The sequence below is a fragment of the Xiphophorus couchianus genome, chromosome 16 (genome assembly GCF_001444195.1).
Source record: "Xiphophorus couchianus chromosome 16, X_couchianus-1.0, whole genome shotgun sequence".
Lineage (NCBI taxonomy): Eukaryota > Metazoa > Chordata > Actinopteri > Cyprinodontiformes > Poeciliidae > Xiphophorus > Xiphophorus couchianus.
Window position 1 is genome coordinate 8511857 of NC_040243.1, and position 72089 is coordinate 8583945.

The 72089-nt window shown below is 36.1% G+C and overlaps 1 protein-coding gene and 1 long non-coding RNA gene across 2 annotated transcripts; one reads left to right on the forward strand and one right to left on the reverse strand.

The window, feature by feature from the left end:
• Window positions 1–10710: 10710 nt before the first annotated feature.
• Window positions 10711–52236, reverse strand: LOC114160481 (uncharacterized). Its single transcript, XR_003598775.1, has 4 exons — window positions 51644–52236; window positions 47838–47986; window positions 18107–18177; window positions 10711–13805 (listed from the first exon to the last, which is right to left on the reverse strand). It is a non-coding gene; the product is annotated as an uncharacterized LOC114160481 (long non-coding RNA).
• Window positions 21303–42230, forward strand: hs3st2 (heparan sulfate (glucosamine) 3-O-sulfotransferase 2). Its single transcript, XM_028043081.1, has 2 exons — window positions 21303–22223; window positions 40677–42230. The coding sequence occupies exons 1-2, from the start codon at window positions 21727–21729 to the stop codon at window positions 41293–41295; spliced, it is 1116 nt and encodes a 371-aa protein (XP_027898882.1). The 5' UTR covers window positions 21303–21726; the 3' UTR covers window positions 41296–42230.
• Window positions 52237–72089: the final 19853 nt, after the last annotated feature.

The window sequence follows — 72089 nt, forward strand, 5'->3', positions numbered from 1 at the left end:
AGACATGCAATTTTATGAATAATGACTTATGAGAGTTCTGAAAAAAGTAAAAATAACTGACATGTGCGAAAGTGCACCAGTACCCTGTCACGTATTGATGGGAGCATTTAGTTTTAAATCAATTTTTGCTGAGATGATACAATTTTTTGTTTCATGACCACACAGTGGTGGTTGCCATGACAAAGAATCAATCCTAAACTGTAACAAATGGCCACAGTTCATACAGGGAAATGGTTCCTATTTTTTCCCTGAGCTGGTCAATACATGTTTGAGCTCCAGTCAAGAGCTCTTTAATGAATGTGTGCTGGCTTGTTTACTCAGGGAGACAGAGACATAATTTCTGACAACATGTCCCTGGCTACATTTTGCCAGAGCTTCATGAAGTGATTGCAGCAAAGCCAGTTTCTTCCAAAATGCCCCAGGCTTATCAGGCCTTTCTATTTAGCATTCTGTGTCAAATTCACCATTAGGGTAAAGAATGGAGATAATCACTTTTGCAATGCTGTGCTTAATTCACCCCACCTCCCCTTTTTTCAGAGAGCTACCTAAAACCAAATCAATGTAAAGATTTAAAACAAGCCACAGACTCAAAAAACAGATGGAGTTCTATTTCTTTCATATGGCACATGCAAATCTATTAGTTAAGTGATCTAAGGGCAATATTTTATATTCAATAACAACACAATATTCTACTTTAAAATAATGTTTCATGTTGGCTTTGTTTGAGGTTTTTTTTATTTGTATTTTTTTTACAAAAGTACAATATCACTGGATTGGCATGAAAGAATGAATAATATGAAGGGACTTGATAAAGAAAGCGCACTGGTCCAAAGAGGCCAAATGGGAACTTATCGGCTCAGTCATCATGAAAAGTCCGGTCTCCTGTTACTTTCACTCTATTATCTCATATTTGCTATTTTATTCCATCTCTGTTCACACAGATTGAGAATTGAAATGTCTCAATTGCTATTATTGATCTCTAATGTCGAGGGTTGCTCCTCTTGGCAAGGAAAGTATGGATGTCAATAAGTATCCATTTACAGTGGCACCCAACAAATGAGGAAGGAATTCAATTTGCCAGTATTCATTCAAAACCTATTTGTTCTGTTCTCACTGACATCTACCATCAAGCAAAACCAATGTGGTGGAACTCTCAGACGGTCTGGAGGGCGACAGAGAATACTCTCTCATTACAGTAGAAACAGATTGATCCACACCCACTTTGGAGGGAGTGCACATAATTCACTGTCAATATTTATTTTAAACCATGGTGGACAGTTGAACAAGTATTTTAAATAAAACAGTGCACTAGTATATTAAGTTAAAGGTTCGTCACAATGCCACGATACCAAGAAAAAAATCTTGATAATATAACTATTTAGAGTCATGTTTTTACAAAGACAAAACAGCAAAAAAAAAAAAAAAAAAAACTTTCTATTTGTTTCTAAACCACAGCAAGGAATTCATATATTGTAAGAATATAGTGTTTGAATTGTGAGATGAATTACATTAACTAGGGTTTGTGTCACGGTTAAACCTTGGTGGAGTATTTATTAGCTATAAGCAGAGTTTGTATGTTCTCTTATACGTGTATTGCTCCTGGGTTTTCCACTTGCCTCCCCCTGTTCAAAACATGGATATTAGATATAGTTTAGATTATGTCATGATGAGCAACCATATCAACTGTGCAACATTGTTTTAATTTTCCCCCTTTATAGTATGGTGTGTACCTTGGAAGGAAGAAGAAAGTAAAGAAAACAACTCCCACAGGCATAAATTAATTCATCATTCTCCTATTTGAGTAAATTTAAGATATAATATATTGACTTGTTCATGGATGATAAACTGAACAATAATAACTCAAGATTATAATGGATATATTGTTTGGCCGACAGTAGCTGCAGTGTTATAGCCCATAAAAATCAATAAAGCACCCTGTTAAGTCACTTTGTATCCAATAATTTCAAACATTTATTGCCCTCAGAGCATGGTTAATGGATGGTCTATTATAATTTCTTTTTAAAAGGATCCAAGTGAACAACAGAGAAATGTTTTTGCCCTGTGTTCAGTTTCCAGAATGAGTAAATATCTAACTTCTTGAAGAACGTCTGAGAAAGGCCTAAATTGCATTGCACTTTTTGTTGTTTGTGGTCAGACTGTATTATGAATTTAAAAAAAGAGATAATGAAAAATAAAACTGCACTATTTTTTTATCATATAATCCCATCTGGGCTTTAAAATGCAGGATGTTTAAGACTTTGTCTTAACACATTCACTGAAAAAGTTACCCTAAAATTGCTCAAACAGGGTCAAAAGGCAAGTCATGGCATCTTTCATCTCATTCTGTCACAACCAATTGATTTCAGCAGTGCTGTAACAGCTTCAATCTGTTACATTATTAATAAACAGGGGCATATAATGTTCCATTATATGCATAAAACCCAGTACTGCATGAAACACTCTGGATCGATGGGAAAGCAGCAGTGGACCAAGGGTTTTTGTGTCCATATACTTTTATTAATATATGTCCTTAGGAAAGCATAGGCCAGCGATGAGGTTGTAGGGGATATTTCCTGCTCAGCTTGCTTTGATCTGTGAATTGATTAGTCATGAATGAATCCCTGCAGAGGCCAATGAATGCAACACAAGAACAAGAACAGGTGGGTTCTTGCTTCTAGATCAATAAGGTTTCTCCAGTTTCAAACAGTGGAAGGGTGCATCCAATAATTGCTATCAGATTCAAGGAACACATTTTCCTGTAAGGTTAAATATGTTATACAGTGTTTTTCTTCCATCCTTAGTATTTGTTGTACTGCAGTATTACTTCAAAGGGGTCAACGGAAACCTTAATGAACACATGAACCATTCAAGAGTAAAATGTTTTGCTTATGTTTGGATTTCATTCTTATTAATTTTTACTACAGTAATATGGTCTATTTGGCCAGGATTTATTACCATTGTTCGCAGGTGTATATGTGGCTTAAACAGTCATGAAGAAAACTAATTAACACCAATTAAAATTAATAAAAATGAAGCAAGGCCAAATGTATCTTATAGAGTCACTGGCGCACTAAGCAGTAGTTCAACTCTCTTCTTGTTGCAGCTAAGTTTTTAATGAGCAGCACACTGAACCTTGAAGCAGGCGGGCTACAGTAAAAGACCACTCCAGATGCCTGTCTGAACATGCACCAGTCTATCATAGGGCAACTGGGTGTAAAAAAAAAAAATTAAAGAAACATGCACCCTACTAATCACTCCTGAGGGTAATCAGGAGAGACAAACTAGCCTAACATGGCTGTTTTTGTACTGTGGGAGGCAGCCGGAGTATCTACAAATAACACATATTTATGGGGAGAGCATGGAAACTCCATGCAGAAACACTCTAATGAGGGATTTGAACCCAGGACCTTCTCATTAAATGGTAACAGAGCAGTGCACTGTTGTTAGCACCATGCAGCCTGTGGACAGTAATATATTGAAACAATGTTGTCTGGTCCGATGAGTTTCAATTTCATCTGTGACATCGACATGGTAGGGTCAAATTTTGGCACAAACATTATAAGAGCATGGATCATTAATGTTTTCATTTTAAACGTTTTAGCTGTTGACACAAGATCACAATGCAAAGAGAACGCCTTTGGGATAGCAGATTATCGTCAACGATATGAAGTCAATAAATGAGCAGCAACTGTGTGATGCTGTCATATCATTATAGACCAAAATCTCTGAAGTATCTTTTTGACAACTTGTTGAATTTACGTTTTAATAATTTAAGGCAGTTCTAAAAGCAAAAGAGTGTCCAGCCAACTATTAGCAGGGTGCAATAAATACAGTGGCTAGTAAATGTCGGATACATGAAAGTTGTTGTGTATCTTTGCTAAATTTGGGATTCACCATATTTTATTCAGTGCTTATAATGTTGGAACTGAGAGTTTTGTTTTGACAAAACCAACTGTACCGACACAATTATCTGGGAATACTTGAAAAATACAAGAGAAAGTAATAAAATCTTATAAGAGGCTTGCAATATAAAAATGTAGTTGCTGCACAAACAACTGTAGTTTATAGCATTTGCAATCTCTTGATCTATTTGAGCAATATGATTGCCTGTTTTAATAACTTCATCGTAAATGTTTTTTAAAGCCATTTTAGAACCTAACATAATTACTTTCACGAGCATAAAAACATTTTTGCTGGTGTGTAGATGCCATTATGTTGTTAGTTGTGTAGAAAGCACTTTACTACAGATGGCCATTTTCCACAGAGACCGATAGCTTCCCTCGTTTTATTATAATGAAGCTCTGTGTTTGGCAGTGGACTCTTCTCCACCCACAGGAAATGATGAATCAAACTTTAACAGTCTCTCTTCACACAGTAAGTGTGTGCCCCGCTCACAAACAACATTTTTTTTGTCACAAAAGAGATTTGATCGGCCAGGCCCAAATGTTCACAGATGAAAGTTTTTCAAAAGTGGTAAAATATTTATTCAGTGGCTCTTATGGTGCAGACAGCCAACTTTGCTACAGTGTGGAATTCAAAGCAAGTGTGCTGTTTGGACCGGGAATTTAGACTCTCTTGGACAGAGACGACCACATTAATCAAAGAGCTACAGTTAAAATGATTAAATCATCTACAATCTGGTGAGTTTGCTTTTCCATTTAGGACCATCATGGAACTGAACATGCTTTCTACCAGCTTAAAATATCGTGTGGGTTTCTGTTTGTTCTTTGATGAAGGATTTTTATGAAATTAATTAGCATCTGAAATGGGACAGCTAAAGCAACACAATATGACATGTCTCTTCATTTTAGGTGTGTCAACAGGGTGATTGTTTGGTGTAGTCTCATGATTTTATGCCATGATTGTAATTTATGTTTTATGTTTTGCCTGCCTTAGGGAAAACAGATGGAAATTATAAAATAGCAAAATCTGGTGAACAACATTACTCATTCATTCCGATATTAATGTTCCTGAACATGATCTCGAATAGCTAAGCTCCAACAAAAGTCATAGCAACAATATATGTGACTAATCTGATGAACTTGAGGTACAGTGTCATTTTATACATGAACACATACAATAGAATTCATATTTATACGTTTTTATTAAGCTATTTTATTTATTTCAAATGTGATAGGAGTATGAAATCACACGAGGGGCGTATGAACAAGGAATGCAAAAGTCACCTATTTTTGTACCACAATAAGCTTAACATGCTCCTAAAATAAATACATGAACAAAGTCAAAATGTGGTAAAAGTATTAATTATATCATGAATTAAAACAGTTGCTATTGAAGGATTAAATGGCAACTGTTCCATTGTGTTTTGAAAGATATAAGGTAAAAGCATAAAGACATGTTAAAGAAAAATGACTGAAAAACTAATTCGTTTTTCTGATTTAATTCAAAATTAAAACCTATATAATGTAAAATCTTACAGGGTGATATATTTCAAGTGTATAATTCTTAAAACTTTGAGGATAATGCATACATGTAATGAAAATGCAAAAATCCATTTCTCAGAATGGATTGGTCATGTTTCATACACAATTATGGGGCGAACCATCACATTGATGGATGTCTAGCAGATGGTCAAAGACATCCTCCACATAAGGGTAAGCCACAAAAAGGTTATTGCTAAACTGTTCGCAGAATGCTATGTGTATGCAAGCAAAAAGTTGAGTGGTGTGTGGAAGGAAAGATTGTGGTTAGAGAAAATCAAAAGGGTACACAAGCAACATTGACATACAGCTCTGAAATGATCATCACGCAAACCTCATTCAAAGGTTTGAGTGAGCTTCACCACTGCCTCCAACTGGATGTGGTCTACCACTGTCACATTCTTTGGGTTTGGCCATTCCCATCCCAGAGACAACATCAGAAGTGCATTACAAAGGCAAAGGAGAAAAATGACTTGTGGTCTTAAGTCCCCTTTCAGAAGAAAGCAAATCTTGCATTTACAGGTTGACTGCCTCCATGATGCCATGAAGTAATTCATGAAAAAAGGGCTCTGAGCAAATATTGAGTCAACGCATGGACTTACTTTTAAAAAGGGTGACAGTTCTGTATTAAAATCCTTTGTTATTAGTCTTTTGTGATGTTTAATTTTCATTCGCTATAAGCCAGGATCATCAGACTGAACAGAAATGAACCCATGAATATATTACCTTGTGTCTATTGAATCTATACGAGTTCCACTTTTTGAATTAAAGTACTTAAAACGGAGGAGGGTGTGTGTACTTTGAAACTTGAACTTTTTCAACTGTATATCATGTCATAATGTTAGTCCCTCATCAAAAACATACCTGGAGTGTTGCTTTTACTCTTTCATGGATGTTTGAAAAATCCTTGATTCTCCCTTGGCAGCCTTCAAATTACAAAGTCAAAATTATTTTAAGTCAGCGATTTTTGTAACTGAAGGTAACATAGTTACTTGATCGTACCTTAAAATGGCACTTTGTGCCTGGAAAATATATAATACTGCCCTTTAAAAGAAATCTTTGGGAATATTCAGTTATTGAGATCTTTGTAAGAAATATCATAGAATTCTGATGTTTTTGCAAAAGTTGTATGTAAACCTTTTTTTAAAAGTTAATTTAATGTATTTGTGAGAGTACTTGTAGGGTGATATTTTCAAAATGCAACAGAAAAAAAAGATAATTTTTTTGAAGCTCAAAAGCTATGTAAATTAAACAAAACATATACTACCACCTATACTAGTGTAGTATATTTTTGGTTGCTGTATTAACCATGCAGAGATTATGTAGAGGAGCCAGGTTTAGTTTTTCCCCAGAAATACATTCCCAAAAATTCAGAGGCTGTAAGATTAGGGCAGTGATCGCAGGAAATGAAAGTAATATTTCACTTTTTCTGTGGGTGGCAGATAAATAAATAAATAAATAAACATGGGTACAAATAAATATTATGATAAAAATAACTAAGTCTAAAATAAATGTGCTAAAGGAGATGATTTATCAATTCCAGCATGTGAACAAAATATATGTTAAAGAGTTTTGTAGCATTTACAAATCTTTTCAGCCTAACATGTGGTCACTATAAGTAAAAAAGATGAAACATTTACATTTTTGTTTATGCCCCTATTTTGACTTAACAGTAAATTCACACCTTGTCCACTAAGTGGCTCCCTTTCCACATAATCAAAAAGGTATTCAGCCAGTTCAAACGTTTCAGGTGAGTTCAGAAACAGGATGTTGATTGATTATTGTCTAAAGATTCGGAAATAAAGTTTTTATTTATTTATTTATTCTTGCATTATAAATTTAAAAATGAAAAAAATATTTAGATGCACTAAACAGTGTGGTGGAAAACCCCTATTGTGAACTGACTGAAAAAAAAGATGAATTAATGTCCATCCATCTACTTTCTAAGAGACTTCATTGGTATTTGGGGTTGAGGAATCTTTTTCCAGGAGTCATATGGCAAAACATGGGGCACAGATTGTAAGTTACAGTCCATGTTTAAGATAATACCAAACATACAATACTTGAAAGTCAGAATTATGTTATTAAAGTCATAATAATTGAGCATAACAACAAAAGCTACCTCTGATTTAAGGAGCTCATTGAAACAGTCAACATCCATATAAAAACATTAACACTTCAATGTTATATAAATTACAAAGTAATTAAAAGTGCACTAGTGTTAGCTATACCGGCATGCAAAGTCCGTTGTTATGTCCTGGTCTGTGTTGTCTGTAAAATCCCATCCTAGAGCAAAGTCAGTCAAAGTTTCATGTAATTGTGGGCAGCAAGAAGGAAATCAAGTTGCACAAACAACAAACACAATATAAAAAAAGGCAGTTTTGCATGGGCCCCACGTCCACAGCTGACCTTTCTTGATTGAGTGTAATAGCACACCGAGCAAATGCAAAAAGGTCACTGGTAGAGACAGCTTTAATATTATAATTGGCACTTCTTCCCGGAAGACAGCATAGTTTTAAGGAGCTACACATCTTCCCCACAGATAAACCCATTACATATTCAGTACGTATTGTTTGCAGTCTTGTCATATCCGTCAAAGATGGACTACCTAGTTAATCACAAAGACTTCATGCTGTGATTTGAACAGAATGAGCTGCCCCAGCACGATTGTAGCCTGGGTTCTCTATGGCTTGGGATTCTGAGAGCCGCCTTTGTGTATTTGCCAAGGCTGCTCCTTCATTTTGCATGGCAGTCAAGGATAACGTGTTTTCACTTTAGGTGGAATAAGCTTGCTTGGGAATTTGTGCTAAAAACATGGAATTATGGCACTTGCCTTTAAATCTTCAGGTGCTTAAATCATTGAGGTGCTGTCGCATTTTAAAATGTTGCTCCTATCATCTTGGTATGTCACCCATGCTCTTCGGCACCATGTAAGCTAATCAGCAGAGAAAAAAATATTGTGTTCTATGACTGTTAAGCACCTTCAAGTGCTCTGTGACTGCCCTCTCCTTGTGCCATAATGATGAGCAAGCCGTTTGCCCAGTTTAATCACTGTTATTCAGACAGGTTAGTTTTATACGTGGGCTACATTGTTAAAGGGCAAATTTGAATATATAGAGTGAAGCACACAGAGGAGCCTTGGCTTGCTTTGTTTACATTGTTACTGACTTGATTAAAGACACTCTCTCTGTGAAATCAAAGTGTGGTATTCTTTTTTCCTCTTTTTTGGATATGTCACAGATTCAGCATATTTTTCATTGGGCACTAATGAGAATTTTGTCCTTAGAATTTAATAAAAACTTAAAAGTAAAAAGACATATTTTGCCACATTTCAAGGATGGTTTACATGAATACTTTTATTTTATTCCACAATATCCACCCGTTTTTTTTCCCTTGTGTAGCATTATTTCAACATCAACCAGAATCCATGAACAATTCAGGAAGTTCTGAAGCCAAAAGTGGCTTTAAAACGTCCGAATAAAGTTGTCAATGCATAATTTTTTCCTTTATTTCCTTCCAACTCTATTTATTTGTCTTTTACCTTTTTAAATTAAATTTTATTTAGCATAGCTTTCATGACATTCTACAATCAAACAGACATAATTGTTGGATTTTTTTGTCATATTTCAGATGTCTGCCAAGTTTCCAGGCCTCCCTATATAAAAGACATATGCTAGTATTAAGTTATTAGCACACAATTGCAAAAAAAAAACAAAAAAACAATGCCTGTAAAAGACAACTTTCAATTTCATTAAAAGTTGACATTCCTTTGTGTTAAATATGACTTTATATTTCTCACCCAATTTTTTTTTCGGGTAGAAATAAGCCGATTACAAGCTGTTCCTAAAAGTTACTACGGCATGAAGAGACAATGGCAACAGTTTGTGGGTTAATTATTTTCACATGAGCTTAATAGGTTTAGCTCAATGGCTTATTTGTCCTAGGGGATGTAAATACTATGCATACTAATTAATATAATTGGGTAAACAGAAGGAGATAATTGGGAAACATCACACAGAGTGGGTATTTACCTTGCTTATTAATTGAGTCACAGTACAAACTTTAATGGCGTACTTTAAGTTTGATTTTTGTCACAAAAGAAAATGAATACTGTGGGTGATCTCTAGAGATGCTCAAGAACAAAATGCTTTTCATTGTGTCATACTTGTGATTCATGAGGCACGCTGTGAACAAACAGCAATGTGACACCATCTGAGAGATGGGATTTAGTCTTTGGATGACTTCGTAATGATTAATGGGCGTGCCAGAGGAGAATGAAGTGACTTCGTATCATGGTTCCCTGTTGTCTTTATATCTAAATAAATATTTATATCTTATTCAATACTTTTTGAAAATAAATTAGTTATTTTCTTTTGTTTGGGAAAAAAATAGACATCAAGAGCTTCTTGTGTTTAAAACAAACGCTCAACTATGTTCAAAACTGGAATTTCCTTGGTGAATGATACTGAGTACTTGTTTTTGCTAAATGCCAGAATTGAGAGAGAGTGAATCATTTAGAGAAATGTTCTTTACTTTCTTGAAAGTCAGTCATTTCTACATATTTACTTAGTATTTAGTAGAGTTGCCTTTTTAACAGTATGACTTGTGTCAAACGTTTTGGGGTTTCTTCCACAAGCTTTTCCAAATAGTTTGCTGTAACTATTTGCCTTGTTTGTGTTTGTGGTTTAGGTTTTGTGATACCCACTCCAAAACCTTGATGCTGTTGTCTTCAAGCCACTTTTTTTTTTTTTTACAAATTTGGCCAGTTACGTATGTGATGATGTGCTGTTGTTTCAATATTTGTTTCATAAAGCTCTTTGGTATGATTGCTGGACATTCAGATGCTGATGTCCTTGTGCATACCATTTTAAGCAGAGGAATGTGGAGTTGGCATGTATTGAGAAATTGAACCCCAATGATGAATTGGATTTGTAGAGGTCCACACATTTTTTTTTCTGATATTTTGGCAGATTTATTTGGATTTTTTTTCTATGGTGTTGCAAAAGAAATACTTGTGTACTGTATAAGTTGTTACCTTAAAAATGTCTTCAAGTATGGCTCTAAGTACCACAGCTGCTTTTAACTGACCTGTCAGAAGTTTGATGACATCATGTGGGCTTTCATTAATTATGTTAAGGTATTGTAACCTTACACGAAGTAAACTTTAAAAGTTTTAGAAGTTAGGAACTTAAATTTAAGACATGTTGCAATGTTATAAATGTTAAAATCTGAGCAAGGAAAAAAAAAAAGCAGCATCATCCCCCATTGGTAAATTATAGTTAATGCTTTTATTAAATGCATGACTGTACAGCTTACACATTTTCATATATAAATGAATCTTTAACCTGAAACATCAGAATTATTCTGGTGATCAATCAGTTAAGGCAATGCATGTCTATGTGTATCCACAAGGTGATTTATTTCATTGACAGAATCACAAGCAACACCGTATGTGATAAATAAGTATCTTTATGCATCTACGAACACACTCCCTCCAAATATAGTCCCCCCACACACACCCACCATGTTTTTTATGATCATAGCATTTAATGACTCCCTCTCACTAACACATTGACATTGTCCACATGAGATCCTTGCAAAGATGGCTTGATTTACCAAACCTCTTGAAAGAGGAAAAAAATCTCATTGAGGAGACGGATTGCTGAGAGGGCTCTCCAACAGGCCTATAAATCATTCTTTAATCAGAGCACCCTGAGAGTGAGGTTACACACTCAGGCCCCACATTAGCACCAAAGACTTTCACGCTGTCTATGGTTCTGTTCCTGAACTCTTCTATCCTAACTTTGTGTCTTTGCCCTCAATTTTCTCTTGTTTCCTGCACCTCACTCACAGAGCTGATGATATAATTTACATGTTAGAAAACGACTGTTCAGCTAAATACACATGGCACTGAATGAGTGATGTAAAATGTACCCAAACATTTTGATACAAACTTTTCCAGTCAGTGCACTGGATGTGGAGTAACAAGTTGACAGGAAACAGACATGTAGACTGACAGCTTTAATTTGAGGGTGCTGTCAGCTCAAAAACTGAGCAGACAAAGAGAAGTTTTTGCACATTTTGGCTCTCCAAAATGTAATGTAAAACTGTCAGTTACTTTCAAAATAATGGCCATTCATGCAGACAGCTTGACAGAATGAATACTCATGCAAAATAATTGCACACTTTTCTGACACCAACTTGTTTAAACATGAGGTATCTCACGGATTCTTGGAAAACTTGGTTAATGTTTTTAGTAGAAGAGTTACCAAAGGTATTGCTTTGCAAGTCACAATTAAGTTGGGTACAAAAGTCAAGGTATGCAAGTTTCAAATCGAGTCTTAGACATTAAATCTTGAGTGTAAATAAAGAAAAGAAAAAAAAGAAAAACAGCAACAACCTTTATTTAACCAGAAAAGTCCCACTAAGATTTAAAAGCTCTTTTCTAAGGGAGCCCTGACTGAGATTTAAATAATTATAACAAATAATTACTAAAAACAGTCACAATTTAAGAACTCCATCTCTAGGGCTCTTAGTCTGAGCCTAACTGTGCTCAATGACATAGGTTCTGTTATTTTCAGGCATTTTGCAACATTTTCCATGTAGACAGAACTGAGTAAAAATGGAACAGAGAGCAAAAAATTATCATTTGAATGCAAAGAGTAAGAATCAACGCTTGTCTGTGTCATTAAATCACACACGGAGAGAGGCAACAGCCCAAACATGGTGTCATAAATGAGACTTTACCAATGTTCCAACCTCCTGGTGGAAAAAGGAGGTCATCCCGCTCGACTGTACAGATTACAATGATTGTTAAACAAAGACTGTTCATCAGAGGCGTCTCTGTAATCTAAGATAAAAATGTTGTTTATTCAACTTAAAAGAAAATTTGTATTTGTTTCCAAAGAAAAAAAAGCCATTTTAGTTTAAGTTTCTTCACAGGTTTATTAATGTGGGGATCTCTGCAGACTCTTCAGCTTTAGACGCATTTAATCCAAAACTGTGAATAATTGTGTCATCAGCATAAAAACGCATAAACAGCACTTGACACATTTTGTCTTAAATAATCAATATACAACATGAACATGAGGATACCTAATATGGAACCCTGTGGCACCTCCTTTTGGTCAATCAAAAATGAAGAACACAGACTATCACTTTATACAGTCACTTAAATAATTTGTAAGAATCTACATGATCTGACTGTCCCAAGCAAAGAAGTCTGTGCTTTAAAACACCATAGTCAACAGTGTCACTATCTTTTGACAGATGGATAAAAAGAGACGCACAGTACTGCTTTTGATAAAAGCAATAAGCATAGCACTAATCACTTTTGTTCCTCTCTTTTAGTGGACAGAAAACACAAGATTCAAGACACAAATTTGACACTGACCTATGGATAGTTAAAACCTGCTGTGTCACCTCTTTTTTATAAAGGAATAACAAAACCTGACTTCCACAATAAAGGGATTTCTTTGTTTTGGATCAAAAGATTAAAAAGAATTGTGACGGGCTTTGCTACAAAATCAGCTGTCATTTTCAAAATTATGGCTCCATCAGGTCTGATCCATGGGTATCAAGTCAAAGGATTCACATCTAAATAAAGTTACAAGTCTTTGGTGTGAAAGTCCAAGTCCAATGTCTTTTATATTGCATTCAAGTGAAATTTAAAGCGATGTGACTCGAGTCTTACTGATTATAACTCAAATCCACACCTCTGACTTGTATTACTGAGCAAAAAATATAGCCAGTCAGTTGCATTTTTTTAAGAACTGTTCTTTTAATTTGATAGTAACGATGTGATTTAATGATTTAACATTATTTTCAACAGCAAATGTCTGAATATGTTGTAACTGGCTTTATTTTTTGTGCCTTCAGACCAGAGTAGTGCATTTGTTTGTTTGATCCATGTAACAGATCCACCATTCTTCATCTGTGCTGATAGCTCATGAACAGGTAGGATCATTACTTAAAGATCTGACTTATGAATATTGATTTAGAACCTATGGCTTCTAAAGTGATGCAATAGTTTCAGTCCTTTACTTGATGTGCAATAGACTGCTGTCCATGCAGATGGATATCAGCTTTCTAATCTCAGGCAGTTTCAGAGGAAATTTGAAACAGCAGCGTTTTCATTAGGTATGCTACGTACACACACTCATAGTCACAGATGAAGAGGTGCAGCCAGTCATCATCAGATTTAAGTTCTTTCAACTCACTTCAAAAGCCGTCTTACACTGATAGTGAGGCAAAGATTCAAGCTTCAGTGGAGTCACATCCCAGCCTGCACTCTGTGGATGCGTCAGCTCCAGCTTCTGGATCCTCTTAGTTGCCGTCTTTTCAAACGGGATGCGTTCAGCTTGACTGAGACAGGGAATAGGGAACTGTATTTTAGTCTCTACATTATGACATCAAGTCTACTCAATCTGAGAAAAAAGTGAAGGACTTTTTTCCCCTCATATACACTCCATTGCTTCTGTCTTAAACAGAAAGTCATTGTGGAATACTATTATTCCTAGAATGTTAAAGTTCATGTAAGAACCAATTTGATTGCATTGACTAAATAAATCATATAGTGACATGTATTTATACTAAATTACACTGGAAAATGCTATAATTACAGAGCAACAATTTCAAAATAATAATAATACTTACATGGACAGATACAGCTATGCCCCCAAATTATTGATACAGGTTTAATCTTTTAATTCAACCAACATATTTCTTCTGAAGGTCACAGTTCGGATATTTGAATCATCTTCTCCATAGAAATGACAATGATGAAACCTCAGATTAGGTTTGATCTGGACTCTCTCAAGGGAAATTCACCCTGATTCCCTACAGTAATAGCCCTTTCTGAAAGTAAGGCTTTTACTACGTATAATATAATCACAAGTACTAAATCACTTTTAGTTTAATTTAATGATAGCAGAAGAAAAACTATTGTCTACCAGATCACTTAATACCATAATTGGCTAATTTTTCACTCTCATGTATTTTATTTTTCAGCCTTCACAGTAATCAGTAGTCAGCTCTGATGCCATCATATAAGAGGACCTGTGAGACCATGCCCTCCCTCCCCCCTTATCTTATTGTTCTGAAGAAGCTTTTGCAAATTAAATTTTTCAGCACTTCAGTTCTGCCATGCAAAACACAATGAATCATTCAGTCATCAAGGTCCTCTTGTGTTTCTGCATTACATTTGAACTTGTACTGCACTATTTGGAGAATCCTGTTTATTTAAAAAGTTGTTGATATATTCAGAGCTCCCACAGGCTTCCTTTTTTTTAATTCTGAAAACCTCATAAATATAAAGAAATGAACAGAATTCCTCTGTGAGAAACTGATAAATGGAGCAGGATCCGTGTGACAGTAAAATGAAACACAAAAATCAATGCCATCCAATTCCTCCACCGTCTGTTTGAGAATATACGTATTGTTTCTGCTATCTGTTTTTCTCAGTCATTGTCAATCACATTCCCTCCAAAATCCTCCCCCAAATCCCAATAAGAACTTTAATTGAGACTAGATTACTCAAGGATAAAGGTGGTGAATCTGCACGGATGACAGCAAATGAGATCTGAATATGTAGTGGGGACCAAGAAGGATTTAAATATAAATTATGAATACAGCAGAAATTCTGAGTGCTCTAAAAATTCCCCATTACAGTTCAATAATGGATATGGTAAAGTGCTCTGGCAGTCCATATGGATTCCCAGTTAAAACACTGATGTTTACAGGGATCATACAGAATACTTTGCTCCTTTTTTTACATTAAATAAATTATGTTGTCGTTAAATATAATTCTGCATAGAAGTGACGCTCTTCCAACGATGTAGCTTTTGTATTAACAAGAGGGATATATAGATAATGAGTTCTGGGAGCTTGGCGCTGCACCTACTTTTTATGTATTGTGGTGTTATTTTTAGAAAAAACACATTTCCTGCATTTGCTGTTTTTAATGTGAGAATCTCTGTACTAGCAAAGCCTATTCCTTCTGCACTGACAGAACTCATAGCGCTGTGATGTCTGATGACCTGCAAGGCTTCTCAGGAAACTGTAAAATTACTGCTGAAGGAAGAGTGTGCTGCAGGGGAGTCAGTATCAGATATCTTTAAAAATTCATGTACGGATACGGACAGATAGGTACTGTGCTCATCTCAGTCACCTGGGTCATACCAGATGATATGCTCAGCATTTTGGAGAGTACACTGTTGGTAGAGTTGTGCAAGAGAAAAAAAAAAAACTTTTAATGGATGCATTCGGGACTATCACTTAGTATCATCTATTGAGAGCACCTGATCATAATGAATCCTCACTTTAATTTTAGCTGGAGGTAAACAGTTATTTTCAATTTTAAGACTGATAAAAGGTATAAAGCCATGTAAAACAAATGAACTCCAATAGACGGTCTTCTGTTTATTGCCACAAAATTCAATGACAGAAATGTGACTGAAATTAAGGAAATTAAGGGAAATTTTTATGTCTTTTCCCCATTTTAAGTTGTATCATTAAAAAAATTCCTCAAAAGGCCATCTCTGTGCTTTGGCCAAATTTAAAGCCATACTGTATTTTTTTAGTTGATGCTGTTAGTTCTACAATAATTCTTATATTGAGTCATAATTATTTTCTCTAAAATGTAAAACCCTAACCGGTCAATAAAATGCATTTACTTAGTCTGTCTGTTCTGAAAGATGTTTACTCGCATGCTTTTTGAGTGACTAAGGTACATTTAGTCACAGCTTAACTGCTACAGGCAGGGGCAATCATAAGTTCATGATTTATCCTGTTTTGTTCTCTTATTACCGTCCTTTGTAAGGAGAAACTTTTCCAGGCCCAAAATAATGCAAATTACTGTGTTTTACAAACAAAAATCAAGAAAACATCTTATTGAGACAACCCTTTTTTTTCTTCTTTACAGATTTCTGCCCAGGTCCCTTTTGAAAATTAGATTTGGATCTCAATTGGGTTTTACCTAGTTCAATAAAAGAAAGAAAATTAAAAAACTTCCTCTAGGCACTGGTTGACTTTAATAACATATTAGAGCTAATAATTTACACTGACAGAATGAGGATATCCTGCTCTACAGTATATTCTCTTTTTTGCCGTTATGATGCACAAACAGAAACTTCTTTCACACCAAAGTGTAATAGTTCAGACACATGCAATTCCCTCCGATTTTTCCCTGCTTAACATGCTAATTTGTTTGACGGCATGATTTGGAGAGGGAAACTTGTAAATATACTCTCTTCATGTGCTCACGCTCACTTCTGTGAAATTTTTTCTCAGCGGAACATTGCCAAATTAAATGTCCTCATCTTTGTTGGACATAAAACGCTACAAGACATTTCAATCAATATTTGTGGCTGTTAATTAACTCCTAGGGTCATAAATTAGACAAGAGGGAATGAAATATTGGAACATCCACAACAAGTGTGCTTTAAAGTACCAACTCGTGTTTTAAGCAATTGATGGCTTTTGGTTAGCAGTGGGTTGTAAATTTTAATTTAGACATAGTTTTTATTTATTCATTATACAATGGCTCACATCAAAGTCATAGTGGAAGCAACTTGTTTATTTGCACCCAGATTTATAAAGTCTAATGTCATTAACAATGTTTTTTTCAGGCTTCCTCAGACTGAGTGCTCTGTGATATGCTGCTCTATAGAAGAGGGAGGTTCCTCATTTCAGCTTGATTCAGGATTTGTGAGCTTATCAATGTTTGTGTGTTTTCTTTGACGTGTTGGCCAACTGGAACGAAGATGCTGTGATGCAATCAAAGAACACAAATCTGAGAGGCACTGAGAGGACATTGAAATCCACTTCACCCATCAATAAAATGTGTTGGGTTCGGACCGCAGAAACAGGTTGAAGCCCTGTCTACACAGTGATCAATCATTGACCGAAGAGACTCTTTGTCTGTGACACTGAGATCCAAATAAAACTCACAAAAATCCATCTGCCCAGTCGTTTGTCTAAATCAATAAGCAGCTGTGTTGCGAAGCGCCTGAAGAAAATAGATGGCTTCATTTTTTACAACACCGATGTTCGCCTCTGAAGGCAGCTGTCCATCATAAGGGCTGCAACATAAAAATAGATTGGCTTTAAATGAGTAACTCAGAATGTATTTCTGGTGTAGAGGCAATGAACATTTCTATTAAAGTCATTCAGTGGTGAGTATTTTTTACCTTTAAATGATTCTGTCGCAAAATGTAGAATTGTTTTATAAAATAGTTCAAATTATTATTTTTTTGTTCTTGGAAGTTATATCTACTGAGAGTTTTATCATTTTTCTTAATAATTAGGAGTCTTTTATTCACCTGCTGAAAAGCAATTTTCTGAATCTCGACTTTTCCCCTTGTGCAATGGGATTAGACTTTACGTTTAGAGAAGCCGCTGAGCACTGTCAAAACCAACTGTGCTCTAATTAGCTGATTTTTGTCAAATATTGAATATCGCACCAGACAGCAAAGAACATGACATTTCTGAACTTGTGTGTTGTGTTTATGTAAAAAAAAAAAAAGAAGGAAAAAAGGGGAAAAGATGCATCAGACAAGTTTGGATAAAAAAGGGGGAAAAAAACAAAGCAAAATGTCAGCAACAATTATCTGACACTGTGGTTGACAAGGAGAGCAGTAACCTGCTGTTCAACGGCCTTTACTCACTGCGTGGCTTTTGTTCATCTTGTCTTTTCTGTGCAGATCGGCAGCTAGTACACACAGGAGGTAGGAGAAGACTATGGAAGGCAGAAAATAAAAGATGATGGGCAAACTGGTAGCATCAGTGTAACTAGTAAAGGAAATATATTTTATGCTCTTTCCAATGTCATTGCAAAAACAGATATTCTATGCTATCCTTCTTTTTATTAAAATAAATGCATGCTGAAATCCATCGTATAGCTGTACATTGACATGAAATGCTGTGGCAGAAGACACTTTAACAATATAATTATGGGCTATCCAGAGTGATTTTTTTGTGTTAGGTTTGGGTGGATTTAATGATCTATATTAATATTAGTAAACAACAAATTATATCAGTGACCATTGTGAGATTTTGATCTAGACATGAACTAATGTGTGCTTAGACCCTGATTATTATTTGGTTGAATTTTTCTTGGAAAACTGTAGCTTAACCACACTCATTTTGTAGCCATCAACACACTTCTGGACATAATTCTTGAGATAGTTTTGACAGACTTTCTTGGCAGAATTAGTACAGTTAATTAAATTGGATGGTTTTCTGGCACTGGCCTGCCTTCTTAGCATAGTCAATGGATTTTCAATACAAATGAAGTTCGGACTACTTTATCCGTTCCAAGATCAGCATTATCGTATGTTTTAGATCACTGTTCTATTGGAGGACCCAGCTGAGTTTTAGTTTCAACTATTTGAGCCAGTATATCACCCTCAGAGACAGAACATGTATTTGAAAAATAAAGCCTCTTCTTGAAAGTAGACACCATAAAGCTAATTTAAAATCTGTAAGTGATCATGTGAGACAACAGTTAAGCATTGTGGCCACAGTAAAAACAATTATTAAAGGATGAGCCATTCAAACCAAAGAACAGTGAACCACATCAAACATGTGGCAGTGGGTTTGTGTTGTCAGGTAATTTCTACTATTAGTGCTTTTTAGGTTCACAGAGTGAAAAAACTACATTCAAATTCTTCAGTTTCATCTCAAATCAACAGCAAGTGATTGAAACCAACATGACAGAATGTTCCAAAATAGAGAGTGATTCAATGTATATATTAAACATGTTTTAATGTGCAAAGTAGATTACCAATATGCATCTGGCCTTTGACTTGGTTGCAGTTAAATTTACTAACATTTCCTTTTCCTTCCTGTTCTTATATAAAGCACTTTCACAATTTCACCAGTGAAAAAACATTTTTTTCCCCAGTTTTGTTCTTTCCATCCTTTTTCTTTTTCTTTAATCCACCATTTTTATTTTTGGTAAGTTTATGTGTTGAATTATAGTCAAGGCAGTTTATTTTTCACACAAAATTTTATTGTCTTTCAGTTAACCTGTTTTCTTTTTTTTGTTAGATGGCAGACTTTCCATCAAACTGATAAGAAAGATGTAGCCATCTTTGAGTGTAAATCATAAGTGACACACTCAACTGTCTGCCTTGAATTTGGAGCCTTGTCATTTCTCACCTCAGATTTGTTTATTTCTCCAAGTTTATCTGCAAAACTGGACCTAAAATAATGCCTCTAACATATATCCTCATAATGTCATTTTTTTATATATAGAGTGGCTGGAATATTTTAATGATTTTGGGCTCCTAAATCACAGTGCAAATGTGATCCTACTCTTTTTCAGCAGTAATAAAGTAAAGAGAAGTGAAACATACTGATATAATTTGCTGTATTAGTGACGTGAAAAAGAAATATGATAATACATACTGCTTAGCAGGGTTACTTATTCTTTGTGGTTTATGAGAACTCTAAAATTCAAAGCGTGTGTGAATCACCCAAGACAAATTTCCCTGCAGGAAACATGAGTTTTAGCTAAAGTCCAGCTGGCAGTAGCACCACGCTCAAATGACAGTTTAGCAATGTGATGCTAATTAGGACACAGCAGAGTCCAGCACAATAGGATACCTACTTTTAAAGTTAGCTGAATGCTTTTCTTATGTAGCATCTATTTAACACTACTAGATTTATATATGGGATGATTTTTAAATATAGAATATGGTTTCTTTTGCTGGAATGAGAACAAAAAGCAAAGCTTGAGAGTCAGTTTGCTGCCCTGAAACTGTCATGTCTCATAAAAACTTCCTGCAGTAGAAATTATCACAGAGAACCGCAACTTTAAAAAAAATTAGGAGCTTTTCTTGCAACACAAACATCTAGCAAGTATTTCACATTATACATTATGCATTCCATGACACACCATCTATCGTCATGGCCAAAAATGTTCTATTGGTAAAATGGGTTTATATAATAGAAAAGAATCCCATATGCATCAGCTTTTCTCTTTTAAAAATTAATCGAGGTTACAGAGCTAAAGCAAATTTTTTAAAGGTTTTATTGTAGTTTATATTATTTTTTATGTTAACCAGAGTTGCCAATAAAATGCAGAGAGGGCACTGTGCTGTCAATGAAGTTAATATTCTCTCAAAGTTAAATCCTAACCACGGGAGTAAAGGAGCTGAAAACTTTGCATTCCAATCTGCATCCACCTCGCATCATAGCAAAACAGAAGATCAAATGTGATCTTGACTTTCTAAGGCTAGTAATACCCATGTGTGTCAAACTTTTTTTTATCAACATGAGGATACCTCTGAAGCTTGATGAATCATTCTGTTTCATGTGAAAAGCAAACATGGATTAAGCTACACAGCAGAAATTAGATGACATATTAGTCTGCGGATTTTTTTGACAGACACAGGTAAGTTAAATTGGTGTTTTTACTAATTAACGGTCTGTAGAAAATAATATAAAGTTAATAATAGTAGTAAAATATCGGAAATTAAATTACAACACAAATTGGAAACAAATTGGAAACATTTACATCTCAAAGTTGAATTTAAAAAAATGTTAGTTTTACCAGGTTTATAAGCTGTGCCATAGGAAAGTGCAAACATCACATACCGTTTTTATAGCGGGATAGCACAGATGTGTTTTAAACTCGTTTGTTTATTACACTTTTAATCACGTATACTCTGGCCCCAATGGGAAAATCTCTACGCCCAGATATTTTCAGGAAAATCGGCATGTTTCTTAAAAAAAAAAGAGAACGCCAAAAGATTTATGATATTGTGACGTCAGAATGTTGATTAAATATTTATACTAGGTGGTGGGAGTGTCTATAACTTCGCAACTTCAGAATGAGAGAAAGAGGAGGGATGAGCACTGAAATCCCCCCAGAGGCGCGCAGAAAGATTGCGCTTGTGAGAGTTTCGGGCGCACTGAGCCGCAATCGATCTTTTCCTTTTTTCTCACTCATAAAAGATGACTAGGAGGATTATGATGAACATAAAAAAATCTCCTCTCGTAGGCTATGCGTTTCAAGACCGATGGTTCTGCTCAGGTTTTTCGAAGGGAGCTACTTTCGATGAGGACTGACCCCATTTCCTCTGCGGATCCAAGTTTTCAATCACTTCATCAGTCAGCAGGACAAATTCACAGCTGGTGCCAGGGAAAAACCACCCTTGTCCACATGCGCTGCTCTGTCTCACTTTGGAATCTGTCCACTTCTCACCAGGTTCTCACCGCAGACCGACTGGAGAGGAAAACTCCGATGGAGAATCATGCAGCACTTTGAACCCATGGAGACATGGCGCAAAGGCTCCTCACATCTGCGAATAGAGTCAGCGCTAGATTCGCCTTCATATTTACTTTGTCCCTATCCTGTGCGTACTTATGCTACAATATTATTTTCTATCGCGGCGCAGTCATGACAAACCAGACTTACGACGGGAAACGCTGCCCGCCGAGCAAAAACGCAGGAGGGAAGAAACTTCTTGGGAAGCTGGACAATTGTGCTTCGCTGAATGTCAGGTCGGCTTTTCAGCGAGGATCCAGTGATCCCCGGGACCAGAGCAAAGCGCAAGGTCCGCCTGGTGCTCACGGGACAGATGCGAATTTTAAAAATATGAGTGTTGCGCAAAAATATGGGAACAAGAAGCTGCCCAATGCGTTAATAGTAGGCGTAAAGAAAGGGGGAACCAGGGCGGTGCTGGAGTTCATCCGGATACATCCAGATGTGCGCGCACTCGGAACAGAACCGCACTTTTTTGACAGAAACTACGACAGAGGGCTGGATTGGTACAGGTGAGAAAAATTTGAAAATGAAATGTGAACAATTTAGTCTTTCTGCACATGTTCTGTTTTTTCTTTGTCTTTAGTCTTACATGCTTTTATGGTCTGATTATAATTCCAAATGCTCCATCTGCAAAGCAAACTTAAAGGCACTTCCAACATTTTTAAATCGTTCTCCACTCCAAAAGCCATGGAACTCACATCAGACACAAAGTTCCTCAGTCACACATACATATGGCAAAGTTCAATATTGCTGTGTTAAGTCAGCAGAGCTTTATGTCCTGAAGGTTAAGTTAGGATGGTGCAGTTAATTTTAATCCAGTGTCACAGCTGACTAAAGTATCCCCCAATGTGCCTTCCATGCTTCACCCAGACCAAATATGCTCATTTTGGCTTTTTACATATGGAGATGATAAAGTACAAAAAATCAGATCCTCAGCTACATGTACTTTTCTTCTTGTTTTGCATGTAGATAGCATATCATTGATCATTATCTGGTTACAAGAACATGTGCATCCACCAGGGATAGCTCCTCCAGAGTGAGGGGCAATGTCATAAGCATTTTACCTGGGCTAAGCACAAAAAGGACGAGAATGTTGCTCTGTAGTACAGTCTTCATTTCAGGTGAAAGGATTTTTTAAAATTAAGTAATTACGGTCCCAGAATCAGGAGGAAGAGTGAAGAAGCACATAATTCAAGTTGGTTTAGGTCCAGTGTGAAGTTTCCAATGTCAGTGATGATTTGGGATGTAAACCCTTGAAATAAACCCAACAGAGAAACTGTGGAGTGTTTTCAAGTGGAGATTGAGAGACATCAGATCTAAAAATCTAGACCACCTGAAGAGCCTAGGAAACTATAGCTTCCTTAACATCTTAGCAGAGTCACAATCTGCTTGTTCTTATGCTACATGATATTGATGCAGTAACTTATGTTAAAACATTCCTGACCAAGTATTGAGTGGATTTACTGTGAAGCTCCAGACACATTCTCAAGTGAATAAACATTTTGGTATCATAAAATATTGTTAATTGTTTCCTGTAGTTTTAAATATTATTGAAAAACATAATTTGAGGTTTTCATTGGCTGTAGGCCGTAATCATCAACATTTCTAGTACCAAACAGTTGACAAGTGTTACTTCATGTGTGATGAATCTATTTAATATTGCAGCAATCAAATTACAGAAATAATTTGATTACACTTCTATGATATTCTGAAATCCTGAGACACACCAGCTCTTGAACCTGAAGAGAGCACGTTTTTAATTAATTAGTTTACACACACACCATAGAGGAAAATAGGAACAAGGTTTCTAGTAAGAAGAAAAAATGTGGACTTGTGCTCTAAAATTCAGGGAGTTTATGTTGTGTCAGAATGACACACACGTGCATATTTTGTACAGATACCAAAGTATTTATATGCTAATATGAATAGATTTCACTCTTAACATAATCAAATAAATAACCCACAGACCAAAATAACATTTGGTCTGTGGGTATTCTGTCATGTTCGTGTTGTTAAGGAATTTCTGGCATTTCTGACATGAATCTTAACTAGTATCCGGACAATTAACTAAATACAAGGCAGAAATTGCTGCAATCTAGTTTTGTGGGTGGCATTTCAAAATTGCACAATGAACACAGACTCGTCCAGCTCATTTTAATACTGGCCAAAGCAGCAGAAAAATGCATATTACTAATGGATGCAAACAAGCAGACCTGTTGATAATCAGGCACTTTAGCTGTCCCTAGTTGAACTTCTACAGCTCCCACATTGTGTTGTACTTGTACAACACAATGTGTTCATCTGAAATGATTATAATAGTGGTAACTATTCAAGAACAGACAGCATAAATAAGGTAGAAACACATGTTACAAAAACCTGGATTGGTTTCAGCAACAAATCCAGGGTGACCACTGGTGACACCAGCCTGTCCTCCCCTTCAACCCATCAGGATGAATTGGCAATGGATGCATAGATCAATTGCTGGATATTCTAGGTAGTCATATGTAATTTTTTCTGCTGCTACTCATCCATAAAAGACAACAGGTCTAAACTGTAACAATTATGTCTGCAGATAGAACCATCATGGTCGACCTTTCCTCCACCCAGGACTTATACAGGGACTGGAAGAGAGCAGCTAACGTGACTGCAGACCCCACACATCCAGGACACAAACTGTTTAAACTTTTATTGTCAGATCAGCAGTACAAAATGCATTTTGCAAAAACCAGCCATCAAAGAGACTGGTTTCTTTAACCAGTCTCTTTGATGGTTAAAGAAACCATTTGCAGCCTACATTACTGTGGGAAAACAAATTGCACCAATGCATTCAGGATTGGTAGACGAACTAACAACACATTTGCTTGTGTATCTGCTACAGACACAAAAGGGTTGGAGAAATGTAAAGCTTTTCTAAACTTAGAGATGCTTGTACATTAACAAGGCAATAGAGACAAACACCAACAGGGGAATCATCAAGTTCAAAAGGCACAGCGGTGTGATAGAGTGGAACATTGTTGTCACTGTACATAAAAGAAGTAAAGTTTCAGCTTTTATCGAACCTCATATTTCCTTCATTATTGGTCCATTTTTTTATATGAGGGGCATTCTGGCATTAAATTGACTGTTTCTGCCCTGAAAAGTGACAAACAGGAACCATTTCAACTGTTAGCAAACTATTCTTTCAATTTAGTTTTTATTATCAGCTACTTGTGTGACAGAAGTCTGATGCAGGGAATTGTAAACCTGACAAGTTGCTTACAGTTGCTTATGGTTTGTGTATGTACACAAACCATAAGCAGTCTTATTCTGTCAAGAATAAGACTGAATAGTTTGTCTCTCTAAAATAATTCCCTGCTCAATATACATTTCTTTTTTCCTTTGAGTTAATGAGTGGCTTTTCTTATTATAGTGGACCACTTACTCTTTTTAAGCAGTGTTTGATAAGTTTGTTGTTGATTTATGAAGAAAACAACATAGTATAAAAGAGGTTATCATTAGTCATACATCTATTATGTGCAGCAGGAAGATGTCTTAATAAGTTTGTAGAAAAGTGAATAAATCGTCCACATTAGTCACCCCCACTTAGGTGATTTTGCAAAATGAAGCCATATTGATAGGTGTTAGTCATCTAAACCTTCACAAGAGAATGTTTAGATGACTAAAACTTCTCTTTGACCAATCTTTGACAGGTTTGCCTACTATTTCCCACATGAACAATGTCCATGTTGCTCCTTCGAATAACTTTCAATGAAGCTGCTGGCTCAACATGTTCATCTGAGTTAATATTAAACCAACTACTGGACCTACAAAAACACAGTACTATCTTTGATGTTGCAACACAAATGACAACCTGTTGTAAAATCCAGTTTACTGAACTGTTAATGTCAGACTGAGTGGTTGCAGTGTATATGTCAAATTATACATCTTTCTTGAGTAAATTTTGCATACCTTATAAAACACGCAGAAATTCATAGATAACATGTAAAATCGTTGTAGTTTAAAGGGGTAATATTATGTAAAATCAACTTTTTGTGTTTGTTTTTAGTCCCTCAACAAGAACATACCTGGAGTGTTACTTTGATTGTTTCAGGATCCCTGGTTGGACCTAGCGCCACCTTCGAGACACAACTCCTTCTCTGAGCTGCAGTTTCCGAGTTTCTGAGCTTCCGTCTCACAGAGCACCCTGCCCCCCTCAGTTCCTTCAAACTAGCCAGTAGCAATTAGCAAACACCTGGTGGAACTGCACATCAGCTCATCTCATGATACTAACTACTTCTCAGTGCAACTCTGGTTGCAACTCAGAAAATAAGAGTTAGATATCTTTTTATTGTTGGTAAGTTAACTATTGGTGATAACAGAGGAGAATGCAAACAAAGCACCAACATTTAAATATATATATATATATATATATATATATATATATATATATATATATTGTATACACATATACAAAAAACACAACTGTTCTTTATTTAGATTATTTTTTAAGACAGCTGAATGTAACCATGCACATTAATGCTTGTGTTTGCTGGGTAATATGTTGGTCAAATTAAACGGTGTGCCCACAAAAGCCATAACAAGCACTGTTGCACAACAATTATAATTTGAGAAATTGCAGCTATAACGTATTTATTTAAGAGTTATTTTCATTTACTATACTATGTGGACACTAGGTATTTTGAAAATGCTTAATTTTTAAAATATGCAATTGTTTTTACTGTGTAACCTTCTTTTAACATGATTTTCGTCTGTAGCAGCTGCACTGCAGCCAGTTTAGGTTCCCTCTAGAATGATGTTCCACTCTCAAGGTTACAACAAGGATCCGTCGTAAAAACTGTGTCCATAGTCATGTCTCCCTTAAAATATAGTGTTTCAGAGGCAGCTTGGCCTGGAGAGTATTTTTAGTAGCACTGGTTCCACAGAATTATGAAATATTGAAAAAATACTCAGCAGCTGTCTTTACAGTTGTGTTTTGCACCTTTAACCTGTAACATAAAAGTAAAAATCTTATTTTTTTTAATATTCCAGTCTGGTTAGTTTTTTGTTTTTTTTCTGTTCAGAAAAACATTAAATTGTGACTTTTTACACCCATTTCTTCTGTGTAGCAAATCTTTTCTTCAGACATATTTGATGGTATTCACCATCTACTCAGTTCCAAGAGACAATGACTAATTAATTTTATGTTGCCTTGTTGATGTCCTTGATCAAATAAATAATTTTGAATGGAGTATTATACAAAATGCTGGAGAAATTATTCACATTTTGCCTTTTTCACACATTTCTGCCACCATCTTCCAAATACCAAGTAACCATCACCGTAATCTTAATCTTACCAACTCAAAGTGAGTCCGTTATGATTTTCAATATACATCAATGTACTGTATGTGTCCTTTAGAGTCAGGCAGAAATCTACAAACTGGAACACCAAATTAACTCGCCTAGAGTTTCAGTGTACTGTCCAGTTATTCTGCACAGTCTGTCTTGTTACATTAAGCATGTGACAGACCATTTAGGCTCAGAAGAAAAATGGTGCAGTGTTCATTACCGTGGCTCCTGAAGAGAACACACGCATGGCCTCATTTATTTTGTGTGCGGGTATTCACACAACGATAAAGGACCTGATGAAAAAGACATTCCTCTGCCACCAATTTCCTTACTCTTTTCCCTCTGCTTTTTCCATTCTCTGCAGAATCATAAAGATCAAACAAAAACACATTGCCATACACCATCAAGACTTAAAAGGGCATCTCAGCTCTATTGATTTTACAGAAGTCTATAGCACTTGCAGTTACTTCTTAGAGAAGTGTCGAAATTGTATGAGAGGATGCAGCTGCAAATATTCCAAACGTCCACATTAATTGGCTTGGGGAGGCAGGGTGCTCTGGAACAGTACCATCAGAAGGTTGATGAGGATAGAAAGCTGATTGGTTCTCAGTTAGCGTAGAAAACCGCACATTATAGAGTGAGCGATGGTGAGACATAACTCTGCATTATTAATGAGCTGTCTTCACTCCATTCCAGTCTTCGACATGCACTTGTTACCATTAATTACAAAACAACTCATAAGACATTTTTCCAAAGATTCAAGACTGAGACCTGCTGCTCATTATTTAATGCCTGCACCCTTGTACACCCCCCCCTAGTTAAAGTAGCCAGTTTGAACCTATATGTCGGCAACTAGCTTGAGTGGTGCAGGAGCTTTAGATCCCAAGATAATGTAATAATAACTGAACTGAGCTAAGTGCTAAGGACAAAATTGCACACTGAAAAGCAGCTGTATTATGTCAAAATAAAATAGAAGCAGTCATAGATAAATCTTGCAATGCTATCATGCCAGATTAATATTAACATGTGTTGGACTTATGCTCTCAGTAATTTTCTAGTAAAGCTGCATAGTGTATTTGTGTGGACTTGGAAAAGTAGATGCAAATATTGACTGCTTTAATAGTATAAACACCGTATAAACATTAAATGAACAGCAGAAACAATCTTAGTGCTACAGGAGAAGCTAACACCTAGTCTTCTTTATTTTCCTTTTTGTTGGTACAGCAAGGGAAATTAATGGTGCTTCTGCATTGGCTGCTTTGCAAACACCAGCTAATAGTGTGTCAAATAGTATTGCTGCTACATGTGTTTCTGCTTTTCTAGCGACATTTTTGTCCCCGAATATTTTTGTTATGCTCTATAGAAAAAATTGGTAGATTTTCTGCAAATAATTGGAGTAGCTACAGTCCACAGAAAAATCCTGAAGGTGAATCTATTAATGCCTAACCACTGCATTTATTTCATGCACTGTAGTTTCATAATGCATTTCTGCCTATGAAGTTAGTAGTTCAAAAAGTTATGGTTTCAAAAACATACCCTCTTAAGATTCCTGTATTATAAAGTCCTTTTTGTGATTTTTAGATTACATTGATGTCTACATGACCAGAGTTTTCTAAAGCTACAGAAAGCAGAGTTTGCCTGTCCTGCTTCCCCTTTAAATGTTTCAGTACATTTCCTGACATTCATGCACATTTCTCGTGTTCAGAAGAAGGAAATTGGACTAGCTGGGAAGTTGTGGATTAAAATTAAAAGAGCATGAGCTATTACTGATATTTAAGGTAATACATCTGTTGAGCAGCATACTGCGGATTCGCTGTCTGGGCAGATAAACCAATTCAATTAACCAGCTAATATAAGCTTGTTAGACACTAAAAAGCAGAATGACAAAAAGGAATTTTCTGCACAACGAGCACGTTTAACTAAAACCTTTTTGTTACATTCTGTAGGTATTTATGCTACATGGGTGTTTTCCACTTCAGCTTACATCTGATTTGAAACACTGACAAGACACAAAACTGTTCTCTTTATACCTCAGTGTATCAGAATGTAAATGAATGTTATAGATAACAGTATTAGAATGGTGATAACCAATATATTATTTTAGTAGCAGAAAGTAATAAAGTGAAAAACGATAGGCCTTCGCAGCGCTTTGCTGCTCGGGCCTAATTATTCTTTCTTTAGGCGATATATGTCACTAATCTTCATATACTGATGTGTATCTCATTGTAAGCCACGTTTATTTTTAAGTGAATACAGAAAAAAGTAACATCAAACTTTGTGCCACCCTTTTATTCCCCACTAGGGGTCAAAACTGTGCTAAAAACTATCCCCTCACATCATCGTGAAAAACATTCATGTTTTTACACCAAATTCTGAACGTTGCAGCTTAAATTGAGACTTGTGGGACCAAGTACAGTTTTTCTAAAATTGGTATTACAGTATCTAATTTTGGTGAGCCTGTGCAAACTCTAACCTCAGTCTTGGGTTATGGAGTTGCACCTTATATAGTTGTCTTTGATTTACCATCTGCTTCAAGGTTTTGGTCTCAGTGATTGGATTCTACAAATAACAAGACATTTTTTGTAGCTTTTCTATTATCTTGAGTCTGCCAATTCTGGGGCAACAATGGCATTTTGGGCAGAGCAGTTGCTTTGAAATCAAATAGTGTTTGGCTTGATTTCAGCTTCCTTCTGCCACATGTTGACATGCCCTGGGCAAGGCACTTAACCCTAATTTTCCCCAAGCTGATGTGTGCACATTTGGGACAGCAAATGGGGTAATGTGGCTCTAAAAAATGTTGTGAATTTAATCTGTTTCCTATTGTCGCTGGACATCAACAAGTGATTTTCATCCCCATTATTGCTTGCTTAGATGTTATTTTTGTCTGACTGTCTTCTTTAAACTTGAGAGAATATTGTTATTACTTTCCTACTTATATGTAGATTAAATGTTTCTTGTAAGTGTTAGGTATTGATGGTATACATTAATGCATGTTTATTCATGTATTTAACAGCTTCAGGTTAATTTCAAGCTGTTTCTGTTTGGTCACAGAAATATAAAAGAACATACCTTTACAGACAATGTCTCTGTGGATATATTTAGTACTTTGGCATTCTTAGTCCCCTTTGGGAGATCTTCAGCTTGTTAACCTTCCCCTCTTGTCAGACTCAGTGCATGTCTATTGACCAAGGATCAAATCCTGTCTGAGTTGTTCCTCCTCTGCCTCAACTTTCTGCTCTCTTTTGTACTTTTCCACCATCCGAGAATGAAATGTTCTAAAGATATGCAATTTGTCTGCGCCCTATATATAAATATCCTTGACTGTCACATTGCTGGAGGCTTTACTATAAAACCTGAAAGAGCTGCTGAAGGCTTTTCTGTGTTTATCTTTCCATTTGTATCGGCTAAGATGCTGCAGTAAAGCTGCACACAAAATTCCAAAACTAAAGAGAAGAGGGTTTTACAAGGCAAGTTGTCATGACTATCACTGACTGACACCATTAGAATAATGAGAAAAATTAAGCTGTGTTTTCAGCCTAACGTTAGTCACCACAAAATTCTAAAAACTGTTGAAAAATTAATGGCATTTTCACCCAGTAGAATATTCTCGCTTTGGCCATGATCTTATGTGTTCTGTATTATTAAAAAGATAAAGAAAAGTCTCAGAAGAAGCACTAACACTCATTTGTAAATGTTTGGATTTCAAAGGCTTCTCTACTTCAGTGTCTGTGGATATTTTGCCTTGACACATGTTAATGTGACAGCTCAGAGCTCAGTTCAATTGAACGTGTTATTGCTAAAGGAGAGCAAGTGTCAGTCATTTCCCTTTGCAGGCCAAACCATGAGTAATTCTTATTTGAGGAGAGTCCTAAGTTGAAATGACAGCAGTTAAATAGGATCTCGTTCAATGTAGATTTTTTTCTCATTTTCTTTTTTTACTTTTGTGCCTCTCCATCACTGCTTTGTCAAATTTTTGATTTACGTATCTGACTAAGAAGCTTTCTGATGACAAAAAGAAAGTCCCTTGAAACATCAGGCTCATTCTGCCTTTTATTTTTAGCCAATTTCTCTCCAATTAAATTAGAGAAATAGATGTGTGGCTCCCGTGATGCTAAATTGCCATTCACCTCTGTTCCTCACTGAGCTGAAATGGGCGCAGGATTGCTGTAATCACCTGCACTGCTGGACTGTTAACTCCTAATAGACTTTTGGAGGTGGCAGGTTTCTGTTACTTTTGATTAATGATCAGATATCACATCTGTAATCAAAGTGAGTGATAGTTTAATAATGGAGCGGCCACAGCAGTGAAGATTTATGCTGTCATATCAGGAGAGAGGGCGATGCCATTTTTAGGAAGTACGGTGCCACAGACATCATGAGAGTCATCCAGCTCAAGAACATTTTCTCTGCTCTGTGAATCTGTGTTATGGATACTGTCAGTAGGTTTGGACAGCAGGTTGTCCATCTTTGTTTGAAACTCCCTTTTCATGAGACGTCATGATTAATAGTTTGAACTGTTATCTTGATTAAGAATGAAAATCATACAGAAATCAAACATTTACTTATTGTCAAATCTGTGTGATCATATGAATAACATAAGCAGTATTATCAGGAAATAAAATTTTACTTTAATAGCTTACAATTTAAAATGAAACAACAAAAAAGAATTGTTGTGCTTGTTTTAAAAACATGGTTTTCAAATTCCACTTACTTAAATCCTTACTCGCTGAATTCTAAGATTTGATACTTCATTACTTCTTATAACTGTATTCCAAATAAAGTGCAAACCGATGCCATTAGTTCTCTTTATGTTATTGTGTACTTTGGTAATATGAACCCAGGGGAATTTGTCTTTAAAAGTTATTGTGCTGATGTTTTGTTGCTAAATTGCCCCAGAGAGCAGACAACCATGGAATGTAATGAATATTGTTTAATGGGTAAAGTTCATTATCAAAACTTTTTAATGGCAAACATTAAGCTTTTGTCCCATGAGAGGCAAGTGGCATTAAGTAACAGCCCACTGCCCATAGAAATCTTTGTGATTAACCAACCAGGGTGCATCTGGTGATCAATGTTTGCATAACATTTGCACTCAATAAAGTTTAGTCATAAAATGTGAATTTATAGGAGCAAAATGCACGCATGATTGAAGATGGAAGGTTGAAAGTAAAGGAAGTCTAATTATGGGAACTTATGTAAAGTCCAGAACAGAGAGGGAAGAAAAACAAATACAGAAAAAGTGTAAGTGAAGCATAAGTGGGGGTTGAAAGAAAATTTGGAGTTGCCATTTAAGCATGTATATTTTTTATGCATGAAGCTCAACGAAAAGCACCTGAAAAGGTTCTTGTTTTCTAGATTACCAGTTCTGATTGTTTTGCCTCTAGATGGTCACCAGGACATGTACAAGTTATGCTGAAAACAGCAGAGAGAACCTTTCTTAAACTGACACCATGTAAAACTACGTTTTAAGATCAAATCATTTTGGTATTGCTGCTATAAATTCAAATTTATTGATTGTGCACAAAGAGATAAGTCAAAGTTGACCTTTACATGTTCAGAAAAAGTGCATCACTGATGAGACTGCACTGTTCTTAAGAGAAAGAGGTTTTTCAGCAGTATACACCTGTCTGGAATAGAGTAAGCAGTCTCTTTCCTCGGGTTAATAGTTCTAGATTTAATGTCGCACTTATATTTTCTTATTAATTGAAGTAGAAATTAACAAAGCCTGTACAAGTGACCATTGGTTCTTGGTATTCATTTTAAATTGAAATAAAGTGTAAATACTTTCTTTTTTCAAGGGCGGAAGAGAAAACCAGAAAATTCAGATATTACTGGTCTGGAAAAAGAAAATAATAAATACATTTGCTTTAGGTACATAGTTAATTAATATATTACATGTCAAGATTAGGCAGATTTAGCTTTTTTACTAGCTTGACTTTACCAGAGTAAGTGATATGCAGTCATGAGGAGAGAAAGCAGAGTATTTTCTTCTTGTAGAAACTTGATTTCAACCTAAAAACCAAGGCCTCCAGGGAAAATATTTCATTATGGGAGGTAATGAGAGGCAAAGACTACTATGACTTCAACAAAAATAAGACAAAAAAGCTGCAGGAAAGCATTTATTTTACACATTTTAAAAAATATATTTTCATATCAAGCAGTAACAGTCATTTTGTCAATCTTCACTGACCAAAGATATTCACAATAAAAACGATAAATTAATTTCTCAACTTACTTTAAAAGGGAAAAATTCCAGCAGTATAAGATGCATAAAACACACAAAGAAATAAAACGATTCAACATCAACACTAATATAGCACTGTCCTAGTGTAAAGAGACTCTGATCAAAAATGCAATGAAAAGAACAGTATTTTTCTATCTTTTAGAGTTCTTTATCTTTCAGCAGACCATTTGTAGTGGCTGCCTGTTGGTATTACACAGATTCAGTTGTTACTTTTCTTTAATTGTTCTTTGCTTAGGTTTGAAAAAAGTAGAAAAAAAAAAATCTGCAGTTACGACATCGATTGCAGTGGTAAAGGATCCTGCACAAATTAGCTTTCAACCATGTTCCTTAGTAGAAGGTTTCATTTACAGTATCGAGCAGATCTTTCACACTTGAGTTCATTTTCCCAGAGGGATTAAAATGTCAGGGCCGAGTCTGTAATGCATCCTGACTTAAAGTTTGGCCAAGAATCGTGAAGAAGATTGTAAATTACCCCCAAGAAATTTGCTGTTGATTCTGAGTGAGACGGCTGTAATCAATCGAGGCACTTCTCTGAAATGTCTGTTAATCAAGATGTGTGTCTGGACACGTGAGTGTGAACGAGTTTTCCCATTTGTCAAGGCAGAAAGACAGGTTTTCTCATTTCATTTCAAGTGTTTCCAACTTCTATAAACTTTAGTAACCCTTGGAGCAAGTCTTTGGGTATACCTATGTGGGTTTTCTAATTGCTTATAATTATCTAAGAGCCAAGAAACTTGGAACTCAGTTTTATCTTTTCATTTCAGATAGCATGTGCAGCGTTATTAATTTCTTGAGGGCGTAGTGAAAGAAAAAAAAAAGAAAAAAGTACATTTCTGATGGTTGATTTAGAAATCTGCCTCAGGTATAACATGTTCTCCCACTGACTCTGGCTATCTCAATAACCAGCAGACATTAAATGGGGCCGTGCAATGCATTTTTGTCATTTAATTTACTGTTTTTATGTGCACCACTTCAAGTGATAAACTTTGTTAGTTCTTAAACATCTAATAAAGTCAGTCACACAAAGCCATGTGAGTTGTGAATGCTAATTTAGTTAAAACTAGACAAATGAACCTGAACATGAGGCTTCACTACAAATACCAGATCAAAAAAGATTTTGTAGATATTAAAGGCACCCTTCAGTGTTCCTCATTAACATTACAGCAATACAACATGGAACCCATCGCCCCAGACTGCTCCCACTGACATGAAAGCATCCCTGATTTCAATACAAAAATACGGACTGGTCCTCTTTGATCACTTGATTGCACCATCTTCTCCTTTCCTGTGGTTACACATAACTAATCCTTTAAAAAAAAACTGGCAGATGAAATATTAGTGGACATAATGCTTTTAGTATCTTTAATGACGGTGCTCTATTTATCCATGCTTTTAGATCTAGCTGAATTTTAATTGTTTTTAACCATTCAAATAACGAGTGAATTGACTACCGGACATGCAAAATATTTAGATATGCAAACACCAGTTTTGTGCTAGCTTACCCTTAGCAAAAAGAAGCTTTAAATTTAGTGTACATGTTCAAAAAATAATTCATTCATGTTCATAGTTCACCACCTAAACATTCTGAACTAGACTGACACTTCCTAAAGGAACCGGCTCTCATTCAGTCGTTATAATTTGTCTGAATAAAAAGCAAAGCATTGTTTTTGCCTTTACATGGATTGCAACATCAAATCGACTTTGTTTACAGGCATCCAATAATACAACAAACTCTCACGCTAAGTAACTTCATGTAATCTTTCCACACATCTTTAAATCTCTTTTTTGGTCAAACTCTCGGCTTCCTGCCATGGTAGTTCCAAACTCAGCATGTGATATAATCACTGCCTCTCATCTGAAACCGTCTAAACTATCTCAGTTTGGCTTGTCTGACTTTATCTGCAAATAATCAAAACACCTGCTGTCCCTCTGATGTGCTCATGCCTGATCTTACACATCCTTGTTACTCTCAGAGAGAACCTCAACATCTTGAACTCTGTACCCTCCAGTTCTGCCTCATAGCGTTTCCTCATTTGCACTGTCTCTAAATCAAACAACATTGCTGGTCTCACTACTGTCTTGTTCACCTTTCCTTTTATTCTTGCTGATACCCTTTCATGACATCACACCTGACACATTCCTCCACCCATTCCACCCATACACACGCTTCTCCACCTCTTTTCCACACACTCTGTTGCTCTGGGCCACTTAAAGTCCTGAACCTTCACTTCTACTCCCTGTAAGGATCACCGTTCCACATGTGCTCCTCCTCTCATTTATACACATGTACTCTGTACCTCCATACCTGTTGCAAAGTACAGTAATTCACCAGTTGACATCCCGATAATGTCATTGCCCCAGATGAGTAACATGGTGTTTGGCATCTTATGTAAATGCCAAAGCAAGTGTGAATTGCTTACTAAATTTCTGTTCATATACATTCTGTGTTAACAATTAAGCTAACTTCTAAATCATCAATCTTGCAAATTTATGACATCTTGTGGCAACTTATATGTATGATGGATTGAGAAGTTAGAAATCACAGAACTATTAATAATTAAGCCCTTTTTTGGTTGTCTCGGTTGTATATTCTGCCCATAAAATCTTTAAATAAGTAAAATGATCAGTTTAGTCTATTAGTTTACAGTTGTATATATGCCCTCAGCTTACACTTTTAACTTTTACACTTTTAAAACAAAGACAAAGGCAATATAGTCAAACCAAGATTTGGTATCGACAAGGATGCAACAGGGAACATCTTTTGTTCACTATCCATTACATCAGAGTTAATACTGAGACTGAACTGAACTCACTTGAGGTTCCTCTTGAATGAAACAGCATTGTTTGTTTCAGAGTTGTAAGAAAGTCAGTTCCACTCACATTCATGCACATCAGTAATAACTTGAGGCCACTCTGAGTTTTCCTCATCGTAAACTAATTTTCCATTCCAGAACACCGCCATGGTATAAGCTGGCCCAAGCATGTGAAACAGTAATAATTGTGGGGAGAAAAGTAATTTTCACACCATCATATTAAACCAAGGTGAAAAAGAACTTCAGCGATAAACTTCCCAAATAAATGTGAAAATAGCAAAGTTATCTAACTAAAATGCCTACTCCTAAATACTGGAACTGTATCCTTATCACACATAGATGTTATACTTTATGTGGCGTTAAAGCCTGGATTTGCCATAGTCTTAGTCAGTAGTAACAGCTGCCCTAGCTACCAATGGTGAAAGTTATGTGATGTCACAAGACCATTTTCAATTCGATGCACCCTGGCTGAGTCATTGTGTTTTCTGGAAGTACCATGGCAGCTGAGGCAGCTCAAGAGTGTGATGTAATGATAATAGACGGGCTCTGGCTGTGCCATTAGCTGGCATGAAGACGAAATACTACCTCTACAAGATGCTTTTTTGGCACTCTGTTTCTTCCATGAACGCACATTGAACAGGTTGTGGTGATGTTCCAAACACAGAACAAAGCACTGGACTTTAGCCAAGAGTAACACGTTAGCAAACCAAGAAGCCGTCAAATGACATTAATGTTTTTCCATCTTTACACTGTAAATAACATTTTTCTTTTGCAAGTTCCAAGTGTTCGAACTGAAAAGGTGAAGCAAGCATTCAGTGTGATGGCTCCTTCAGCCTGGAATGAGCTCCAATCTGAACTCAAGATGTCAGAACTGATTTCAATGGATTTACTTCGAGCGGTTCTTAAAAAGAGGCAATGAGATTCTATTAAACAGTGTCACTGCTTTTAAATTGTTTTCTATTGATTTACACTTGTGCATATCTATTAATTAGTTTTATTTTGTAACCAGGTTGCTGTGTATTGCAGACTTCTGCCCAGGTCCCTCTTGAAAATGAGATCCAGATCTCAATGGGGTTTACCTGGTTAAATAAAGGAAATAAAGACTCCTTTATTTCCTTTCCAACCCAAATTTTATAAGTAGCACTGTATATCAACCGCTGTGAGCTCCTTTTCACATTTCTTCTCACTGTAATTATGACTGCATTTATGAAAGCTCACATGCTGTTGGTTGTTGATGGGAACATTTATTCAAACGCTATGAGTTTCCAGATGTGGCTGCTTAAGAGTCCACCAGTCAAACCTATCATTGGTTGTAACTTGCCAGTTTTAAATGGCCAGTTAACATTTTATGAATGATTTTGGATGGTGGGAGAAAACATCATTGACCTTCTATTGCTAGGCAACAATTATATGTATATATTAAAATTTGCCTTTTCTTAAGAAAATTTACCAACTTTGACAGATTCAGCTTGAGACCATCCTGTCAAAATGAGTCAGACCGCCTCCAGATGGAATCCAGATGCATTTTGATTCCAAATGTGCAATGAATACATTAACGTCTTTCAAAATGTGCTTTGCTTCTTATTACCAAATGCAAATTAATTTTTTACCAGGGAATGACTTTGACAAATGCCTTGACGATATTATCTACTTTCAACTCTTGCATTGATCACAATAATATAAACAGAGCACTGGTATCTAGAAGAAAAACAATAAGTGGCTTTCTATATTACAAAAAAATCTAGTTATTTCTCACTGGCTTTTCACCTTGAAATGTGTTTGTCTGTTCTATCAGCTCCATCAGTGTTTTATATCTTCTGTGTGGCAGTCATTTAATCTATCAGGCACTAAGACTCCCTGGGAGTAAACAAACAGAACAGCTGTAAAAATCATTAACTCCAGACAAGTTAGCTACTGCAACTTTATCTGATGGACAGGCTCACCTTTGTAGTTTGTATTTAAACAAAATAGCAAACCTGAATGAAATATATCTTTGTGAATTATTCTACAGATTGATTATTATTTTTTTGTTTGTTTGTTTTTTACTGAATGTCTCACATCTTCATGTAAATGATGCGACATGCTCGGAAATGTGGTCAACAGACAAGAGTTGTATCTGTCATGAATCCAGCTTGCAGTAGTATCTTGAAAAGCGTTTGTGAACTTTCACTGTGAGTGTTGTCAGTTCAGAGTTCTAATATGACAAGTTGCAGTTTTGAACCAGTACATACAGATCTTTTTTTTTTCTAAAGATAGTAAAAATGCATGGAACTGACAAGTCAGAAATCAAAGATCCTTCCTTCAGCGGAAATAAGGGCTCTGAAGATTATCCAGCATCTTGGATATAGCTGCAACTCTTTTTTTTTTAAGTCTAGTGTGTGGGGGTGTGCATGCATCTACGTGTGTAGCAAAGCTGTTTGTTAGGAAAGGTGTCGTTCTCATAAAAGATTAATAGTTCCCCGGTGGCCCTGAGGCACCCAAGCCAACAACTCGGGGATCATAAATAAAACTAAATGGATCAATATTTCCAAGACTTTAGCGGTAACCTATGGCTACCCCTACCTTGAGAGAGAAAGCTCTGAGAAAGGTTAGGTTTTAATCGAACCCTTTCTCTGGTAATAATAAAGAAAGTGTGCTATTTATCATCAGCACTGTGTCGTAATGTACCTAAAATCAAGAAACTGCTCTGCATTTTGTAAGAGTAACTATAGAAATTTAGACATTGTATCTTCTGATGTCATTCACCTAAAAACCAGTTTCAAAAGAACTCATGAGACTATTTCTCCTAAATTGCTGAGTTTCTGGGCTGAATGATGCAACTGAGTCACATTACTGTCTGGAGAAAACAGAATTATGAATATATGGCTGGTCTCTAAATGGTAAATGAAGCATTTGGTCTCCAAACTGTTAGACACATTTGGTTATTAATCAATTTTTATTGACCAAAGTGCCAAAGCAAAATGAAGTATTACAGCTGGACGGAAACCTCTCCTTGATGAACATGACAAATGCAGTCATTTACCTGAAGCTTGCAGACCCATTATTGGTGCAGTATGATGATGGTAATTGTGATGCATGTTTTGATTATACAACCTGACCTGTCACTGTTGAGTATCTGAAAATTCATCCAAAATTTGGATGTTTTTGTGTTTTAACTCAACAGCAAATCTGAGACTCACATATAGCTTTATTTTATAGGTTTAAAATGTAAAACAAGTTATTGTCTTCATTTTATTTGCATTAATTTTCAATTTGTTGTAAATACTTTAGCAAAGCATATGAATTTACCAACCTGAATGATGAATAGTTTCAACTCTAAGACATGAAAAAAATGTATGCAAGATCTTTTCGTTCTCTTATCCATGCTCAGAAGAAAACCATCAGCATACATTTGATTGAATTGGAATAATCAGAACATTATGCAGTTGTGACAGCCGCCAAATATTGAAGGACAGTGCCAGACGAAAATAGATAGTGCTTTGCTGAAGAGAGAATCTTGATGCTAGGTTGAACAAATGTGATATTAGAAATGTGACAGACAGAACTGGAAGTGCAGACATCTAGTTTAGCTCATTTAAGGGTGACGCAAGACCCGGGCCGAGAGTAAAACTTGTCATCCATTTATCTAAGGCAGTTCCTCGGAGTCAGAAAGTTCTGAAAGTGATTCTCTGAATCCCTGTTTTTGCACTCTAAACTTCAGACCAGTATTTTATGCAATTTTCCAAGTTTGCAGCAGTGTCCTCATAATAATGTTACCTTATCTCATGTTAAGCAATGCGAAAGCTTTGTCCTCACTAATGAAGATGCACTTTGGCTTCCCAAATGCTTGAAGTAGCTTAAAATGTTTTTGATCACTCATAAAAAACAGGGTTGACTTATAAATTGCACATTCTACTAGACAAGATTATTTTACAAAATGCCCTTATTTTTTACAATTAGTCACATGAAATACATTTGAAATAAGCCAACATTAATAAAAAAAAAAACAGATAAACAATGTAATAGCAGCTCAATGTAAAGCTCCTATGAACAATCTTAGGATGAAATTGAAGACTGATTGTACAAACTCCCCTATGTCATGATGAGGGACTGCTGACCTGGCATGACTTCATAAAAGCAGTATAATTATTATGAGCATGTTTACGGCTTCATAAAATAAAACCAACGTCAAGGTGTACAATTTACACCTTTCATATAGTCAACATTAATTTGCTCTGGCATACTAAACTTTTATGCATTTTGTCACATTTTTAATATATTTAGTAGGATGCCATGTAATTTTGTTGACCACATATTTTATAAGTGTACATTTTGGTCAAAGCAAGAAGGCTTAATTTTTTTTTCTTGACTTTGACTTCTAATACCAACTGTACATTGTGATATTAGTAGCTGTCTCTTCAGTTTTGTAGCCTATTATTATTTTTTGTAACTTTTCTAATATGCATAAAGTTACAGGTGCTGTTTTTATGTTCCATTTCCCCGATGAAAGAAAAAGAAAAGCATTTTGAAATGTTCTGAGAAGGGAAAAAAAGCTCTTTCCAACTTATTCACATTTTTTTTCTCTCTCTCTCTCTCTCTAGGGGACTGATGCCACGCACACTCGACAGCCAGATAACGCTAGAGAAGACTCCCAGCTATTTTGTGACCAGAGAGGCACCTCACCGCATCTCCAGCATGTCTCATGATACTAAGCTGATTGTTGTGGTACGAAACCCTGTCACCAGAGCTATCTCTGACTATACTCAGACTCTATCTAAGAAGCCCGACATTCCCACATTCGAAGAGTTAGCCTTCAAAAACCAAAGTTTAGGTCTTGTGGACACATCTTGGAACGCCATTCGAATTGGAATGTATATTCTTCACCTGGAAAACTGGCTGCAGTATTTTCGACTGTCACAGATGCATTTTGTGAGCGGTGAGCGGCTGATAACGGACCCAGCGGGGGAAATGGGTCGTGTCCAGGACTTTCTAGGGCTGAAACGGATAATCACGGACAAGCACTTCTACTTCAACCGAACCAAAGGTTTCCCCTGTTTAAAGAAGCCCGAAAGCAGCAGCCAACCTCGATGCCTCGGCAAATCCAAGGGCAGGACTCATGTACAGATTGAGCAGGAGGTCATAGAGCAGCTGCAGGAGTTTTATAGACCTTTTAACATCAAATTCTATGAGACTGTGGGACAAGATTTCAAGTGGGATTGAATGTACTTTAAACAAAAAGAGAGAGAACAGTTTATAAAAATGCCTACCTCTGAAAACAAGTTAACTGACAATACCTTTAAAATATATTTAACTGAGTAATAAACAGAGTTCATACTATGATCCAATAAGTGGTATTAAGAATATAAATCTATAAATATGGGTTTATCCTGTGGGTCATCTGGGGAGAAGTGTAATTTATTTATTGATACATAAAATATATACCAAACAATTTTTCTTCCTATCAGCATACCAATTAAATATTTTTAATCTATTTTAATGGATCAACTTATTTACCAAATAACGTCACAAAGCTGTCCCACCATTTGCTGTCACCATCCATACAACCATGACGGAGCTTAAATATTTATTATCCAGATTCCTTATTTATTCATTATTTCCTCTGAAAAAAATAATGAGTAACTAATAGTAACTACCTCTGCTGTAGTTACTATTAAAATGAGCACTCCACATGAAGTTGCCTCAAAATGTCAGATGAATAATAAAATAAGTCAGTTTTTCTGCAGTTAAACTTGTTTTTATTGCAGACATAAAGTGTGGAAAACAGAATTGAAAAATACAGTGAGAAACAACAAATTAATTAAAGATCTGCTTTAACTTTTATATATATGTTTGAATTTGGTGGACTTTTTCTGTGTTTGTATTCCTATTGTGATCATCAAAATAAAAGTCCTAAATACCAAAAACATTTATTGGCAATATTTTTTTTTTCAGTAAGGGTGCATGGAAAAGACACATGTTATGGTGTCTTTTTAAGTATAAGACCAAATTTTCAGAAATCTAACATCTTACACACATTTCCGCAATTTTATAAATCACACTCTGGTCATGACTGTTAAAAAATGTCTGAATACTATGACTGCAAAGTTGCTATGATGTAGACTTTTATTTATGTCTGTGCCAATAAATAAAATGTCAAATTAATGATATTGTTCTACTAGTTTAAAACTCAGTCACCGATCTCGCTTAGAGCACTAAAATATCTCGATTTTTTTTTTTTTTGAAACTCTGCTTTCTGATACTTAAACAAAAACGAGAATAATAACAAGCAAAGAACATATGTAACTCCTCCTTTCTGCCTGACGAGATCATGACAGAGTGACTTCTGTGAGCTGGTTAGGATTAACTCAGCATAAAGTTTTAAGAGAGAGATTGGAAAAATGACATCCAGACACAAGAAAATACACTAACCCAGCACTAAGTGAAAGCCTAATTAAAATAACAAAGCATGGATCAACTCAGTTAAAGTTTGGTTGCGAAATTGATTTCCATTAATTGTTACTTTTTGTTTTGTACACATCCAGTATAATCTTAAATTAAGTCTTGTTTTTGTCTCTGTGCTTCTGCTGTAGAGAGCAGAACCCAGAACCTTTGCATGATAGACTGTGACAGAGAACAGCCAGCCTACTTATTCAGAGAGAACAGCTGTAAAGCCTGACAATCCCTCCAGCTAAAGAAGAAGAGCTGAGGGCAACAATTCAAAAAAATGGATTTTGAAATCTTTCCCAGTGTCTGCTGGAAACAGGCACCAGTCCCCCTGCAGTGACAAGCAGGTATAGACCAGGGATGCCCAAGTCCAGTCATAGAGAGTTGTTAAAACTTTGTTACCAGGCCTCTGCAAAGCTAAATGACATGCTTAGGGATTTCCGTCAATTGATATACACTATTGGAGAATAAATGTATCCAACAGATGCGGGATAGTAGCTCGACAAGACCAGGCTTAGTCACCTCAGGTCTAAAGGGCAGAGTTTAGGACCTTTTTGTTGTTTTTGTTTCATCAATGTCAGCCTTCCAGCCTACCCATGCAAATTCTTTAGAAAAGCATATATTGGCTTCATAAATTACTGAATGACTTGACTTGAAAGACTCTGAGGTAAAATAGACAGAATCAGAGCTTAAAGTTTGTCCCTGAAGTATAACTGGGATGAAAACTTAACTTCTACACACAGAGTGAATCAAAAATGTACTTTTTAGTGACTATTCATCCATATCCCACCGAGAAGATTATATGAAACATACCGAATTACTGAGCTTGACAGTTTCCAGCGATCCTGTTAAAAGTTAAAATGTTCCTTTCCAAATGCTTCTCTGCATGTCTTGATGTCATTTTCGTTCACAATCCTTTTTTTTCTTGACAGATTTAATGTTGTCACTGCTCTGAATGGCTCTCCGTGCTGAGCAGCTGCATTAACCTCTTGATTTTTCACCCTGAAGCCAATCAGAGTTGTCATTAATGATTTCCATCAACGCATCTTTGACAAGGAAGAGATAGGGAATTTCTGAAGGGGGTAATAATGGGTCCAGTATCTGGAAAAAAAACAATAATGCTTCAGAATCAGAGTAATAATAGACTCAAACTATCTGCATGTAAATTTGCATTATAAGCTCAAAAGTTGTCACGTAGATTCTCACAGCAAAATGGCACAAGACCTCTTAGTAATGTTAGACTTTTCAGCATGTGGGTTTTATGTAAAACCAGAACATCTAACAGGACCATTTGTTGCTAGTCCTCATGGGTCAAGACCCTAAACTGGGTCTTCTTTTAATCCTTTTAATCATTATAGTATGCTAATGATGATTTGCATTGACTTTTGAATTCACTTTTAAATTCAAGATGCTCTAAACTGGAAATAACAAAACCATCTTACTTTAAGTGCATGTCCATTTAAAAAGAAGTTTAGAAAAATAATTAATTTTATATTAGTTTTTAATTAATGAGAACTTAGAGCATAACTTTATATAAGAAATCAAGGGGATCGATAACAAAATCCCCAAAGTCAAGGTATATTTTAGGAATTAGATACAACTACTAGAGCTAAGATCTTGTTCATGTGTCTTTTCAATTTTATTTTTTTCTTCTTTCTCAGTAAAAGAAAGACAAACACTCCTTATAATGCATCTATTTATTTGATTCAGGTGTGGACAAACCAGAGTTTCCCAGCTCTGAATCCAAACACTTTCAGCTTAATATATTTAACTTTAACATAGTTACATAAAAATAACTAATATTGCTCCATATGACAGGATTAAAAGAAGAAAATCACACAAACTGAAATAGGTGAAAACTAACACCAGTTTCTGTATGCCTGGGCTACTGCATGAAAGATTTCTCTGACTTTATCTATCCACGTTTCATTTTTATTGCTTAATCCCCTGCTGCACGCCTATGAGTCCAGGCGCCTTATCCAGGCACGGTTAGACTAATGTGCTAATGCGACAATGTGACCCACCATATTAAGGAAATTGGGTATTCACTTGCTTTCCAACTGATGAACTCATGTCTGTTGGCCAACAGCAGTATTTAAACTGTCATTTGAGATATTCTTTATTAATATTTGATTAACCTGCCAGTGCTGTCTGCAGCTGGCTGCTACTTAGTGAGCCATCAGCAGACATACCAGTTTAGCAATAAGCTCAACTTTATCTCCGTTCAGTTAATTATAAGTTTTCCCCAAGAATGCTTAGGGCTGGATGACATGGCACTAAGGAAACTCTTCTCCCCCACACACCACATGACACTTAATGTATACTTTAATGTTTAATTAATCCTATACATTGCTTCTTTCTGTTTTAATCATAAAACATCAGATTAATATTTTAGTCATTTTTTGTAACTCCTATAGAGGATCATAGGATTATATTGAAATCCTAGGACATCAAATCTAACACCTGCAATGCCACTTGTGTATATATTGTAATAACTCCTCATTATAAAGAAACAAAGGTTCACTGGAAAACTAAAAGCTGTCTGACTGACCACTCTAACCTTCAACGTAAATACCAAAGAAGCTGTTGTAAATGTCATGAACTTTGAAAGACTCTGAGGTAAAATAAACCTCTGGCGCTCATCAGAAATGTCTAACAGTTCATACTGGAATCCATTAAGCGAGAGCGCATTTATTTTCCACTACATTAAATGAAGACATAATGAATCCAAAAGGCTTTTATAACTGCTGCTGCTAAAGCTCTTAAATTTAACACCAAACATCTCAAAGAGAAACAGCTGTGAAATATGAGATCACAAAATTAAAGACGGACACAAAACAAAGATCATTTAAAGGGCAAATATCAGACTTTAGAACTGGAAAACTTAAGACATCCTGAAAATTTGAAATACTGATATCTTACAATTGGCTATCCCCCTTTTTCAAGGCAAAAAGTTATTTTCATGTTATTTTCTGACAACAAAAGGCAGTCTGAACTCAATAGATACTTCAAGATATAAATGGTGACACAGCATCTGTAACCAATTTTCCTACTCTTTATTGTTGTCAACACAAACAGATTGTTTTCTTAACAAAAACGATCCTTTAAACAGATGCTGAATCAATGTGTGGGCACTAATTGATGACACAAGGTGGAATGAGCACTTTTACTTTAAAAAATGAGCAAAAAGTATGAGTAAGCTTCACAAAAGAGTTAGCAGGTTAAAAGGACAGACTTCTACTCACCCATCAAACACAATCTGTCTTTGTTTTGCTTTGATTTAAGGAAAGAAGTACCCCAAGGGCAGGTCCAGAGGATGAAACAGTTCATGACACAGCTAGAACGGATAGCCTGAGCAGAGATTCAACAGCCAAACTATCGAGGTGACCCTTTGTGTTGTTTGTAAGCCTTAAGTCTATCCAATAAGAAAAGGCATTATGTGTCCAGCAGTATGAAAGTTTCTGCTACAAATCTCAATAAATCTCCATCTGCTCTCTTAAAACTCTTCTCTGGAATGCTTAAGAATGACAATTAAACAACTACTGCATGACTCACTAATGTAAATGAGGCTTTCCCTGTGAGACGGTTGTTCGGAGAAAAGTGAGTCCAGACACTAGTATGCATCCCAATGACACATCTGGTCAGAAAAGGAGCAGATATTACATCTACTTAAATGAATCCAAACTTTTGTGTTCTAAAATAAAGTTTTTGTTATAAGTGGCATTTTATTACTGTGGTGAACAAAAGTATAACAACCATTTTACACTGGCACCTACCTAGCACTCAGCCCTGCTAGGTTATAAGGGTTTTCCACAAATAATTACTTGGTACCACCCCCATTTTCAGAACCGACTGTGCTGAGGTTCTAAGCGTGTGAGTTCAGGCAAAAAGAGCAGCATCAGAAGACCATCAGTCTCTTGTTGTGTCACAAGATCGACTCACACGCTCCTTTACTTCTCCACCACGACCTTTCCTGGCTGAGCATATATGTTCAAAATATCGTCCATGTTGGCTTTGTTGCATTGTATTTGTGTGGCAAACAGATCATGTCGTGCTACTTTTCAGACTCTGAGGCTGTCCACTAGATGTTTTCCTCAATTGTAATGGAAATCCAATTCAACTCTGTAGGGTAGGGCAGAGTTCCTCTTAGAATACCAACAAAACTGAACTCATCATGGAGTCCTTTTAAATTCCTGGATAAGGTGCCAGTATGTTAGGTTTCCAAGCTTGATGTTCTAAGACAACGTTTCCCCTGGTTTTCATCACCATACGGAATAAATAATCATATAAATCATCATCTAAACAACATAAATTAAAGCTGGATACTTTATTATTACTATTTTACATGAGGATGACAATTGTTTTATACTTTGATGTCTGAGTTCAGTGTTATAAATTTAGCATTCTTGGAAAACCTAGAATGCTAGTTTGTCCTGTGCTCAAGATTTCTTTCAGGGTTTGTTTGCTTTTTAATTTCCAGATTTGCAAAGGGAAATAAAGCCTGATCACAATAAAGAAAAAAAAATCAGTAGATCTAAAAAATACAAGGAAAAAAATAAAACTGATCAAAACATAATATCAAAAAATAATCTGCTCAATAAATTCATTGTAATATTTGAAGTGCTACACTGTGAAATTTTTCAGGTTGGCTAAACCTTTATGGCATCGCTTGACAATTCCGTGTGTAACAGATTTCTGCCTTGTTTCTTGCTGACAGGTTCAGTTTCAACAATATGACTTCTACTTGTGGAGGACAGATTTGAAGTATTTATATCGAGACATCTTCTTGTCCCCATTAATGAGCCAAAGCCAAGCCAGATAATGATCGTGTTCGCTTTTTCCAATGGACAATGAGAACAGACGTTCTGTTGGATGATTCGAAACCTAGCAGCCTGTAACCCCTCCAGAGGAAATCTCATTAAATACTAAGATGGCATGCAAGCTAACCTCTATCTGCATCGATGCACCTTTTGAATATGTCATCAGTACCCAGGTTTTTTTCCCTGGAACTGTCACTGTGCATCGTCGTGTACTTCAAGCAGTTTCTCTGAATTAAAAGCAGTTGAAAAAAAAAAAAAAAAACATATCTCCTCTGCAGATGAATCTTGGTACTTTTTAAAAAAATATATCAATGTGTTTCCAATTTCTTCAAGCCTGATGCAATGCAAATGGCAAAATCTGCACTAAACTTATAAGTTTCCCATTAGGGAAGAACATACATGATCACTGTCAAGTAGCCATACAAACATGCACACAGCTAACCATCGCAAACCTTTTCCACTCACCTCATTTCCTGTGGTCTGTTGAACATGCCTTACCTTCAGAAAAGGTCAAATTGAGAACAGTCCTCCCCGGAGAAAGAAGGCTAATTAGCCAGTAGCAATGGTGGATGAGTACCAGCTCCTGGGATACCACTCTCTGAGGCAACAAATAAATGTTTTCACATGTAAAGCTGGGATGTTGTCCTCTGAAACAGTAATTAGGAACAGAAAAGATCATATTATTTATTTAAAACAGTTTTTTATGAGGTAATCAAGTAGCTGAGACATATTTAATCTCAAGAGGTTTTAAAAAAAAATAGTACTGCTTGCCAGTTCTATGCATTTATTTATTTGGTCCATGGCTTCACTTCATCTTTTATGTAGAGCATAGGTTTCTACGCAGGGCATCACATGGGGGATCGGATGTTAAAAATTTAAAATAATAAGGTAATTAGCCCCCAATGGTGTCCATGACATAAGCTCCTTGAAAAAATATTGCTTATAAATATTGGTACAAATTGCAAGACCGTTTCAGTAGCTCCATTTAATCATCTGTAGTTCATAATATTACATAGGTCTGGGTGTTTACTTTAATATTTTTTTATGTGAGTGTCTAATGATTTTTATGTCTGTCCTTCTGTTTTAATTTCTGTAAAGCTCTTAGTCTTACATTTCGTCTTCTGAAAAGTGCTATGTAAATGTTACCTTCCCCCAACTCTAAATAGTCAAACTTGTATTTACTGTAATGAGTTCATCATCATAAATTATTTCCTTTTTATTGTTTTGCCACCAGGCATTAAATTATGAGTAAGTGTACGCAAACATTGCCCTAAAACATGACAAAGGAAACCTAATTTCTGCCAGAGAGCGTTGCTACGATGCGATCCATGTTTGTGCATAACTGCTTAATTTCTTCTTCCAGTTGCCAGGAAACAAGAGGAGTCTCCAGGATGTTATTGGTGCTGGCCATGAGACACTTGCGTAACTCTCCAGCTCAGTAAAAGATTTGTTATTTTCAAATTTTCGCTAACTAGCACCTTATTCTAGTTCTATATAATAACAAAAAAGCTTTCAACACAACTGAAAGACTAAATTTTAGTGGTGATTTATTTCAGTGGATGCTGTTTTCCTCAAACAAGTCTCAAACCAGCAGTAGATATTTTCTGAAATGCTTTTGCTTGGTAAGTAGTACTTTTCAAAAGAATATTTTAACAGCTGTTTTGGAGGTTACAGTTTTGCAAGTTAAAACAATCATTCTGTTTTTTTGGCAGAAGAGAACCACGCTCTGGCCTCTGCCTTCTGTTTAAATGTGAGATCGTGAAGGAAGTCAATTCTCTCCACAGAATAACACCCAGGGGACTCCTGAAGGAAACAAAGGGACGGCAGTGATAACAGACACTCTCTCCAGGAGGCCTGATAAGTGCAGCCAGCCTGCGTTTGTGAGATAATTAAAGTGCTTAACTAAGCAAACGTGGCCAGCAGCTAGTTCAGAAGAGCCAAAATGACCAACACTTGCTTAAACTTCTACCACAAACAGGTCAAACCAAATTATTTACATACACTGCATAAAGACACATTCAAACATCTAAAAGACAGAAAAGGTTTGAAAATAAAAACTTCTTAGAGCAGACTCAGCTCTGAGAAGTATAGATTGGAGTAATAAAAAAAGATATTTTAATATATTTTTAATCTATAATGAATTGCTTCTTGCTCTCTATTATAGTACTCTGAGATGGCTACTTCTGCTCCAAAAGTTTCACATAGAGTGAATATTAAAGCCCCTTTCAAACTAAATCCAGTCACTTTGTGAGAAAAAAATAGTAGCTGTATGGTTATACAAAAATTACACAGTAGCTAAATCACTGTTGCATCTTTGACACAGTATTGAAATCATTCTTCATTTGTTTTACTTGCTGATCAATACAGTAAATGTGTGCTGCTTGTTTGGATGTAATTTGTTATTCCTGGGTGGGGATTTATGAAAGCTCCTTTAATAAAACAGAAACATAAAGTTTCTGCCGTGGTTGTTTTCAAGGTGTGAGTTAATGCCATTAGTGTCATACACATGAATGGAGAATGAGCTCAGCTGATATATTGCCTCATTGGCTGTTACTGTGTAGGCATTTTGAAAGAAAAGGGGAGGAAAAAAAACGGCTAAATGGTTCTTGAATATAACTCTCTGTAATTGTGTAACTAATGGCCTCACTCTGGAGAACAGGAGACAATAATCGGATCAAAGCCAAAGCCACTGAGATTGCCTCTGCCTGCCTGGGATAACGTCTCTGAGGGAAATTATCAGAGATTGTGGCAAAGCTTTTTGCAATCACACTTGCTGGGCTCTGGTGTAATGTGACTTATTAAAGCATTTCCATTGAATCATTAGTTTCACCGTTTCACTGAAAATGGGCTCACTCAGACAGTATCAGTCCATCTCATTCTTTTATCTGTTATCATCTCCGCTATCAGCAACCCTCACACACACCCCATTAAATATTTTAAGATATTTGCAGTTCACTGCAGCTGCTCTGTGCTATAATGAGTTTTTTCTTACAGAGTTAAAAAGGTTGAATTTGCTGCATATAGATTTTTGATGTGAATTTTTTACTGTCAAATTTAAAACTTTGGAGAAGTTGGTATTGGCTCAAAACTTAAGTTCCTCTGAATTCCCACAGATCTTTCAGGAAATGGAATAGAAAGTTTGACTTTGGAGAATTTCTTAATTCAAGTTGACAGAGGTTTTAGATCAACCTCAACACTCCTCTAAGTGAACTAGTAAGACAACCATTTTCTTTGTTTCTTTCGTGTTTTAGATCTACAGTTAGGCTTACAGGCTACATCCAAACCGATCAGACATGTAATTTAAGTCACTCACTTTCTTGGTATCTATTCAACAATAGGTACCAATAAATGCCTTGAGGCCAAATCTAATAATGAGAAATTGGAAAAAGTTTGTTTGAGAACCTCAAACCTGCTTAGAAATGTACCTCACCATTTGGAAGAGATTAAAACTTCTGGGCTCTTCACTGGAGAAAAACATTTTGGTTCATGTTAGTCTTATTCACAAATTAAACAAGCAAAATATTCAATGGGATGAAACAAAAAACTGAAAGTGGTGTCAGAGGCTAGTTGTAAATTTTTAAGCAATTACTATTGATTTTTGTCTATTATTAATATTGATTTTTGTAATTTATTTATTGCACATTGGAAATGGCATACTTCATGTTTATATGTTGACTTCATTTCATGTTATTGGAATTTTGTGACATAACTATAAAATGATAGTCATCAAATTTTTCCAAATGTAGGATATCTTTGTATTTAGTTTTATTTCAACTGCAGCAGCAAGTTTTTTGAGTTATCTGTCTACCATCTACATGAGCTATTATTTTGTCTTTTCTTCTTTGCAAAATAATCAGGTTGCAGGAAGACCACCTTGGACTCTAAATGAGCTCTAGGTCTGAACTTTGACTGGGCCTATTGCTGATAATTAATTTAGACCCTTCCATCGTGAGTTGGGCGTGTTGTCCAGCTAAGGTGATCCTCCAATTGTGATTCAAGTCTTTGAAGTGAAACATCATGACAGCATGATTCTACAACAACCATAGTTTACTACTGAGTGAGATGTGTATTCCTTTGTTAGTGTTTTGTTCGTGCTGAGTGTGACTCTAAAGATACACGTACTTAGTTACTAACAACTGAAGTAGCATAGCTCACATAGACATTAGCTCCCGCTATCAGAAACATATGAGGAGGGCAGAGTATCAAACTACCAGACATATAAAACGTAATTTGAAATCATTTATAATTATTCGATGTCTCATTATAATCAGAAAGCAAAGCGTGCAGGCTTAGCTTCTACTTACTTCTGAGGGTAGACCACCGGGACGCTCCGTCTTGCTTCTTGGTTTGACTGCCTGTTTTTCCAGCCAGCGAACCATTCCACCACCTAGTGGTCGTTTATTTCACGTACAGATGAGACGTGTCTGTAGGCTACTGTTCAAAAATGCCCAATATGTCTATAAACAATTTTGGAATATTATAAAGAAGTGCTGAGATATTCCACTTTCCACACAAATAACGTCCTTACCTCTTCGGCTCAAGCCCAGTGACAAACGTTCAGAGGATGAAAACATTAATGTTACGGCCCCCCTGGCCCATGCCACACTACTCAGGATAAACAAGACAATGATGTCTTTTTGCTCAGATCTGAGGAAGAAAACAGTTGAAGAACAGACACAGATTCTAATGTGTTTTCAGGTTTTTATTCAGATTGGAAAGATATATATCACAGCTGCACCCACCATCTCATCTCTAAACAATGAAGTGAAAGGAGCATTTTCTTTGGTAAAAACATCTAAGAGCTAGACTAGTACAAGGACACATTTCACCAGTTCTGCAGTTTAAGGAAAGAGAAATTCAGAAAGGAAAACAATCAGTCATGTTACAAAAGGGTTTTTCAATGACTGGGTTTTTTTTAAAGGCAGATTATGATAATTACTTGCATGATTTGATTCTTTTGTTGGTGAACTTCAGCATTTGATGTCTGGTAGGAATTTTACACCACACCAATGTTAGCTTCACAGTAAATATTTAGAGTTTAAAAAGCACAAAACCTCTTGCTGTGAAGAAGTCATATGCAATCTCAAAACTGAAAAAGAAAACACATTGCTATGAATAAATGCATCATTTTGCCATCTTTTAAGATCATGTGCTAAGAGCTGAAAAGGTTGTTTATGCTCTTCCAAAATAACAATGCAAGAATGTGACGATTTCTTACTGAAATTCAAATTTGAACAGTTTATCTCGACATCAAATTGAACGACTTAATGCAAGCACAGAGAAAGAAACATTAAAAAACAATCTGTCTTCCAAGTTAGTAAAAATGGGCATAGCTTAATGGTTTGTGCTTGACAGATAAACCTTATAGCTAGATGCAGAAAACAAAGAATCAGTCTGTGAGACATGACAAGCTGCAGTACAAGGATGCAAAGAATGCAGGAGGATTAGTAACATTTGCTGACATAACTGGGACTTACATTGAGCTCCACTGGAATTGTCAGCCTCTGTGTCTTACAACATCAAAGATGTTTCAGCCTTGAAATATTAAAAGTGTTCCATCAACATAACTCAAAGCGAAACAATGCAGTTTAAAAAAAGAAAAGACCTTCCCGGAATGTGAAATAACAAGAAAACAAAAGACAGCTGGATGTTTTGGTGGGCCAAAAAATGTGAAACATCTTAATCCTGAGGTACAGCGATGAAATGACTCAGAGATTAGAGTTTATCCTTTAATTGCTCACTTGATGATATTTTCTACGAATAAAGAAACCTTTATTCATAGAAAGACCTTTTTGAACTCTTTGGTAAGTTGATCCATATTTTACAAGAGAAAACCCCTACAGGAATACTGCAGTGCGGAAGATTTGTTTTTTTATTCTCTTCATATGAGGCAGAGCCATTTCTAACCCAATTTGTGGACTTGTGTGGATTTTAAAATCACCACTGTCAGTTATCTGTAAACGTGGAGTGATGATTTGCCACAAACTGTCAAGACTGAGCAAGTGTAGTATTTTTTTCCTCCTTTATTTCTGTTTCTGAAAGTTGAGATGGCACTTTACACACCCTGAAATCACTGTCTGATGTTAAAGTGAATGTCTTTTTTTCTATTAAGTGTGCCATTGCTTTCATATCTTTTTAAAGATATTGAAGGTTTCTGAAAGATTTTTCTCTCTTTGTTCTGTACAGAATAAATGACTTTGGTGCTGGATCCAACAGCAGGCATCCGTACAAAAGAAAGATGTGAAAGCATTTTAAAATTCAAGGACTGCATGGGTCTTACTTTTTGAGGTCACACATATTGCATGATTATTTCCAACTATCTGCTCCAAAGAATAACCATTCCAGGAACCATTATCCTGGAATGGTTTAAAAAAAATCTTCTGTGACTAACTCTTTTTTTTTTCTTTTAGTATATTAAAGCTTTCATCAACAAAAATTCAACATGTTGCTTTTTTTGAGGGAAGGGGAAAAATAAATAACTTTAGGGAGAATATTTCAGAAAGCATACCTTGCTAAAAACTAAACTCCATGTGGAGTTTTTCCAGCATTTATTATGTTTGCTTTTAGTTTTGTGCTGAGCTCAAACATTTTTTGCATAAAACAAAAACATTACAATTGCATCAGTTTAAGCACTTAAGTTGCATCAGTCCAACACCCTGTTCAGAGTCACATCATTGCCTTTCAAAAATGGTGCAGCAATGGCACTGTTTAAGTTGCTGCAAGCAGCACAGCAAAAAAAGGGAAAAATAACTCTGGCTCTTGATGATGATGGTGATGGCCATATTGGCAAACCTTGTGTTGAATGTATCTCAATTCAGGCTTAAATGACAGGACAGCTTTATGATATTTCAATTGAAGCAACTAAAAACAATTAATTTAAACCTTAAATAATGATGGATGCTTTTCAAATTTAGTCATAATTAATGAAAACAAAACAAAGTTTAGGATGAGCCGTCTGATTTAGCTCAATCACATTGCAACTTTAAAGGCACAAATGTGATCTAATAATAACAGCAATGCAGCATTTTCCCAGCTGTTGCAAAAGGATATCATGTAAACAATTCAAATATACTTCAACGTTAATATCAGTTGACATGGAAAAGCTCCTACCTGTCAAGTACAGAGTAAAGTGAACAAAGAAGCATTTAAAATTTGTAACTTCATTGTCCCCCAATAGATTTTGGAGCAGAAATGTGGATTATAGAAAAAAATAATAATAATAAAATAGTGCCAAGGGAAAAGACAACTCTGCATCATCACTGAGACACCTAAATATTTCTTTCTACCCCTCTTCCCTGAAGCTAAGAACGCTTTAGAGCGAATAAAGGGGAATGATGTGGGTGAGCAGATATGATTCATGGGGCCAAACAAACAGTGTGTCCTATGGCTGCTTGTTAAATGTTCTGAAAATGGATAGTGGCATTTCAAAAATCCCAGAACTCTGTCATGCGTTCTTGCACAGAACAGAGCTGAGCCTCTTTGGCATAGACTGCCGAGACAAAATGATATGTCAGAACTGCACCCCCACATGGTTCATCATGTAAAGGTCACACCTATCTCTGCAGAGAGGGCCTGATCGGCACCTTAAAAGAAACGCTATGTTAGGTCGACAGGAACGGCATTTTAACTCACTGCTATTTGGGGTGGATTAGCGGAAGAAGAAAAAATGGAGCTCAGTTTGAAATTCTCATTGACCCCTATTTTGCACAGGATTGCATTGTCGGATCTCATTTTTAAAAAACTGCCAGGTTAAATTCCCCTTGAGCTGACCAGCCAGGCCTGTCACAAATAATACTGCAGGTTTAAACTCAGCATAATGAGATGTTAAACACGGAAATGCTGATGCTGTCAATCTTCAGACAGCAGCTGCAACATCAAAGTCATCTCACAAGCTAAACACTGCATTTTTATTCATGCTTTTTTTTTTTTTTTTGCATAATGTCCTAAAGTTGTTGTTTTATCTAAAATCTTTGGTGCAAGATTTAAAAATAACAGCTCAACAGCTACTTATAAATCAAATCAATCATTCCTGGGAAAAGGATTTTTGAGTTTCTGTAATCGACAATATTTTTTTTCTTCTAATAATCCCAGAGCATTTCAGTTAAACATGCTTGTTCATCGATGCACTACAACGTACTTATTCACCAGAATGTATTAAACTTTTTTTTTTCTATTTTCAAAACTAAAAAAAATTCTGTTTTTCAAATATCACAGCAATGTAGCTAACAGGAGGCAGCAGAAAACAATCAATCCAAGCAACAAAACGACGGACATAATCAGAGCATCACAAAATATCACTAAAATGTTGGATATTTATCTCTTTCTTTTAATGCACAAAAGATGTAGAATACTCATCGCTTCATTTTCCAGTATCATAATCATGATCATGACCTTAAGCAGAAACAAGGCAGACCTAATCCAAATCTTTATATTAATATTAGAAAACACCAAACCATACAAACAACACATATCATACTGCTATGTATGTTTCATGCACAGTGTTCATTACAAGGTACTGATATTTCAAAAGGGGTCAGTTTCCTTCATGTCATTGGTAAACTTGCCAGTTCATTGTGGGTGTCACACCAAGCTCTGCATCTCACAGAGTGACCACTTTAAGCAAGTCTTAAGTAATTAAGTAAGTTTATATAGTGCCTCTCCCAGACACAGCCGGAAAGTGTCGTGCAGCACATGTGAAATGAAGTTACAAGCAGTGCAACCCAAATAAAAAGATTCACAATAAAATCATGACTTACAAGCCTGAGAGCAAAACACTGTCAACTGGAGTCAGCAAAACAAAGTTTATGAGGCAAACCTTTCCAGAGCTGTGGAGCTGCGAGGCTCTGTCTTCCTTGGTTTAGCTGTAAATGTGAGACACAAAAAAATATATTCCAAGGTTAGGATTGAAGGCTACAAGCAGAGATATCTTTGATGAAAAGCAGAGAGAAAATCAAGAATCCGCAGGAGAGTAAACATACTTCTAACATCTATTAAAAGTCGGTGTAAAGCAGTTGTGATATAGGTTCATTTTCTGGGTTTAAGGCAAAGTCTGGGTGATGGATGTGAATAGCTAGGAGTTGTGAAATTGATTATTTGCCCAGCCTAGTAAATAGGACATTACAATCAGAATTATGACACCAATACATTTATGCATTTCCCTGAAGCTGCCAGGAAAATCATATTTTCATATTTTAGAAACAGTTCTTAGACGAAAGGTACTGGTGTGAGCAATAGATAATATGCAAGTCAAAGTATAAGCAGGAATCAAGTATAGCTCCTACATTTCTCATGTTGGCTGTGGAGGAAAAAGAGACCTGAACTTAATGTTTAAGTTCACAAGACATTACCTCAAACCCACAGAGTCAGCCATGCATAGCACCTCGCTAACGAATTAAGACCATCTCTCCGTTACAGTTAATAAAGAATATGAACATCAATTAGTGATAAAGGACTAATATACCAGTTAACATTTTAAACTCTAGAGCTTACTTTAGGAGCATTTTACAACTTTTTTATTTTCAATCCATTACAGTATCTCAGTGAAACTGAGAATGATAAGAGTGACAATTCCACAACTGTCCTTAAGAAAATGATTTAATCGCAGAGGAAATAAGGATGCAGATGACGCTGAGGAGTCGCCACCCAAAAGAGCTCAAGGACAAAAAGCTAAATACGACGTTTGTGCAGCTTTAAAAAAAAAAAAAAAACCTATTTGAGGACATGTTTTTGCCTTGTTTTTGTTTTTCTTATTTGTATTAACATATTTAGATGTTGAGTTCACTTTTTACTTCCATTGTCTTTGTTCTAGCATCATCAACATTATTATTTTTTTGTTACTGTGGAAATATTAAACCACAAGGTTGAAGAGGGGAGGGAGGGTCAAAAGACTCAAGGGAAAGAGTTGAATGTGGGAGGGATGAGACAAGAGCACTCCCAGAAAAAAGGCTAAGAAGTCAAGTTGAAGATATTTTTTAGCATGGTAACACAGTCATATTCAATAAATAAGTTTGGAACTCACTTCCTGTTGATTTAAAGTCTGTAACCAGTTTCAGTATCTTTAAGAAGCACACAAAACTCTGGTTATGTCAAAAACAGAACTGTACCCACTTTTGATGTTTCATGTTTCACCGTTTGTTCGATTATTACTTTAACTTTTAGAGGCTTTTTTTTTTTTAAAAGCCCATCTAGGGACAAGTGCTGCGAATTAGCTATTGCTATTGCACTATGGCGTAAACATGGGACTGCTGTTTTGTTCAGTTTGTCTATGTCACTGTATGTCTGTCCCTACCAAATAGACCAATTAAATTAAATTAAATTAAATTAAATAAGAATAGCATTGAAAATGTTATTTTTTTGATAACTCAATTCACTAAGAGGAACACATTATATAGATTACACACAGATGTTTTAAAGCCTTTAACTCTGTTAGTTATGCTTTTTCTACTTATAGCTAAATGTTAAGTGTTTTGGGGTGGTCATCAGAAGCCATGATCCCACAGAAAATGTATGAGCACGCCACACACTGTGGAAAAAACGACTCTAATTTACAATAAAATACCGGCAGCTGTGGTTTCCACTGAATTTTATTGTGTAAATATGGATTTTATCACATTTATACGGTAAAATCCATATTAATATACGAATTTTACTCTACCTATCCAGTAAAATTCTGGCAAGCACAGCTGCCGGTATTTTACCGTAAATTAGAGACCTATTTTTCCAGTGCAAGTGAAACATTTTATAAGCAAAGAACTCTGACTTGGTTACAGCAGTACAGAAGAAATGGGTCAAAATCACAGTAAACTATCATGAAAAACCATTTCAACTCATACAGTTTAAAGGGCAATTCTCCCACATTTTAAGGAAATAAATTAATATAGACATAGGAATTAAAATTAAAAGCTAAAAAATCTCCATGAATATATCTGTCTCATTATACTGAGACAGATATAATGAGGAAAAAAGTTACCAAACAATTGTGGTAACTTTGAAATGACTGACAATAGAAAACGTTGAGTCTGATTTAATGCCTCTCTTTGCAGTATTTATGTATCTTGTATCAACTACTTTTAGTTAATGGACTTTTTCTATGATGTCATTTTATGCAAAACATTGCAGTATCTGATAATGGACAGGTGTTGCTGTTTGTGAGATGCTGTACATAAATGTAAAACAGATTAAAGGGTGATAATGTGCGGTAGGGGTCATGAAATGTCACAGAATCAGCAATGTTTGAAATGAAAAACCTTCAACAGCCCTGCATAAAACTTCAAAAGGAATCATTTCAGCGCTGTAGTTTTTGATCACTGGAGACAATTGATCTTACATGTTCAAAGAATATTTATGCTTCAGGCTTTCCTAAGAAATGCTTCAAACAACCTGCCTTGAAGTGTGATTCTAATATCAATGCCAAGAAAAGTACAATGCATTCCTGACTGTAAAGTACAATACCTGCAGGGACTCTTCTTCAATTATGAAGACATTTGCTCTTTAACAGCCATCCGTTACTGAGAGATGAGGTATACATTTTTTGGATTGACGGAGTGCAAATGGCTCCATGGGGATTAATTTAGAGCCGTGCCTGGGAATCTTACAAGCATCAATTCTTCGTACTTCAGGCCATGTAGCAAAATGCATGACATTGAAATACAGTGTTGTTTTGACTAAACACTTCAATAGTAAAATTAAGGCTGTTATTGAGCAACATAATGCAAGTGGTGAACACCTGCCTTACAACACAATATGCATCACAACAGATTTATGCACAATTTGAGAAACATTAAGAAAGTTAGCCTCACTATTTTCATTGTGATGGGAGCATGTTTCAAATTCATTACCAATCATTCCCTTGCTTTTTAGAAATACAGAGTGAAGGACGAGTTATTGTGAATACACAAAACTGTGACACTGATTTGTTTTAGGGATCATCTATTCATCCCTGACGTGTTTTAATCCAGAAGATCACCAACTTTACTTCTACAATAACTCTATACTTAAGAAAGAGTGACTCTCTTCCTGGTAACTTTAAATGTGGCTGCAACCTGCATTATTGCTCAGTTAACTTCAACTTATATGAGGATATCAGTTGTTTTTCTGAAAAATTTCTGTTCTTCCACAATTTTTAGTTAAAATGTGTTTTAACTACACACATACAACAAAAGTCTTTGTGGCAACTGGAGATGTATCTTTTGAATCGCTGTTTCAAGATGTTTTAAATGTACATCAATTTAGGCTTAAAACAAATTCGTCACTCATGAACACGACACCGTGATACTTAAACTTAAGTACTTGAGGCAGAGACAGTGTAAGCAAAATCTATTTAAAATTTGGTACAGCTAAGTATGATGATAGTAAAATATCATAAAATTGTGGAGAAGTGAAAAATGATGGCTTTTATTTTATAATGGGAGTCTCTCTTCACTCTCTACAGCAGATCTTTGTCAACACTCCTGCAGTGGGAGGAGTTTTCCTTTTAGCCCTGTTTTGGATCCCACAGAGGGAATGCTCACAAAAATGGCCAGAATAAATGAAAGTTCAAGTAAATTAGGTTTTTGGGGAAAAAAACACCATGCCTTTAAAAGGAGCTCACTCTCATCCCAGTAACTTCACATGAATTGCTCCAGCATATACTGAAGGTTATGATATGAAGAAGCCAACAGAACCACGTCAGCTGCAAAAAGCAAAGATGAGACTCTGAGATTTCAAACAGGGAATCTTTCTTTCTATGACTAGGCCTTTAGATCCTGTCCATGGAACCCTTAAACAGCTTAGGCAACAAGAGCCAATCTGGATTGAGTCCAACACACACTGGGACCAGGCTCAACATTCTGCAAAGAATGTGGACAAAGCTCTAGCTTTATATACATAAGGCTCGGTTAGCTTTTAGAATCATCCCATCAACCTACTAGCATACATAATACTGTATTTTAGGAGAGACATTCATAGGTCTTCAACTGACACACAAAAGATGTACACAGTACAAAGAAGCTGTGAGGAGTGAAGATCGCTAGCACAGGTTGAAAGATTTCCTTGAGATATATAAAACTCTGGGAAGAGTTGGTTGAGTCCAAAATTTGTAAAGCTTCTTTTGTGCACTTAAGTTTCAGTCTTATTAACAGCACACAAAACTGTTGTGTATCAATTTCCATAGCCCAATGTGATGTTAATACAGTAGTGTGATGAAGCAGTGTGTTGGATATTTTCTTAGGATGTGGGGTAACCTGGCTCTACAAGAGCCTTAAGGTTTCTTAAGTACAACTAGGAGATGCTGGCAAACTCACAGATTGTTGTGTAAGCCCCGTCCTACATGTCCAGAAATTGATACAGCCTGGAGAAGTCGTAAATCAACTCCACAAGCTGTTCACCAAAATAATCTCTGTTATTGCTGTGAAAGAAAATTTTCTGATTGAACAAAATGCTAACGCGATACATTAACCTACAGCTGCTGATCAAAAATATGTGTGTGAGGTGCACAAGACAAAGAAAGGTGTATTGGTTAACATAGAGCTGCCTGGTCTTGGTTTAAAATATGTACTCTGTGACTACAGATAAAGCAAAGTGACACTGAATATTTAGATGTTGCAGCACAAACTGGTTTGCTAAAACAATTAGAAGGCTTAGCTGTAGGAATCAGACAGTCGCTCTTTTCCTGCACACCAACCACACACAAGCTGCTCATTTGTGTCGTGGTTTCACACGTCTGATTGCACAAGTGAAGTGACATGTAGCATGCATGATGAGTGTAAGTGTTATTTGTATATTTTCAACCAGTGCATCCTTCTTTTACATGCTGGCATCACTCACTCTGAACTGGACAAAGGAAAAAAGGAAAAAAAAAAGAGTGCGAAGAAAGTTCACTGGCCACTTTGTTATGCACAGTGAGACTTCTCTCAGGTAGCCTTGATAGAGACAGACAACTCTTGACACTTTGCCTCCAGCCTAAAAATTAATCTTCATACTAGGAATGGTGGACAGGCATTTTAACTAGGCTGTAAACCTCATAGCAAGCAAGAGAAGGAGGGGTATAAAACATAACTATTCATTTGAATAATCATGTCATGTCATAGATATAGATAGGGATGTAAACTGGTCAACAGAGGTGAGTTAAAGTCAGAAATGTTGTATTATTATTTTAATAAAAAACTCTATTAGAGCCAGAGTCGGTAATAAATTCTTCATGATTTTAAGCTACACCAATTCCAGTTTAAGTTCACAGAGCCTAAAGGCCATTACTCAACTTTTTAAAAAAGAAGCAGTGACATATTTCTGGTTTAGCTAATGTAAAAGGCTGTTGTAGAGCCATCGTTCTGTTATCAGCTCTTTTCAGAGCCACAAGAAACACAGTAAAAGCTCTTGCAGAATGGATGACTGTGAATGGTAAACATACTTTTTAATATATCAACGAATAATGTTTCTCAGTCTCCTTGGAAAACTGTCAAAATCAGATTAACACCAATATATGGATAAACACCAGGAGCACTGATGTTTCTTTTGTCCTAGCTGGACATTTGATTTTTGTTTTGTCATTGTTGAACTGCTGAGGGGGTCATAGGAGTTTGGCTGTCTGAGAATTTGTCTGGGATTTTTCTCCTGGACTTCCTAGCCCTGATCTTGGATAAGTAAAAGTCCCAAGGTGATATTGTTACCTTATGGCTCTTAATTAATACTACATATTATAAGTAAACCATTACCTTTCACTACCCTACAGAACAACAGTCTGACCTTGGTCGGCAGGATCTATTTTCTGAGAGAAAGGATAATCATCATCATGCTACAGGATGTGTAGGTAAGAATTACAATCTTTTCTTGTCTACATTTTAAACATTATTCCTCCTTTTTGCCTACTACCTGTAGTACAATGAAGATCTATGCACCACTAATAACCTCAATAAGTTCTGATTGTTAGCACATTCAATTTGGCATCCTTTCACAGCTACAATTGAAAAACCTCTCCAGATGTAGGCAACTTTTGGAAAGAAAAAGAAATGTGGCATATGGCAAATGCAAGACTATTCCACGCTGTTTTTCAAATAATTGACATCAATCATAGATTGCACCCATCTGTTTTGTCTCTTTATGGCTGCAGATGACGAGAGAAGACTTATTTTGTCCATTGCGGATTTGGCTTCAGTACTACATTAAAGATGCAGCAAGTGTCTGGAAAATAACATGCCCGAAAGATAAGTTCTTTATTGGGAGGATGGAGGGTGACGGCAGATAGGTCTCTATCCTCAGAAACATTCACACATATCCTCAGCTCACCTTTACTTGAGGGAAACTGAAATTAAAAAAGGGAGCAAAATACTGGAGCAAACAAGGGCTCTTTAATAAATTATGTTTAGCAGGCTGAGGTTCTTTTTCTATCGATGTTTCATCAACAGTCCATGTCTTACTTTAAAGAGATGAGTGCACAGTATTGTAGAGAATATCAGCAACATTTTCGTTCATATAATTTATAAGAATTATGAAGCTTGCTCATTAATGTTCACATTAGTCTTTGGAGGCAAAATATAATGGCAAGACTATGTGTCTTTTGAATTATCATAGATAGGATGTCACAGATTTTTGCAATAATTCAAATATGGACAACTACAGTATTGTGAAAATGTTGCATTTTACAAAATACATGACTAGAGTTGAGCTCACATCAATAGAAACTATACACATATTAAATCATAAGAACTGTTGACTATAACCAATCTTGATATAGCCTCCTTTTAGATATGATTTTCAGCAGCTTCAAGCCACATGCCTTGAATTAACTGTCTGCTTTCATTCATTATTAAGGCAGTCATCTCTTCGACAAACCAGCAGTCTTGTAGACATGAAGCTTTTTTCTGTTGCACAAAGATTAGAACCAACATATGCATCCTAGGACCAAGGGTGTGTGCTTCTTTTCATGTCTGATGCAACATCAGTGCAATTTTTATTCTTTTCCTATTAAGACTAAAAAAATGATAAACAGTTGAGCAAAAGAGAAAACAGAAAACATTATTTAGACTTTTGGGATTTTGGTTCAAACACTCTTTCATGTCATTTTATTTTTAATGGCAAAATGTCTTGCGTTCCTTGGGGAGTGGCACAAGCAAGTTGCTCTATCCATGCACAAACAGCCATTACTTTTGATTTTTACAGAAATAGAGAGAAATAAACATATTAGTGACAGATGTGTAAATTTTTCCTGTAAAAACTCAAGTTTATGGAGGTGGTTTGCAAATTCTTGGAATTTAAATAATTTTTTAAGCAACCCAGTCAGAGACAACAATCCCAGCTAAAGAACTAAGATTGCTTGTGTTGGTGCATCACTTCCAAAAGAAATTGCGTAACTTTGTATCAGATCAAAACTATATAAAAAATGCTGCAAAACGTCTGGCATCTGAACAAATTAAAGATATGAACCAAGACCACCAGGATAATGGGAAATGTTTATCTATCCATACATAAGATCTTTATTAGTATTCATTACTTGTTTTTGCAAGTATTTGGACAAACAAAGAAAGGCCTGTCAGCTGCAGTCTAACAATGTATCTTTGCTTTTCCTCTCATGGATGGCTGTAAAAATCCATCACATTGTGTGTGGGTAAAGCTGCGGGGATCTTATATACTCAGCTGTCCTATTTATCGCAGCACAGAGTGAGGATCAAATCATCCATTGCTGCTGAGCAAGGAATTGTCTTATGATCCAGCACTATAAAAACAGAAGTAATGGGAGATAAGGGGAGGAAGAGTTAGATTTAAAGAACTTCAAAACAAACAAAAAAAAACAGTAGGAAGTTAATAAATAAATCCTATATGATATAGTCTTGCCGTTATTTAATTCAACTCAAGTAAGTCTTTGCTTGAAAAAAATGCAGTCGCTGCAAGTTTTGAGCTGCTTGGTATTTTAAACACGTCAAAAGGATTTTCAGCTTGGAAATCTAAGTATGCTACAACCCGCTGCCGCCTTGTGAAAGGATCAGCCTGGTAATTGTTATAGCATTCTGAATAGATTAATTACTCTGCATAGTGATGTGGTCTTACTGAGTAACTGACTCACAGTTCAAGCAATAAAAAAGATGCTGTCATCCCCAAGCCCTACAAAAGAATAGTTATGAAATCATAATTTAGTATTTTTGCATGTGTTTTGGTCTTCCTGTTCTGTGTTAAAGTGCAGTCCAATTTTATTTACTATCACATTAGTTATTATATCTCTGCTGTTAAATAAATCCTGTCCTAATAATGGAAAAATAAGTTACATGGTTAGCTAACAAAATCTGTGGTAATCATATCCTATGCTTTTGGGGTTGGATATAAGACCCCAAAACAGTGTGTGAATAAAAAAGGCAGATGAAAGTAAATTAATGATAACTTATTTTTAATAAAACTATATAAAACCAGGTTACCTCTGCCACCCCATTAACATTCAAAATGTAGGAAATCACGTAAATCATGACGCAAGATAAAATGCAATGTAGAAACTAATAAAAGCATGCAGTCTGTGAATATTTGGGTATGGTCAACATGCCACACATAAAACTTTGCTGCAGAGTTAGTGTTGGTTACAGAAGGTTGTGCAAGATCATGGACCCCAGGCTGTCTCCTCTGTTTTCATCCAGTCACTGACTTAACTTTACTTTATCCAGGCAACCCACTGGGAATGCTCCCAGTTCTCCCGATAAGCTAATCCAGGTCTGCAATTGAGCAAAATTAACTTGTTATGGTCTGTGCAGCTGTTCTAGACATAAAAGTTGACCAAGCTGAATCATCTCGGCCAGTCATTTCTCCTCCATGAACTTTGCCAGAGAAAAAAACCTAAAGCTTCAGGGGAGCAACTGGCGCGCTGTGAAAAGCAAGAGCCACAATGTTCAGCATGCATCTCTGTGTGTTTGCAATTGGCGACACGTTACATCCAGAGCTGTGATCGATTCTCGCGCCAAATATGAGATGAGATGAGATGAGCAGCTGGTGGATGCAACACGCTGCAGAGCTGTTTCACACTCATGAAAGAATTAGACACAATTTGAATATATCAAGCTCATGGAGGCACATTGGAGTGCTAAATAAGTAAGTTCCCTTTGTCATTTTGTCAAAGCAAAATGGGAACGGGGAATAAAATTCTTGAAAAGGGACCAATATCCAGATTGTACACAGAATGCTTTTAGAGTGAGCATGAGGCATGTTTAAAACACGAGCTTGAGTAAACAACAGTTTGCAGGTAAAATAGCAATATAACCTATTAGTATGTTTAAGTATTTAGCATTATCATGACATGTAGATCTTTTTTAAATTATGACTATGATAAAGTCTGGAAATATAAACTTGTATTAGCTGAAAAAATATGAAATACTTAATTACTTGCTTTTTAAGTGCCGGTTAAGTCTAATTTCTGCATAAGGTAACTGACACACCAATGCAATAAAAATTTTAATCAACACATCTCTGCTTGTGGCCTTCATCAGCATCAGGCCATAAACCAAAGAAAATCTTTAAAGGCAACATATAAAGAAATGAGTGATGACTCAAGACTTATGGCAACCAGTATTTAATGATAGATTTAAAATGTTTTATACTTCTGTTATCCAAATTTTAGACAAATGTTGCAGTTTAGAAAAGTGTTTCTGATCTTATCTTTGAGGAAGGGCTTACCTTGATTTTTAATGGAAAGACTAAAATCAACTATTTTCCAGTTTCAGGTGAACAATTTTAGAGCGAGTCAGAATGGCAAAGTAGAAAGTGATTCTTTCTAGAATAAATTCTTTCTTTAAACATTAATTAGGAATTTGTGATGTACAAGAAAATCCTGGCATGTAGAAAGAAAGGAAAAAGCCTAATTAAGGTGAAAAACAATAAATTTGATGCTACATTGTCAGGTGCCTGCCATTCTCAATCCCTCTCCCACTGACTTCCTAACCCAGGGCAATATTCATTATGTATTTATCAGCAAGCACTGTACTGTAATGCTTTCTTCCCATGTTTACTTCTACTGCTACTCACACAGGCTGACTACTGCAGTCCAGTAGTAAAACTGTTCTCTGTTAGTGTGCCAAAACAAAAAGATGCAGAGGGCATCAGTATGTGATTAATTTAAAGTGAGAATGATGTGGATTATGTCCAAAGTATCAAGATCCAGAAGTATGCAAATGTAAGCAAACCCATACACTGATTTATTGATAGTAAGGGTCATTGTTGTTAACTGTAAAGAACATAAAGGTAATGGTTGTAATATATTAACACCGTCTATTGTTTTACATTTAACTTCTTAGAAAGATCAAATTGTTTGGATTTCATTAATAACCTAAAATTAGTTTGGGAGAGTAATAGTTACATGTGACGCTGGCCTGGCCATTGCCTTCCTGTGCAACTCCATTGGAAAAAAAATATCGCTTCCAGCATAGTCTTGGCTTTCTCCCCTTGTCTTGGATTGTCTTCAGTCAATTTTTGACAGGGAATAGAAGAAGAAGTTGATTTTTTGCATTGATTTTTTAGAATTGTAGTCTGCCGGTAGTTTTAGCAGAGGCAGCAGAGGAAGTGAACAATGTCATTCAGCCCGTGTTGGCCACGCTTCCAAATGTTCAGTTGTTCAGTTTTCAAACAATTTAGACCATCTGAGGGGGGAAATAGCAACCTATCTAGTGTAAAATAATTCAACACACACCTTTAAATCATGAATTACCTGCAATTAGTCAAAAAAAGTTAAATTTCACTAGACACATGCAGGTCTGATCACTGCAAGAATTGTAGAATTAAAAATAACAATAATAATAACATTTAAATTTTCTGGCAGAATGAAGCAGGCTAAAAGGTTTTTGCAAAGCAGCATGTCCTATTTTAAAGGGATTTGAGAATAAAACATAAAGTTTGTCTTTAAACAAATGTGCAACAATGTAAGCCAATACTCATCCAAAGCAATGTTAAAGTATGTAATAAATTTTAAATAATTAAATGTGTCAAAAAAAGAAAAACAATCAAAAAATAAAAACAGAAGACATACAGAAGTAAAATGATAGGGATGTTGCTCACTAATCAATAAAGTAACCCCATTCTGACTCACTGCTCTGACATCACTGGCAGACGCTGGAAGAAGAATTAAGAAGAATGTTTCCATGTCAGCACTAGATATAAATATCCATCATCTGGTGATGAATGAAACAGTCAAGGGAGACTAAATTTGCTCTGCGTCTGCGTGGGCCCTGATAACTCTCCCCAAACATATCTCGTCCTTCACCAGAATGTCAGCTTGAACCTGTTTCAGAGACAAAAAGAATGCAGTGATTAAATTCCTGCCTTCAGCCACCGAGAACCTCAGCACTCCAGAGGATAACACCAGCCAAGGTCAGTGCATTCACATTCCAAAGCATAACTCCTTGTTTATCTGTTGTTGTTTTTTGTTTTTTTAAGTTTTGAGGCTAGGAATCGGAGGGAAAAAAATCAGAGAGGAATAACTGGGAAAACTCTGGACATGGCGCAATGTAATCGAGCGCAGTGACGTTCCTACAAAAGCAACGAGTTTGTGGCTGTTTATTAAACAGCAAGCTTACACTGCAGTATGGTCTTAACTATGATTCATTACACTCACTGAGTCTTGTATGAAAATAAAAGAGGCGCCCAAGGAAGCTGCTGGATTTCAGCCACACTAAATTGCTGTAAATTGCTTCTGCATTACATGCAAATACTTTCTTTTTCATGAAGTTCACTTTGGTCTGTTTTCTTTCCCTCTCACTTTATTTTACCCCTGATTAAAAATGCATGAAAGTGGAAGTTTTAAGATCCTCATCATAAGTCGCCGTGGGGTTTTCAAGTTTACACACTGGAGGCAGAGTTTGATATTTTATTCATTAATGACTTTTCTCACATCATAATTATAGAGGTAGACTTAAGGAGTTTGCCTTAAAGTCAGGGCTGACATTTCTTCCTTTATGAGCAGCCAGCTGCACTGAATGTTCACCAGTTGTTGAGGGTTTCATGTCATCCCTTGCAGCAACGGCAAAATGAGTTCTTGAGGACTATTTGAATCTGTAAAACTGATAAACGCTCTCACATCCAGGGCAGGAATCACGTCAGGGTGGGAAGCTGTTCCTTTTTTTGTAAAATGCCATAAATAAGAAAAACGAAAACTGAAGGGGATAAAGCACAGCTTATATATGTGTTGAGAATATGTTATTTTTAAAAGGTGAATACTGCTGTTTATTCTATCGAAACTCCTGTTATATTTTACATTTTCACACCGTTGTAAATATGTTAACATGGAATTTAAATACTCAGTTTTATTCTTCCTTTTGTGGATGAAACTAATTGGTGAATGCATAAATAAAAAAATATATTATGTAAATGTTTTACCTTCCCGGAAAAAATGTGAAAAAAGTGTTCAAGGACGTAATATTTTCAAGAAAAATGTTTTATTAAAGTTTGGTTCAACATCTATTTTGCATCTTCCTATGTATGCATGTATGGATGTATGGATACATGGATATTCCATTCTTTCAAACAGCTCTTTGAGAGGAAATATGGGACTTGGCTCATTTCAGAGAACTGTTGCTTTGCTATCTAAATTTACGGTGACACCAAGTTATCTGGAACTTCATTTGCTTCTGGCCTGCAAGACTTTAAGATCACAACTGGTGTGAAAACACCTAAATGTGTTCAAAATTAACTAAGCTAAACTAATAACTAAATGGAAGTACATTTTCTTGATAAAGTGGTTTTACTTGTTATACAATTAGTATATTGTAAATGAATTAACAGGAGTTTATACGTAAGCAGTTACATTTTCAAAGTGACCTGCCAAACTTTGCTCCTTCTGACCTCTGACTCCACCTTCACATCATGCAATATAAAGGATTTTTCTCTCTCGGGTCGATTAGGTAATGTGTATCTTTCACTCTCTGGATTTCAGGCTCCTTGCAAGCGGACAGTACAACGGTCCCACCTCCTTATCTTCCTGACAACAGAATCTCGGCCCACTGCCCTTGAGACTAACTTAGGTTACACTAAGGAATGAAAAGAGGCCAAGGGTGTCTGTCTGGAAAACGTTTTGAGGTTCTTGCAAAGATGTCGCTGCTAAAGTTTGTTTGCTTGCTGACAAACAGATGATGGTGATGAGGACAAAACAAAAGACTTTCAAAAAACTTCCGTCTGTGCAAGCTAAAGAGGAAATAATAGGTCCAAATGTCACACTTTTAAGGTTCATGTGTACCACCAACAAAGTTCAATGTAGAGCACTCAGCTCTGATTTAATTTTATAAACCTAAAAAGCTTTAAATGGTTTTGCATTCAGTATTCTTTAATTTAATATCTCCAACAAAATGTGAAAGCCATCCCCCCTTTCCTATTAAAGTTATGACTACTATGCATTGGTCTATTGCATGCAATCTTTGTAACACCACAAAATAGAAAAAAGTCCAGTGGGTATAAACACATTTGCAAATATAAGAAATATGCAGGTAACATCAAAACAAAACAAAAAAAACAACAACAAAAAAACCTGTCTTAGAACTTAAAGCATGATAAACGTCAAGGAAGCGATGCTTTGTATAAGGGTGCTGCTTTACTTTAAAGAAAAGTTGATTCACTTGGAGAACCCTCATTAAATATCTTTTTTGGACCCTCAAAATAGCTCAAAAGTGCGGTGAGTGGCCACCAAGATTTTCTGTGTACTAAAGTGGTGCAATTATTCTTTAGAGCATAGGGTGATCTATAATTCATTCTGTGAGGTTCATTGTTATTCTCATTGGTGGAAAGGGCACTCTGGGGAATGTGATAGGGTCTATTCTTGCAGTTAATTAGAAGAGAGGGGAGGCTGGCTTTTTAACAAAAAAAAAATATTGTGAATGTGACAGAAAGCCATTAGGTGACAGTGAAATTTGACTAAATGGGGAAATTGCACAAATGCAGTCTGTGGTTGCATCTTCTTTCCAGAAAAATGGTGAAATGTAAATACTTTTGAAATCTCTCTGACTTTGTCCACTGTGTAAGTGTGTGCTAACGATTCTGCTTATTCTTTTGCATCAAGGATACACAGAAATTTTATAGCTGAATAAATGAGCACTTCTGGTGCTTTGAAGATCATTAATACCGCTTGAACCTTTCCACATTTTCTGAAATTCAGCAACAAACTGAGTGAACTTGATGGAGAGCCATCTATTGTTCCAATCCCAGCAGTAAATTTTTAGGTGTGGCTTTTTTTCTTTTCCTTCTACCAGCTTTGCAAGATCTCCTTGCTTGGAAGGAGAACCTCCACACAGTAATTTTCAAGTCCTGCCACAGTTTAGCCATTGCATTTGGGTCTGGACTTTAACTGGGCCATTCTGACATGGCTTATATGCTGTGCTTTAAAACCTTATACAGTAACTCTTAAGATTTTTTTTCCTATATTGTTGTTCTGCTGAAAAGTAAACCTTCATAGCCTCAAACAAACTGTAACCATCTTTACTTCTGCATTGTCCTGTATTTAGCTTGATTTATCTTTAATCCACCCGGACCAGTTTCCAGTCTCTGCTGAAGAAGAACATTTCCACTTGAAACGCATGTCCCAGTCAGCACACTTCAAAGCACAATCTTTTGTTGCTGATGAAAGTACCTGAGCGAAGAGGGAGCATCCACACCAGTCATTAAGAAATAAAAAAAAAAAGAATCTTTGTCATAAAGCCGCTCCATTTTCATTAAACGTGTGATTTGCTCTGATTCAAAGGCAGATGAAGTCATTTACATTTGTGCTGGCAAGAAATATCCTCAAATGTTCATTTCACTTTGTACAAAACGGTAATCTGGGCTACTAATAAACAATGTATTTACTTTTTTAAAAATCTTTTTGCTAAACATCCACTTGTGCAGTTTCTCCATGTTGTTTGTGGCTGAAAGGAAAAAGAAATAAAACCCCAAGACAAAGCACTACTTTTATAGATTTGACAGGCAATAAAGAATCCAAGACCGTGCTTAACACATATATTAGCCCATTTCCCAAGGCCCGGGGACATATTAGTGCTGCTGGAGAATATTCATTCATAAATAAATAATGGTGAAGCAGCTTATGGGAGGCATCTGGCTTTATATTCGTATTAGCTGCTGTGCTCATGAAACCATGTATCATGATAAAGAGGATTCATGAGCCCTGTTCCTTTTTAAATAACGGTTCCGTCAAGCCGTTTGTTCTTGTGGAAAAGTGCAATATTAAAGTCATGTTGAATCTCTTTTCCAGCTCTACTAATACATCTAGTAGTTTTAAGAACAAAAGTGAAAATAAACATCGGAATTATTGTCGTATGTTTTGTGTCTTGCACTCTTTGATCTCCAGCTAACTGAGGCACTTGTTGACTTGACTGAGCTCGTTTCCCCACACAGGTGTGTTGTACTTCTTCCTATTCTTCTTGAATTTTTCTACTTCAACAACAACATGGATGCAGCACCTGTTTTGATGCTCATAATCGAGTTACAGCCCAGCAGAGAGGATGGATTTGTTCAGCTGATGGCAAAACAGACAAATCTCAGCTAGCACCAGGATGACGTTTGCAGGAGGTTCTACTAAAATGGGTCTTTAACATATTTTAGAAGCCCTCTTGCTGTGGACTCTACCTGCTCACCGTCCTTCTGTCGGGCTGGCTGAGAAACATCGTAGCTGGAGCGAACAGAATGAAAAACAGCTTCTTCCCAAGAGCTCTCTGCTGAATTCATAAAACATGCATGCACACACCTGATGGACAAGTGCAATATACCTCAAGGGCAACACATACATAATCGCATTGCGCCATCCCCTATGCTGTTTTTAATTGGTTCTTT

What these genes read in the sequence shown, in the direction of transcription:
- hs3st2 (XM_028043081.1), top strand. Translation starts at nt 21,727, where the DNA reads ATGGCGCAAAGGCTCCTCACATCTGCGAATAGAGTCAGCGCTAGATTC. An exon ending in AGAGGGCTGGATTGGTACAG is followed by an intron (nt 22,224 to 40,676) that starts GTGAGAAAAATT and finishes CTCTCTCTCTAG; the next exon opens with GGGACTGATGCCACGCACAC.